General features: G+C 49.5%; 5 protein-coding genes across 8 annotated transcripts in view; 1 reads left to right on the top strand and 4 right to left on the bottom strand.

Annotated features, from left to right (window-relative positions):
• Frmd8 (FERM domain containing 8) overlaps positions 1-13,647 on the bottom strand; it is a 22,422-nt gene extending 8,775 nt beyond the window's left edge. For both annotated transcript variants that reach the window (XM_041662062.1, XM_041662063.1), the window contains exons 1-8: positions 13,494-13,647; positions 13,108-13,192; positions 11,293-11,460; positions 8,569-8,670; positions 6,586-6,644; positions 6,314-6,480; positions 1,904-2,128; positions 96-219 (exon numbers count right to left, since the gene is read on the bottom strand). In XM_041662062.1, the coding sequence (XP_041517996.1) occupies positions 96-219; positions 1,904-2,128; positions 6,314-6,480; positions 6,586-6,644; positions 8,569-8,670; positions 11,293-11,460; positions 13,108-13,192 (930 nt within the window). In that variant the 5' untranslated portion in view covers positions 13,494-13,647. The remainder of the gene's footprint in view (positions 1-95; positions 220-1,903; positions 2,129-6,313; positions 6,481-6,585; positions 6,645-8,568; positions 8,671-11,292; positions 11,461-13,107; positions 13,193-13,493) is intronic.
• Positions 13,648-17,828: 4,181 nt separating this feature from the next.
• Slc25a45 (solute carrier family 25 member 45) lies at positions 17,829-26,137 on the top strand. Its single transcript, XM_041661873.1, has 7 exons — positions 17,829-17,841; positions 18,396-18,455; positions 19,714-19,757; positions 19,939-20,010; positions 20,237-20,422; positions 24,543-24,801; positions 24,903-26,137. Exons 2-7 carry the CDS (start codon positions 18,419-18,421, stop codon positions 25,169-25,171), a joined length of 867 nt encoding a protein of 288 aa, XP_041517807.1. The 5' UTR covers positions 17,829-17,841; positions 18,396-18,418; the 3' UTR covers positions 25,172-26,137.
• A 5,171-nt stretch (positions 26,138-31,308) lies between these two features.
• Tigd3 (tigger transposable element derived 3) lies at positions 31,309-34,115 on the bottom strand. 2 transcript variants are annotated; one of them, XM_041661892.1, is made up of 2 exons: positions 33,924-34,115; positions 31,309-33,082 (listed from the first exon to the last, which is right to left on the bottom strand). In XM_041661892.1, exon 2 carries the CDS (start codon positions 33,061-33,063, stop codon positions 31,651-31,653), a length of 1,413 nt encoding a protein of 470 aa, XP_041517826.1. In that variant the 5' UTR covers positions 33,064-33,082; positions 33,924-34,115; the 3' UTR covers positions 31,309-31,650. The 2 variants fall into 2 exon arrangements, with proteins under 2 accessions (XP_041517826.1, XP_041517827.1); XM_041661893.1 differs by having other exon boundaries at positions 31,309-33,079.
• A 2,649-nt stretch (positions 34,116-36,764) lies between these two features.
• Positions 36,765-52,250, bottom strand: Dpf2 (double PHD fingers 2). 2 transcript variants are annotated; one of them, XM_041661932.1, is made up of 12 exons: positions 52,142-52,250; positions 46,549-46,709; positions 45,765-45,872; positions 44,436-44,599; positions 43,552-43,644; positions 43,350-43,428; positions 42,823-42,864; positions 41,715-41,852; positions 41,448-41,576; positions 41,192-41,304; positions 40,283-40,364; positions 36,765-37,980 (listed from the first exon to the last, which is right to left on the bottom strand). In XM_041661932.1, the coding sequence occupies exons 1-12, from the start codon at positions 52,171-52,173 to the stop codon at positions 37,904-37,906; spliced, it is 1,218 nt and encodes a 405-aa protein (XP_041517866.1). In that variant the 5' UTR covers positions 52,174-52,250; the 3' UTR covers positions 36,765-37,903. The 2 variants fall into 2 exon arrangements, with proteins under 2 accessions (XP_041517866.1, XP_041517867.1); XM_041661933.1 differs by lacking the exon at positions 42,823-42,864.
• Positions 52,251-61,605: 9,355 nt separating this feature from the next.
• The window catches only part of Cdc42ep2 (CDC42 effector protein 2), a 10,085-nt gene continuing 2,548 nt past the window's right edge, over positions 61,606-69,142 (bottom strand). The window contains exon 2 of the mRNA XM_041661660.1: positions 61,606-63,964. Within this exon, the coding sequence (XP_041517594.1) occupies positions 62,996-63,640 (645 nt within the window). The 5' untranslated portion in view covers positions 63,641-63,964 and the 3' untranslated portion in view covers positions 61,606-62,995. The remainder of the gene's footprint in view (positions 63,965-69,142) is intronic.

The following is a 69,142-nucleotide window of genomic DNA, read 5'->3' as shown; positions in this document are numbered from 1 at the left end:
CAGTACTGTTCCTCAGACGCCTGTGACCTAGGTGAGCTCCTTTTTCCCCACTAAGGACAGTTCAGTCCCACCCTAAGGGCTGACTGGGGTGGTACCTTCTCCTTGCTGTCGATGACATGCACACCCTCCAGACTGATGGCCACGGTAACTGGTTTGCGCCCACCACGATGCAAGAAGCCTTGGGCTGGCTTGTCGACCTCACCATGGAAGAAGGCACACCTGAAAGGCACTCGTGTCACACTCTGGGCACTCGGAAGCTTGAGCTGTTTGGGTGACTGAGGGGTAAACAAAAGCCTGCCCTGGGGGGATGGAGGGTAGAAACTCCGGATGGTAACACCTGACTGAACAGGGGAAGGAGGACCTGGGGGCTATAACACAGGGTGGGCCCTGTGGGCAGAAGGAAAGGACAAACCCAGGAAAGATAGAGCCAGGTGCGTAAGGGACCCCAAGGAGCCTTGGTGCCTCAGGTGAGGTGTAAGGTTGAGCCTGTTGCTCTGTCCATGGCAAAAGTCCTTTAGCAGGAGGGACCTGCTGGTGCATTCAGGAAGTCTGGGCTGCCTAGGATGGTGGCATCTGGGCTTAGGACTAAAGGGCAAAGTGAGGTGGTTTCAGGGTGGTAAGATGCCTTGCTGCTGTCTCCTCTATAATAGGCCAGGATTTCACCATTTTAAGGCTCACCCTTGCCTCTTGCACTGCCTAAGACAAAGCCCAAGGCAAAGAGCTCTCTCCATGCAGGAGGGGACTAAAGGTAAGTGCACCCCCTCTTCTAGCTTCCATTAACTTCACACACTACTGGACTGTCCATTAGTGAGCGTATGCACAGGGACACACACACACACAAAATGTCACTTCATCCATTATAGAAACTACATTGTTTGTCCCTGCTAGGGCTACATCTCCTACTCCATTGTCCAGTAAAACTCCATAAAAGCTAGGCACACTTGCTGCTTCTTTTTTGAGACAGAGTTTCTCTGTGTAGCCCGGGCTGTCCTGGAACTTGCTCTGTAGATTAGGCTGGCCTCGAACTCACAGATCAGCCTGCCTCTGCCTCCTGAGGGCTGGGATTAAAGGTGTGCGTCTCCACCTGGCGCATACTTGCTGTTCCTAACCCTCTTCTCATCCTGCCCGACTCTCCCACTTCCAGCAGGCAGAGGCCAGTTCACAGCAGATGCGCTCGACAGGGCACAAGAATGAAACCCTGAAGACGCAGGGCTGCAGCACGTGGCTCCTGGGATGGAGAGACACTCCTGCCTGGACAGTCTCCCCCCTACCCCCCTAACCCGCCCCCCCCCCGCACCATTCCCTCCGGCCATTTCTGAGGGCTCCAGATTTGAAACAGTCCAGCCAGGAACCCAAATGCCCATGTGTAATCATCTGTCAGGCATCCGGCAGGCATCTTCTCTAACTGGCAGCTTCCAGCTGGTACATCACAAACCAGGTTCCCACCTGAAGGAGCCTGCTCCACTGAAGCCTGGGTCCCAGCACATGACAACTGGCCAACACAACAGGCTCCTTTGGAAAACCATCTGCATCTAGACTACTGTTCCCACCTCCTCTGCTCTTCTGGCCGCTACAACAAGTGATTCCCTACCCCTGGTTTCCCACTCAAAGGGCAGCGTGTTAACTGTGTGGGGTGTGGCCAGCAAGAGAGATTATTTGTTACACTGTGGGAGCGAGAGCACTAGCTGAAAGGGCAACCAGCCAGGCCAAAGAGGGCTGCGACAGGGAGGACAGAGGAAGGAATGCCGGCTAGAGATGGGAGGAAGTGCAGCAAGCCAGCTTTTCCAAAGAAGGACGGTGCCACTGGAGCACAGCGGGCTCTCCTGCTGCCACCCTGTCAAGCCTGGGGGCGGTCTGGAGGACACTGAAGAGGGGACAGGAGCTCCCGAGATGCACCACTTACCCGTAGAAGGGCAGCTCATGGCACTTGAGGAGGTAGGCGCGATAGTGGGAGCCCAGGGCGGCCTCATGCTCACTCTCACTCCCTGTTGCTTCTTTTACCTGGCGGTAGGCATTCAACAGGCCTTGCTCACCTGGCCCAGTCTTGGCCCCGCGCCCCCGAAAGGCAGCAAAGAGGCCATGGCCTCGCTTGCAGAGGTGGGCAGGGAGGAAGGAGTCCAATTTCTCCCTGCAGGGGAAGGAAAATGGGGTAAGAACGGCCCTTCCTGGGTGGCTGAGGTCTTCAGGGTGTGAGTACCTCGCTCACAGGGTGGGCAAGGCTTGGTGGGCAGGGCTGAGGAACCTCCAAGGCATGATCGCATCAACGTCCTCTGCTGTGTAGCAGCATGGCCAAGTCTTTCTTTGTACACCAGCTCCCAGATAACCACACTAATAAGACTTCTTATTAATTGTGAAAGCTCGGCCTTAGCTTAGGCTTGTACCACTAGCTCTTGTAACTTAACCTGCTTCTATTAATCTGTTTTACCATGTGGCTTTTTACCTTTTTTTTTTTAACCTTTCTTTCATTCTGTATGTCCGACTCCCTCCATATCTCCTTGGCGTCTGACTCAAGCCTAGATCATGTGCAATCATCAGTCAGGCATCCAACAGGCATCTTCTCTAACTGGCATCCTACTTCATCCCCCCTCCTGCCCCTCAGAAGCCCCGCCTAATAACTTCTGCCTAGCTACTAGCCATTCTGATCTTTATTAAACCAATCACAGTGATGTATCTTCACACAGTGTACAAACACCCCACAACACAGCAGGGTGACAGAGGTCCTGAACTAGAGATACCCCACTGTCCCCACCCAGCAGTGGCCTGCTCAGCCTGGCTCAGGGCCAACCCCACCTGATATGCAAGGCCTACTATCGAGCTGGGGGTGGGATGCTCTTCCTAAGAGAAAAATGGGGTTCCAGAAGAAGGGAACTCATAACAACTTCTAAGCCATGGAGGGACATGCTCTAAGCAGGAGGGAGCCCAGAGCAGCAGGCAAGGTGTGGTCTGACTGGGGCCCCCACAGGACACTGAGACCAGCAAGAGCACCTGTCTATCAAAGGAGGGGGGAGAACAGAAGGCTCAGGAGGTGCTCAGGTCGGGATGGGAAACCAGAGAGGGCAGGGGAAGAGAAGAGTTTGGCTGGAGCAGGTGGCAGAGCGACGCCATGTTCTGAAGCTGGACAACAGTTTCCCGAGTGAATGGGACTTTTTCTACCCAAAAGATAGGAACGTGGGACACTCTGAGCTGCTAGCTTTGTGTCAATGTGACCCAGCTAGAATCACCTGAGAAGAGGGAACCCGATTGAGGAAATGCCTCCATAAGATTCAGCTGTGGCCAGTCTAGGACATTTTCTTAGTGACTGATTGGGGAGAGCCAAGCCCACTGTGAGTGGGGCCACCCGTGGGCTGGTGCTCCTGGGTTTCATAAGAAAGCAGACTGAAGGGGCTGGAGAGATGGCTCAGAGGTTAAGAGCACTGACTGCTCTTCCGGAGGTCCTGAGTTCAATTCCCAGCAACCACATGGTGGCTCACAACCATCTGTAATGATGTCTGGTGCCCTCTTCTTCCCTGCAGGCATACATGGAGGCTGAACACTGTGTACATAATAAATAAATAAATCTTTAAAAAGAAAGAAAGCAGACTGAAGCTAGGTGTGGAGCATCCCTTTAATCCCAGCACTCGGGAGGCAGAGGCAGATGGACCTCTGTGAGTTTGAGGCCAGCCTGGTCTACAGAATGAGTTCAAGGACAGTCAGGGCTGCACAGAGAAACCCTGTCTAGAAAAAACAAAGAAAGCAGACTGAGCAAGCCATGAAAAGAAACCAGCAGGCAGCAGCCTCCATGGCCTCGGCATCAGCCATACCCACCTGGTTTGAGTTCCTGTCTTGGTTTTTCTCAGTGGACGGTGATTCGGGTTAATATAAGCCAAGCAAATGCTTTCCTCCCCAAGCTGCTTTTGGCCATGGTGTTTCCTCACAGCGGCTGGAACCCTAACTACTACAGCCTCTCAGTGTCCTGTTCAGCGAAGAATGACTAAACACCAACCGTATCATCACAGACTCACGGAAAACAGGGCATCTTCCTCACACTGCTACAGCTTCCAGGCTCACTCTGGGGGCAGGGGAGGGTCATAGCTTGGTCCCAGGTCCACGCTATCGGCTTGCCTATAGTCCAGCCTTCTGGAAGCATTTTCTCTATTGAGGTTCCTTCCTCTCAGATGTCAGCTTGGGTCAAGTTGACATAAAACTAGCCAGCACCACGTACCAGACTATCCACGTCATTTTTTGGTGGAAAAAGTCCCACCCACTCGGAAAACAGGAACATGAGGCAGGAAGGCTCTTGGTGTAAGTATGGCCATTTTACACCTCACGTCACCTTGGCTCCTGCTGGCAGAGAACTGGCTACATCCAGAGTTGTGGGTCCAGGCCCTGCTACAACAGAACTATTGACCCCACGGGCACAGAGTGCCCAACATAGTCCTCATAACTTTGTAAACCTCCCCAGTGTCACCCTCTCCAGAGAGGAGACCTGGGCGTTTGGAATCTAAATGCCCAGGCCATGGGGAGGGGCGCTGCTCCAAAGGAAGAGAAGGCAAGGCCAGGAAGGAACCTGTTAGCTGAGTCCCAGGTGCAGAGGGGACTCCAGCTGTGCCCATTTCACCATCTGTGTCCCAGTCACCCCAAGTCCTTTTTTATTTTTTGAACAACAGCTCCATGTGTCATGGAAAAAGCCTATTCTCAGCTCTCAGGTGTGTGCAGGCTCACAGTGGGGTTCACGGAAGACACAGCTGCAGCCCAGCAGTGGCCTAGCCCTGTACTTCCTTCCTCCGGGTGGGCCTGGCATAAGCTATGTGTCATGAGAGCCAGGCTGGGGGCTCCAGCTGGGTAAGGAGAGTGGCACCTCTCCTCTGCAACACAGCTGCCACAGCCACCTGGCCACAAGGGAATAACACGCTGAGCCAAGAAGACAAGAGCTCACTGACAATGAGGAGCACAGGGTGCTGGACACAGCTGAGCTCAGCCCAGGACACCCTGGCCATCTGGACTTGCATGTCACATGAGTGAGCAAAGGAACTTCCTGTGCAAATGAGCGGAGCTGGGCTTCTTTGTGTGTGTGTGTGTGTGCGTGTGTGTGGTGTTTTTCAGGTATGAGTGCTCTGTCTGCATGTGTACCTGTATGCCAGAAGAGGGCATCAGATCTCATTATAGATTATAAATGAGATCTGGTTTGAGCCACCATATAGTTGCTAGGAATTGAACTCAGGACCTCTGGAAGAGCAGTCAGTGCTCTTAACCACTGAGCCATCTCTCCAGCCCTGGAGCTGGGCTTCTTCTCGGGCACAAGAAAAACAGACTTGCCCATCTTGAGGTCCAGGATGCCATGCATGGCCACCAGCCTTAGACAGCTCAGCTGTAGGCCTTCACGGGGCTTTGAACCCAGGATAGTCCTGCCAGGCTCCAAACAGTATCAGCACAGGGTCTCGCTTTGCTGACTTACCCATTGCAGGATTGGGATAACAAGGAACCCTGATTAGAAATTAGTCAGAATGGAAGTTTACTAGTCACCAGACTTTGTCATGGTTGTTGTTTGTCTTAACAGGGTTTCATGTAGCCCAGGCTGGCCTCGAACGCCTGATCATGCTGCTTCCACTTCCCGAGTGTCTATGGTAATTATGAGGATAAGGCACCATGCCTGACTCACAACTCTTATCCCAGGCCATCCTGTCTCAGCCTCCCAAGTGATCACAGGTCTGAAGCTAGCCCAGGCTGGCCCGGAACTCAGGTAATCCTGTCTCGGCCTCCCAAGTGATCACAGGTGTGAAGTACACCTTGTCCCTGGAATTATTTCTAACCTCTGTGGAGGCAGAGACCGACCTGGTCTGCTATCATGGCAGACTCAACTCTTGTCTTTCTAGAGACGAACCAGAAGTAGGAAGTGGCTTGGTGAGTGTCTGGAAAACAGGATTCTATTCTTGCTGTTTGGAGTTTAGCTGAACTGTTACCGGTTACTGGGCAGGTGTGTGTGTGTGTGTGTGTGTGTGTGTGTGTGTCACAGGTCACTTCCTGACTGTGACATCAATGAACAAAGGCACCACTCCCTCCAGACTTCGCTAGAGACAGGCTCCATCCGCACGTGCACATCCCTTGCCTGAGGATGCCTTAGACTCACTTCGTGTGTGTATCCACTGCCCACAGACGGAGGAAAAGGGAGCTCAGAGAAGTGGAGACCTCTCACCAAGGCCACCCAGTGAGCATGCGTGCATCAGATGCCTGGCTTCAGGACTGCTGCACCTTGCAGGACCTAGAACTACTTGCAGGTAGAATCCTGCAGAGCGTATTTCCCACTGGTGCCCATCTCAGGTCTCACTGTCCTTACCTCAGAGTGCAGGCAGCAGGCTGGCCAGGCTGATAGGGCCCAAGCTGCACACGGCACACAAGGGCACCCAGCACCTCACAGTCCTCCAGGTCACAAGGGTACCGAGCAGTCAGCACGTTGCCCTTGGCTTCCTCATAGAAGAGCCGCAAGACCTCCTCATCATGGATCTGCAGGCCGGTGTGGCATGAAGACAATGGCTCAGAGGAACTGGGCAAGACACGACTGTCTACGTATCTAGGGGTTGGGGGCACTGGGCTCTGGGCACACCTTACCTGGAGCTCTCGGCGCTTTGGGAAAAATACATTCCTTCGGAACTGAAGGGAAGGCTCATCTGGGGAGAGAAGCTCGAGTCAGTGCCTGGTCCCCTTGCATTATGCAGCCCACCTTGCCCTGCCCTAAATGGCCCCACCCCAGCTCCCAACCTTGTTTTTATCCCTGGAGAGAGCCCTCCTGAATGGGGGGTGCTGACCAGAGAGTAAACACACAGTGCAACTCTGTTCACAACGCCCCCAGTCGAGCCTTCTCAAGACCCCCCTCAGATGCCCCTTAAGTTCTCTGTCAGGTGTGGCTGGCAGACTGCTGGGAAGATGGAGCCCTGCCCCAGCGACACTGACCCATAGGGAAAGATGGGAGCCCTGCCCCAGCGACACTGACCCATAGGGAAAGATGGAGCCCTGCCCCAGCAACACTGACCCATAGGGAAAGATGGAGCCCTGCCCCAGCAACACTGACCCACAGGGAAAGATGGAGCCCTGCCCCAGCGACACTGACCCATAGGGAAAGATGGAGCCCTGCCCCAGCGACACTGACCCACAGGGAAAGATGGAGCCCTGCCCCAGCAACACTGACCCACAGGGAAAGATGGAGCCCTGCCCCAGCGACACTGACCCATAGGGAAAGATGGAGCCCTGCCCCAGCGACACTGACCCACAGGGAAAGATGGAGCCCTGCCCCAGCAACACTGACCCACAGGGAAAGATGGAGCCCCTGCCCCAGCGACACTGACCCATAGGGAAGATGGAGCCCTGCCCCAGCAACACTTACCCATAGGGAAAGATGGAGCCCTGCCCCAGCGACACTGACCCATAGGGAAAGATGGAGCCCTGCCCCAGCGACACTGACCCACAGGGAAAGATGGAGCCCTGCCCCAGCGACACTGACCCATAGGGAAAGATGGAGCCCTGCCCCAGCGACACTGACCCACAGGGAAAGATGGAGCCCTGCCCCAGCGACACTGACCCACAGGGAAAGATGGAGCCCTGCCCCAGCGACACTGACCCATAGGGAAAGATGGAGCCCCTGCCCCAGCGACACTGACCCACAGGGAAAGATGGAGCCCTGCCCCAGCGACACTGACCCATAGGGAAAGATGGAGCCCTGCCCCAGCGACACTGACCCACAGGGAAAGATGGAGCCCTGCCCCAGCGACACTGACCCATAGGGAAAGATGGAGCCCTGCCCCAGCGACACTGACCCATAGGGAAAGATGGAGCCCTGCCCCAGCGACACTGACCCATAGGGAAAGATGGAGCCCTGCCCCAGCAACACTGACCCACAGGGAAAGATGGAGCCCCTGCCCCAGCGACACTGACCCATAGGGAAAGATGGAGCCCTGCCCCAGCGACACTGACCCACAGGGAAAGATGGAGCCCTGCCCCAGCGACACTGACCCATAGGGAAAGATGGAGCCCTGCCCCAGCGACACTGACCCACAGGGAAAGATGGAGCCCTGCCCCAGCGACACTGACCCACAGGGAAAGATGGAGCCCTGCCCCAGAGACACTGACCCACAGGGAAAGATGGAGCCCTGCCCCAGCGACACTGACCCACAGGGAAAGATGGAGCCCTGCCCCAGCGACACTGACCCACAGGGAAAGATGGAGCCCTGCCCCAGCGACACTGACCCACAGGGAAAGATGGAGCCCTGCCCCAGCGACACTGACCCATAGGGAAAGATGGAGCCCTGCCCCAGCGACACTGACCCATAGGGAAAGATGGAGCCCTGCCCCAGCGACACTGACCCATAGGGAAAGATGGAGCCCTGCCCCAGCGACACTGACCCACAGGGAAAGATGGAGCCCTGCCCCAGCGACACTGACCCATAGGGAAAGATGGAGCCCTGCCCCAGCGACACTGACCCATAGGGAAAGATGGAGCCCTGCCCCAGCGACACTGACCCATAGGGAAAGATGGAGCCCTGCCCCAGCGACACTGACCCACAGGGAAAGATGGAGCCCTGCCCCAGCGACACTGACCCATGGCTACATCGTCATCTGTGGCATCCGTGAAGCGCAGCAGCAGCTCCGGCCACTGGCGGCCCAGCTTGTAGGGCTGGTGCTTGGGTTTCAGCTGAACTTCTGCAAGGCAAGAAAGGAGACAGCCATGAAGCTGCGGACCAGGCCGATGGGTCCTATCCACCCATCATGCTGTCCACCAACAATGAGGACAGACACATCCAACAATCACTGAGCAGGCCCAGAGTCACGTCAAATAATTTAAATGTATTCGCCCTGGGGCAACCCAGATCTCCATTCTACCAGAGAGAACCAGGCTGGGTTAGCAACCTGTCTCAAACCAGAGCAGATGAGATTCAACTTGTACACTGGGGCCCTGGGAACTCGGTGCTGGGGTCCTGAGATGTTAACTGAGAGGTGAGGTAGTGCTGGGCTTACTCAGGGGTGTGCGAAGATGTCCGGTGAGGATGCCACCACATGCTTGCCAGACACGGACGCTCTCCCTCTGGCTGTCTCTTTCCCCACTGACGGCTGAGCACTCTGTCCTGCCACCCAGACAGATGCTAAAGCTTCTTTGACCACTTGGACCTTCCTTCTGAGCCATGATCTTGACCAAGTAGCAGCCCCAGCTTCCAAGTGGCCTTCTTGCTTTGAGCCTTCCCCATCCAAACTCTGCATCTAGCTCCAAACCCTTCTTGTCCTATTTCTGACTCAGCTTTCCCAGAGAGGGTCCACAGTCTTCATCTCCTCCACCTCCCCCATCCTCCCACTGTCCACAGGCTCACAAGATGGGGCTATGGGGCAACAAGATCACTCATTTCACCTGCAACCCACAAGGGATGGCAACTGCCCAGGGCCACACACCATCCGCAGTGACATGGGACAGACTTAGTTCCCCAAACCTCCCTTCAGTGTACAGCTGACTCAAGGGTAAGGGTCTCCTCTCAGTCCTCCAATGCAGAACCCTCTGGGTCTGAGTCCCTGTCCGTCCTAGCACTGAGAAAATCCAGAGTGGGACAGTAGACCTGGGGACCAGGCTGTGTTCCTCCCACCTTCCCTCCCATGTCCCAGAGATCCCGCCATCAGAACAGGGCTATCTCAACACCACAGTCTGACTTCTGAAGTGGACTGTCTTTCCTAGCAGACATCATCCTGGCGCCAGTTCCATGTAGACATGGGGAGAAGGCCAAACACAGCAAAATGAGGAGCCTGACGGCCTCTGCCTCACAGGCACTCATAGCTGGGGAGGCAGGTCACTGCTCTGCTCTGAAGTAGCCTTTCAGCCGCCCACCCCAGCCTGGGAAGAACGGAGGTGGTAAGTGTGCAGCCGCAGGCACTCTCCTGGACAGTGGCGCCACACAGGCCTGCATTCAGCTCTAGTCACTGGTGGGCGGGGTGTGAGGGAGGGAGTGGGATGAACAAAATAGAGTTGGAGCCGGCTGCTCTTGCGGCAGAATAGGGCCGCCCACTAGGAACTGCTATCCCCAGCTTTCCACACAGCCAAGGGGCCCACAGGCCTGACCAGCAGCTCAGAGGGCAAAGGAGGGGCTGGGATGGCAGGAAGAGGGTGGGTGTGAGCCTGGGAAGACAACTGCAGGAAGCTGGGGGCAGGGAGGAGCAAGGATGGGGGATGGAGCTCCTCCCACAGGATAGAGGCAGAAACCCTAGGGACCCCAGGAGAGGAAGGTACCAATTCTGATACCTGGGGCCCAACCTAGGCTGTCCCATTCAAATTCTTGAGACCAAGTGCCCCCTTCCTCAACAACAAGGGAAAAGCCACTCTTTTTTTGTTTTTGTCAACACTGGGGACTGAACCAAGGGCCTTGCACGCGCTAGGCAAGTATCTACTACTAAAGGGAACTTTTTAAAAAAATACTTTGGTATATGCTCAACTTAAAAAATTGTTATTATCATTATCATTAATTATTATTGTATGCACATGTGTGGCCACGAATGTGGAAGTCAGAGAACGACCTGCAGGGACTTGTTCTCTCCTTCCATGACACAGGTTCCAAGGGTCATACTAGGGTACCAGGCTTAGCGGCAGTGCTGTTACCCACTGTGCCATCTTGCCAGCCCTCAAAGGAAAATTTAAGCTCAGAAAACATGCCTCATGCCAGCACTGATCTACTTCCCAAAATGATGACAATGACCTTCCTTGAGTCCCTTTCCTTCCACGTCAACAGGCTCAGGGACCACAATGAGGGACTTATTCATCTGCTAGCCTGAGCGTCTATAAAATCTTGTCTCCATTCCCATCCCACTTTGGGCCCCAGCCTACAAGGGCAGAAAATGTGGTCGTGGAGCCATGAGCCAGGTAGGGCAGGGCCTCTTGCAGAAGGCCATGTTCCTCTTCTTTCGCAGCCCCACACCTAAGCAAAGGTGTCCCTGTCCAGGACTACTTCCTGAGCCACGTCCACACTCTTCCCTACTGCCAGCGGTACAGAGGTTCGGCACTGTGGTCTGCCTCGGACCTGACACCCACCAGCCTAGTGCTCCAGATCTGAGGACCTCACACTGCAGCGCAGACCTGAGCCACGGGGAAACACTGAACTCACACTTCCAGGGTGTGGCTCAGAGTGCAGGCTCTATAAGCAGGGGCTCCAGCAGCGCTGCATCAGCACAAGAGAAAAGGCAGCGACAAAGGATCCAGAAACCCCTCTGGGCTCTGGGACACACCAGGTCCCATCTTTCCCTGGCAGGTTCTGATAGCTAAACCCTCTGTCTGCCCCAGTTCCCACTTACCCAGGAGAGGGGAAACGAGCCAGAGTGCAAAGGCCTCCAGGGCCACATCTGGAAGCTGCAGGACTTCACGGACTGCGCGGTGCAGCTCATGGGCACTGACGGAGGACAGGTTCTCCACGGCCAGGGGCACTACTGTGTCATCAGCCAGGTACACCAGCACATCAGCCGCTGGAACGTGAGTCAGACAGGGTCAGTTGAGGCCCACCCCCAGGCCAATGAGGCGTTCTCCACCACCCTCTCTCTGCCCCTCACCATGACCCAGGCTACGCTGACATATCCCCTCAAGATCCCTTGAACCGTGACACTCATGGCCAGGTATAGGGGCATGCACCTGTAGTCCCAGGACTCAGGAGGCTACAGCTGGGCGGGGGGTTCAAGTTTTAGGATAGCCTGGACTACATAGCGAGACCCAGTATTCTACAAATAAATAAATAAACCAGGCAGTGGTAGCACACACTTTTAATCCCAGAGGCAGAGGTAGGCGGATCTTTGAGTTTAAGGCCAGCCTGTTCTACAAAGCGAATTCCAGGGCAGCCAGAACTGTTACACAGAGAGACCCTGTCTTGAAAAACCAAATAAATAAATAAAAGTGCTGCCTTTAAGGGCTTTTTGAGACCTCAAATTACCCAGAACTGTGGCCCAGGTACCAGCCCCACCTCACCCCCTAAGGCTTGCCATGAAAACCACCTCCCTTCCTCGGCAGCATCAAATACTGCTGTATTGTCAATGTTTCTCAGGTGGGGAAGGAGGATGGGGTAGTTCATTCTGAGGTCACATTTCCCTATCAGGCTGGGAGCAAAGCCAACTAGTGACCTTCTGACTCTGTCTGGATCTAAGAGGGCAATGACAATTTCCAAGGCCACCCCAGGTTACAGGAGGGGCCAGGTCTCAGCTTCATTGGGACTCTTCAAAACTCTAAGGATCAATACTGTGGCTTTTGCAGATAGCTTTAAGTACACTAGGAAAAAACAAACAACTCAAATAGCCAAGTGTTCCCTTAGAACAAACTGGATTCCCATCTGGAGCCCAGAGCCAGTGGAAGACGCTTGCCAGGGTGGCCAGGTTCAAATCCCTATCCCCGAACCACAGGCCCAGTAAAGGAACACCGAGCTTGGGTGCTCAGATTCTCAGCTTGTAATCCTTGCCTGCTCTCTGCTTATTGGCTGACTACGGTGGGGCTCCCTGTCAGTTGTAAATCTGTAAAAAGTTAACACCCCTTCCTCAAAGGGCCGCCAACCAACCCGATGAAGCCTGTGACTGTGCTTGGGATGGCACATAGCTAACACAGCCCAGACACTCTTTAGATTCTATGTCTTCTGCTCCAACAGCTACTTTGAGAGATCAAACAAGTCTCCTCCAGGAGACTGCGGTCAGATCCATTTTATAGGCAGGAAAACGGGGCCCTGAAGGCTCAAGTTCATAATCCTTTTGGCCTGCTCCAGGAGTCTGGGACCTAACAAGCTCTCTGGGGCCAAACTGCCTTCCAATAAAAGAGGAAGCAAATCTTCGCTTTCAAAAGACTGCTTGTGAGAACGAAATGGAACAAGGAGTGTGGTGTCAATTTCCACTTGTCTTCATTTGAACACAGGCCTTTATACAGATGGGAGAAGACTCAACAAGAGGATGGCTTGGTCACTAAGCTGGTGACAGAGCCCAGCTAGGTCCTTTGACTTCTGTGAGTTTGCCACACCCTAACACATCGTATTTTCTACTGACTATAACATTAACTTGCTGAAAACGAAGACAAACGGGAGCCACGTCCCCAGAGCTAGGACCAAAAAGTACAGAAGATATGAAAAAAGGGTAGAGACCTACCTCGGGTTCCCACAGAGGAAACGCTGCTTCGGTGGGATCGCTCCGCTGGGCCCAGCTGCCCCGTGCTACCTTCTGCCCCATCCATCTGTAATAGGAACGACAGAGAGCATTTAACGGGGATCCTGGGCAGTCGGTCTCAAGCTTTCATCCAAGAAGCAAAGGGGTCCCGAGCTCGGTCTACAAGTCTCAATCTAGGTACAGTGATCAATTGTGTCGGCTGAAAGTGGGGAGTGACCCTCGGCCGAGTGCAGGTCGGGGTGGTGCTGGGTCAGGTCGGTGACCGTCAGGTGCAGGGGTCGGAGGTCGCTTGCAAGGGATGCCCAGGCAAGTCAAGGCGCGCCCCCGTCCAGGGCGGGGACCCGGGCAGGGAGTGACCGCGCTCTCACTTCTCAGGGTCGCAGAGCTCGCTTCCTCACGCCAGAACGCCACCCGATTCAGGCCTCCAGTGGCCCCACCACCACGCCCGCCGGTGGGGGTCCCAGGCTCCCGCTGAGGGTCGGTACGCAGGCTTTGAGCCGCGGAAGCTACCGTGGGAGGAAGTTCGGGCCGAGGCCTCGCCTCTCCGACCATGGGAACCAATAGGAGCCCGAAGCCTCGACGCACGCGCGCTCACTCGCTCCGACCGTCGGCCTCTCCCACCCGCCCGCCCCAGCCCGGTGTGTTGGGCACGTCTGAAAGCACTTGGCACTACCCCGAACTAGTTATGGCCGTTGTTTTGTTTCCGTTTTTTTTTCTAAGATTTCTAATTTTTCTAAGATTTATTTAATATGTATACAACGTTCTGTCTGCATGTATGTATGCCTGCATTCCAGATATCATTACAAATGAATGTGGTTGCTGAGAATTGAACTCAGGACCTCTGGAAAAGCAACTAGTGCTCTTAACCTCTAAGCCATCTCTCCAGCCCCATTGGTCCTTGTTGTGTCCCGCACAGCCAGATACTTTAATGACCCGTGCTGCTCCATTCACAAGACCCTTGATATGTGATAGGATGAAAACCAAGGATGAGAGAGCAAACTGTGCTGCTACCTCTCCCTGTGACTTGACCAAGCCCCGTTATGAAATGGAGATGCTTCCTTGGGACCACCGCTGGGTTGGGCAGTAGGTGGTGTCCTCCCGGGTCTGTCCTGAAGCGCCTTTTCAACCCCTAAGGACCACTGACTCTTGGCCTTGGGCAGGAGCCCTCAGGGCCCTCCAGATCTGTTTTTCACCTGTAGTGTGAGAAGGTTGGACTGAACGACTCTCGACAATCCCTTTCACCCTCAAATTATGTATGTGCGTTTAAAATATGGGACTTGCTGTGCTTCGGGTACGGTCACATAAGTCTGGCTGTCTTAGACCCATAACCTCCAAGAGCTAGAGGCATGGTGGTCCCGAAGAGATAAACGCAAAGTCACCTGGCCCCTAAGTCTGACAAACCAGCGTGTGTGTGTGTGTGTGTGTGTGTGCAAGCGTGTGTGCGCGAGTGCCTGTCTGTGGACTGGAATGTATGGAGAAAAACAAGTCCGTGTGCCCTACTCGAGTCACAGGAACCAGAGATTGTTCCGGAGGCAACAGTGGCGTGAGGATCAGGACCACGACTTGAGTTCTCGTTGTCACCTGGTTTCCTTGCTGAGAAGCAGGGTGAGCTCCTGGCTGGTCTCCAGTGTTGTTTTTGTTTTACTGAGCTTTTCATTTAGGGCCAAACTTGATGGCACATAAGCCTTTAATCCCAGCAGAGGGAAACAGAAGCAGACAGATGTCTGATTTCCAGTTAAGAGCTATACAGAGAAAAACCAAAAACCATCCAAACAAAGCTAAAGTAGGCAGGCTAACCATGGTGACAAAGGCCTGTATTCCTAACACTTGGGTGGTGGAGGCAGGAGGATCAGCAGGAGTTCAAGGCCATACTTGGCCACATAGCTACCCCAAAGTCTGCCTGGGCCATATGAGACTGCCCTCCCCCCCAAAAAAAAACCCACAAAATAACAGCAATAAATATTACAGAAGGTCACAGTACTGCTCCAGGAGACACAAATCACTGTAGGCAGAGAGGGGAAGGTCTTTAGTCTCTGCTTACCTACCGTATGTGGGACGTGGGCCAACCCCTTTCCTGTGTATCTCATGAATATGCCTTATAGATTCTGTGACTGGAACCAAGAGGATTAGTAGCTACCATTTATGTGCTGGGTACTTTAAAATAAACTTTGTGTGTGTGTGTGTGTGTGTGCGTGCGCGTGCCCACGCATGTATGCGTCTCTGCATGTGTGCGTGTATGTGTTGATGTGAGTTAAACCCCGGGCCTCCTGCCTGTGAAGCAAGCACTCTAATCCTGAGCTACATGTGAGAGAAAATGTGGAACATTTTGTCTTTCTCCCCTGCTCCGTTACTGCCTCTTGCTCTCACACTTTCTGGACTTCTTCCCCCATCGTCTCCTGTCCTGTGTGGATGGGCACGTGTGCATGTGTGTTATGTGTACACACATTTATTCTAGATTCTGGAGCTGGGGAGACGGCTTCCTGAGTGCTGATTGCACTCCCGACAACCCGAGCTGAGGTGATGTCAGGCATCTGTATCAACACCCTTCTATGGCCAGATGCCAGGTGGAGGGAAGAGACTCACCTGGAAGCTGGCGGACCATGCTGCAGCAACAGAAACAAGAGAGACCTGCTTAACGGAGCGGAAGGTGCGAACCTACTCCCGAAAGCTGTCCTTTGACCTCCATATGGGCGCTGTGGTACAAGTGTGCACGCTCTTGCTCTTTGTCTCAGAAACACAGAGTTAATTCGGTTTTTGTTTTAATGGGCCTCGAGGGATGACGCTGGTTAACAGCACTGGCTGTTCTTGAAGAAGACCCGGATTCTGTTTCAAGCCCACATGTGGGAGCTCACAGCCCCCTGTCACTGCATCTCTAACAGAAGACTTGACCTCTTCTGACCTCTGAGGGCTCATGCACACAGGTGGGACATGTGTGTACTCAGGCACACAAACATGCACACATAAAAGCAAATAAATGAGCCGGGCAGTGTGGTGCACGCCTTTAATCCCAGCACTCGGGAGGCAGAGGCAGGCGGATCTCTGTGAGTTCGAGGCCAGCCTGGTCTACAAGAGCTAGTTCCAGAACAGACTCCAAAGCTACAGAGAAACCCTGTCTCAAAAAAAAAAAAAAAAAAAAAAAACAAGAAAACAAAAAAACCAGATAAATAAATAAATGGATGAATGAATACTGAGGCTGGAGAAATGGTACAAGCAAAAGCATTTACCGCTTTTTTTTCTTCTGTGTGGTTGTGGCTGTCTTGGAACTCTCTTTGAACACCAGGTTGGCCTAGAACTCAGCATTTACTGCTCTTGCAGAGGTCCTGGGTTTGAGTCTCAGCACCCACATGTTAGCCCATAACCAACCTTAATACCAGCTCCAGGGAATCTTATGTCTTCTTGTAATCTCCACAGGTACTAGGCATGTACGTGGCACAAACACATACATGTAGGGAAAACACTCATACACATCAGATAAATCTTAAACATTGTAAGGTCTGTTTTGTTTTTTGAAACAGGGTTTCTCTGTGTTGCCCTGGTTGTCCTGGAACTCACAGAGATCTGCCTGCCTCTGCCCCCCAGAGCTGGGATTAAAGGCGTACACCACCACTGCCCGGCTTGTCTTGTTATTTTTAATTTAATTTACTTATTTATTTATTTATTTTGGTTTTTCAAGACAGGGTTTCTCTGTAGCTTTGTCGCCTGTCCTGGAACTAGCTCTTGTAGACCAGGTCACAGAGCTCTGCAGGCCTCTGCCTCCCGAGTGCTGGGATTAAAGGCGTGCACTAGCACTGCCTGGCCTATTTTTAATTTTAGATTCTGCACGTGGAGGAAAATGTGACGATGGTCTCTCTGCGGTCGGCTTGTTTTGTTTCTCATGACGATCTCTAGTTGTTGCAAATGATGTCATTTTATTGTTCTTTATGCCTTAACTCCATTGCGTACAGCATCACTCTGTCTCTGCCCACTCTTCCGCCGACGGCCTTGCACTTTTCCTCCTTCTGACCACCGTTCCTCCGTTCACCACCCATTAGCGTTTACCGTGTTATTCTGCCACACTCTCTAATCCATTAAGCATGTCAGTGGATAAAGCCGCCACAGGTCCTTGACTACACGGACAACCTGCAAGCTGCATGTAACAGGTCCATGACAAGCACCAGGAGAAAGGCGAAGAAGACGCTGGGAGGGAGGGGAGCAGACTTCGGGGCGATTTCAATTGTCCACGAGATGGCTGGGGGTGCTCCCTGAGGTAATGTTTCAGCCGCAGCTTAAAGAAGTCCAGAGAGAGGATGTCCAGGAAGACAAAGCCAAGTCGGCTTTAGGGCCTTGAGGCTGAGAGCCTGTTCAGCAACGCAGGAAGCAGGACATGAGGTCAGAGAAGGGCGGTACTGTGAGGGCTCCGACAGCACAGAAGCGATTTAGCCACTTTCTTTTTAATTTTTAAAGAAAGGAAATTTGTTTGTTGCAGTTTAGAGACAAGAAAGTTAAAAAAAAAAAAAAATCTAGCCTCTGGCATCTGGTGAGGGCCTCCCTGCTCCATCAGCTGACGGCAGGGGCCAGAGGGCAGGAGAGCAGAATTTTGGTTTTGACACAGTGTAGCTCTGGTCTTTGCCCAGTCAAAAGCCCATTGTTCTTCCCCCTGGGGTAGAGGAGGCTGCGGTTCTGACTCACGGCTGGAAACAACTCTGGAGAGAGCGGACAAACAGGCTTCAGGGCCTGGTGAGTCACTTCTGGGGGCAGGGGCCTCTCTTTTTCGGATTGTTCTCATCCTGCCCTAGGCTCAGGCGGTTGCCACAGGCCACTGTAGCCTGGGACTGCCACCTGGTGGCCACTGTCTGACTTCACATAGCCTCTCAGCTGGTTAGGGTAGGTGAGGCTTGTGCTCCGAGGGGATGAATGAGAATTTGCTCTGGATAGGCTGCTCAGGCAGGGCCTTGCTCCTTACTCAATAAGGCAGCCAGCCTTGCAGAGGCTCACCAAGCTAGGCCTCAGTGTCACACAGCAAGGTTGTCACTGTCCAGGGACAGGACTCAGGCTTGCTCTGTCAACCTGGCCCTAGAGATTCCATACTTGGCTGGCCTCTTCCAGGCTCAGGGTCACTGAAGTTGGCTCCCTCTTGCTAATGGTTGTCTGAGGTCTGGGCACTGGGCCACTTCTCACCCTCCAGCCAGGGTTAAACATTAGTGGGAGGTTATCGGGTTCGGAAAGGGGGTGGGGATTTCACTTGCAACAGTCTTCTCTGCTTCTCTGCTGCGCGGCCCGGCCCGGAGCAGCAGTTCCCACCTGAGCCTACACAATGCCTGTGGAGGAGTTTGTGGCTGGCTGGATCTCCGGTGAGACCTTCTTCTTCTTTCTATCTTCTCACCCTTAAGGGTGGGTTGTGGGGAGGAAGGGTTGTCAAGAGGAGTTGTTCCCTTGGAGCACCCAGTAGCTAGCTGTTTCCAGAGCCTTCTGGGAATAGCCAAGGAAGCAGAGGGGAAAGAAGACAAGCAGAGACTGCTTCTGCATCCCAAGGCCATGCTGCCAGAGACCACTAAGGACCTGATAACCAGGGAACCTCCCCCAAGCCCCTTCTCCCAGACCAGTGTAAGGGACCCAGAACACATTCACCTTTGATCTCACCGGCTGTCCTGACTTCCCCTTTGGAAATCTGCCCCACCTGGCAATGGGTGGCACTCCTCCGCCTTGAGAAAGGACACCATGGATGTGCTCCTGGTGCTGCACCCCAGGCCCCAGAAACAGCATTTTTTTGTGGAGAATAAGACTAGATTGTGGGTGGCTTTCTCCCCTGGGGCCAGCAGGACTCTAAGCCCCCCACCCCCACCCCGCTTTGCACTGGTAAGACAGGTAGAAGGCCAGAGGAAGGGGCCAGCAGGGCCTGTTCTCATCCAAGGCCACAGAACTCTGAGAGGAAGGCAGAGTACAGCTCACACAGCTGGGAATGGCAGCCACTCCTCTAGGGCAGCGGCTCTTGACCTCCCTCATGCTCCGACCCCCAACCTTAAAATTACTATTGTTGCTACTTCATAACTGTAATTCTGTTACTGTTATGAATGTAATGTAAATGTCTGATATGTTACCCCAAAGGGGTCGCGACCTAGAGGACAGTATTACAGGTGGTTCTTCCCTATTGTGTGTGTGTGGGCCTCAGGTGAGGTCAAGGGTCTGCCACCTATTCCCCAGCTCTTTGGTGGCCCAATATCAGGTGTGGTGGGGTGGGGTAGGGCAGGGCAGTTGGAATCTCAGTGGAGCCCCAAGAATGTGGTTGATGGTGTCTAAGCATACCCGGCCTTCCTGCTCCTACCTGATCCCTCTTTCCTCCAGTAGAGACTTGCTTCTTAGATTTGGCACAGAGTTCTTACTCATAGAGCACCTTCTTTTCATTTTACATCCCAGCCAGTTTTCCCTCCGGTCCCTCCTCCTGCTTCCTCCCTCCCCCACAGCCCACCCTCCATCCACTCCTCCCAACAGATTAGGGCTCCTACGGGGAATCAACAAATCTGGCACATTAAGTTGGGCAGGTCCGAGCCCCCCCCCCCCCCCCCCCCCGCATTAAGGCTGAGTATTCACAGCACCTTCTTGTCACCGCAGGAGCCGTGGGGCTGGTCCTGGGGCACCCATTTGACACTATAAAGGTAAGTGTAGCGGGGGTACCAAGGGAACCGATGGTCTGGCAGGAACCTGGGTAAGAGCCCAGCTAATTGGGTTGGCTCACTTGTGTGTCTGCCAGCATCTACTGCGTGGGCGACCTGGCTGTGGCTGTGGGAGCAGCCCTGGCTTGCCCATTTCCTCACATACCCAGTACTTTCCATCCAGGTGCGCTTACAGACCCAGAACACATACCGGGGCATCGTGGACTGCATACTCAAGACTTACCGCCATGAGTCGGTAGGTAGCCTACTTCTTCCAGGTGGGAGTGACTGTTTCCTGCCTGGCAGTCACTTAGCATCCCCAATGCCGAGTGAGGTCCTCGCAGCCTCCTTCACCTGCTCTGTCTGCCTGGGACAGGACTTGAGCAGAAGTGATGTACAGATAGCAGAGGCCTGGCCAGAACAGGAAGTGGGACAAGGGAGGCCCACCATGCCTCTTACGATGCCATCATATTGCTCTGCAGGTCCTGGGCTTCTTCAAAGGAATGAGCTTCCCCATTGCCAGTGTAGCCCTGGTCAACTCCGTCCTGTTTGGTGTGTACAGCAACACCCTGCTGGCCCTCACAGCCACCTCTCACCAGGAGCGGCGGGCCCAGCCACCCAGCTACACAAACATCTTCATAGCAGGTTGTACTGGGGGTGTCCTGCAGGTGAGAGGGTCATGTATGAGTACACACATTCAGGCAACACAGTGATGGATCTGAGCCTTACACACACACACACACACACACACACACACACACACACGGGACTCCCAGCAGTGCCTGATAAGGTCTTCCTAAGGGGTACTTGTAGCCACTGCTAATTGACCTAGCCATGTTGTGCCTTGCCAGCCTGCAGGCTTGGAAGTGGAAGGTCACAGAGACCAGGGGGACAAGAAGCAGAGGGTGGGGGAGGGCAAAGACGATGCTGGGCAGAAGCGACCAACGCCTTCTTTCAGGCTTGTCTACCTTCAGAAGGGTCTCCTAGCCCTAGAGTTGTGGGGAGACTATGCAGCATGGTGACCTTTGACCCCGGGGAACTGTCATTCCCCAGCAGAGCTGAGTTTTACCCTTTAAGTAACCCTAAAGTGGTCCTAGTCCATTCCACCTGCTCAGCCAGGCTTTGGCCTGAAGTACAAGGATAGCCATAATCTCTGAGCCCGACCTGAGGCCACAAGTCACAGACCTCAGCCAATCACTGTGTGTCACCCCCATCGTCTGTTTTGGTCTTTGCTCTTAGCACACTGGCACGGCTTCTCTTGGGGGGGGGGGTGGAGACTAAAAGAGCTTCCAGGCCCTAGAGGGGACCTGAGCTAAAGGGAGTGTCTGAGCAGAAAGGGACAAAGGGACAGGTGCCAGTTCAAGCCTACACCCAGATGGGCTCCTAGGTAACCTTCTAATGGGTACCTGCCCTGATGCCACTGATACTTCACGGGGCAGAGAGCAAGATGAGAGGACGAAGCCGGGGTGTGCACGACAGGGGTTAATGATTAAAGAGGCCCAGAGATGCCTGGCTCCTTTCTCCCTCCTCCCCCACCGCCTTTCTTTGTTTGTTTGTTTGTGAGTTTTGTTTTGTTTTGAGACAGGGTTTCTCTATGTAACAAACAGCCCTGGCTGTCCTGGTACTCGCTCTGTACAGAGACCAGGCTGGCCTCAAAATCAGAGATCCACCTGCCTCTGCCTCCTGAGTGCTGGGATTAAAGGCAAGCACTATCCCCACCCCTGGCTTCATCTATTTATTATTTATTTGTTTAGTCGGTTTGGTTTTTCAGAACAGGGTTTCTCTGTGTAATAGTCATAGCTGTCCAGGAACTCACTTTGTAGACCTGGCTGGCCTCGAACTCACTGAGATCCTACCTGCCTCTGCCTCCCAGGTGCTGGAATTAATGGTGTGCGCCACCACCGCCTGGCCACCCTTTTATTTTTTTAAATGATTTATTTATTTTTTTATGTGTATGAGTGCTTTGCTTACATATATGTATGAGCACCATGTGTGTGCAGTGCCTGCAGAGGCCCACAAAAGGTATTGAATCTCCTTGAACAAAAGTAACTACAGATGGTTGTGAGCTACCATGTGGGTCCTGGGAACTCAGCCCCAGGCCTTTGCAAGAGCAGTGAGTTTTCTTAACCATGGAACCATCTCTCAAGCCCCTCTAGTTTAGTGTTCTTGAAATAGGGTCTTGCTATGTAGCCCTGGTGGGCCTGTAATTCACTCTGTAGATTAGACTATCCTCCAATTTATAACAGTCCCCTAGCCTCTTCCCCAGACTCTGGAATTAGTGTTACATGCCACCAAACAAGGCTTTATGTTCCTTATTATACAGATATGTGCCCATATATTTCTAAAGCCTGGAGGCCTGTACCCCTCAAAAACAGTACGAAACCAAAGTCCCTTGATAAAGTGGCCTGACTTAGGCCCAGCCAGGTGCCACTTCTCAATCACTTTTTCCTCATCTCTCTGAAAAGCAGAACCAGGGACTGTTAGGACCATAAGTGGTGACTTGGTCTAGGAACCTGCTAGAAGCCAGCGTTTCCTGCGACATCTTTCAACAGGGTTTCGAAGCCAGTTATGTACCAGTGAGGAAGTGGGAGGAAGGGGCAGGTGCTGACAGCTTCTGGTGGCACAAACATTGCTTGTGACCTTGCTGAAGCCTCTCTGGCTAATAATCGTTTAGGTTCCATGGGTCACACCCCACAAGAGTCCCTGCGTCATCTCTGGAGCTCCAGGTCAGGAGCCCACCCCGCTGAGGGCTCGGCTCAGCCCTGATGACAGGCCCCGGGAGGAGCCTCAGTCCCAGCTTACAAAGGGCCTCCACCTTCCACGGAGGTAGAAGCGTGCAGTGTGCCCCGTCCCTGCTAAAGCCCACCACTAGTCTCTCTAATACCAACCAGGTCTAGAGCTGAACACGGAGCTCATGTGCTTCTAGTCAGACAGCAAACTCACAGCCGGGGCAAGTCAGTTCCCGCTAGGACCCTGCCTGCACCTCCGTGACACTGCAAATGGTGTTCTTTGATTTTTATAAAAAAAGACTTTAGTCCTAAAATCAAACTTAAATTCTGCCAGTGGAAGCTCGAAGAAGGTATATGATTCCCTGGAGCTGGAGTTACAGGCAGTTAGGGCCTGCCGTATATGGACTCAGGATGCAGACTCAGGTCCTCTGGGCAGACACTATACACTCTTACCCACCGAGTCTCCTCTCCAGCACTGGTTAGTTTTTTTTTTTTTTTTTTTTGGTTTTTCGAGACAGGGTTTCTCTGTGGTTTTGGAGCCTGTCCTGGATCTAGCTCTTGTAGACCAGGCTGGTCTCGAACTCACAGAGATCCGCCTGCCTCTGCCTCCCGAGTGCTGGGATTAAAGGCGTGCGCCACCACCGCCCGGCCTGGTTAGTTTTTTTTTTAATGAATGTTTTTAAATCTCTTATGTGTACGGATGCTCTTGCCTGCGTGCATGCTTGTGTGCCATGTACAGCCCTGGTACCTACCGAGCAGTGTTGGATCCCCTGTAACTGGAGTTACAGATGGTTACACAGAGCCGCATGTGGGTTCTGGGAACTGACTCTACATCCTCTGGAGGAGTAGCCAGTGCTTTTAACCGCCCAGTCCCATCTCTCCAGCCCTGTGACTCGTTTATTGACTGAGTTTCATTCTGCGGTAGCCCACACCAACCTGGAACTCACTATGCAGACCAGGCTAGTCTTGAACTCTTGTAGTCCTCACTGAAGCCTCTGGGGTCACAGGTATGAGCCCAGCACAGCCAGCTAGAACCTCCCCTGAGCTTCAGTAGCTTCTCTTGTTTGTCTGGAGACAGGATCTCACTGTGTAGCTCTTGCTGGCCTGGAATTTACTGTGTAGACCAGACTGGGCTTTAGCTTACAGAAATCTGCCTGCCTCTGCCTCTGCTTCCTGAAATGCTGAGGTTGAAGGCATGTGTCTCCCTGGCCAGCTAGCTACTTAACAGCTACACTCCTGACACCTCTCCACATCTTCCCAGCCCAGTCCAGTCTACTCCAGGTCTGCGTCCTGGCTAAGGGCTCTAGGGCCTTTTTGGTCAGAGGCAGGGAGGGCTGCTTTGTGGCCTTAGAGAGGTGTGCTACGGAAGAGGGGGAGTCTCTGATGTTGGGTCTGTTTTAGAAAAATGCCATCGAGGTGACCCCCACCTACAGCATCAGCTCCTCACTGTTTTGTGTGTGTGTGTGTGTGTGTGTGTTTTGGTTTTGATTTTCTTTTTTTTTCCCGTTTATTTATTTATTAAAGATTTCTGTCTCTTCCCCGCCACCGCCTCCCATTTCCCTCCCTCTCCCCCAGTCAAGTTCCCCTCCCTTGTCAGCCCATAGAGCTATCAGGGTTCCCTGCCCCATGGGAAGTCCAAGGACCACCCACCTCCATCCAGGTCTAGCAAAGTAAGCATCCAAACTGCCTAGGCTCCCACAAAGCCAGTACGTGCAGTCAGCTCCTCACTGTTTTGCTTACAGAATGAACCCTCATGGAGCCCCAACCACTGCAAACATGGGCTCCTCCCTGGAATCAGGGAGCCCAGGAACCAGCCCACTCCCACTTGTCCTTGGGCACCTGTGCCTACTATCTTAGGAGGAGGGGCCAGTGCGGAGCCTCTCAGGCCTGATAATAAGAGAGGCAGTCTGTTCTCAACGGCAGCCAGATACTTGGCCAAACCCAGCTGTGTACGTGGGAGGCTAGGAGCTGGCAGCAGGAGCCTCTGCCCTATTGTGATTATAAGCAGATTTTCCCAAGCTTAAACTCCACCCAGTCCCCTCCATGTCTTTCTTCACAGGCCTACTGCCTGGCTCCTTTCGACCTCATCAAAGTCCGTCTACAAAACCAGACAGAGCCGAGGATGAAGATAGGGAGCTCTGAACCCCGATACCGGGGGCCTGTGCACTGTGCAGCCTCCATCTTGAGAGAAGAGGGACCCCAGGGACTGTTCAGAGGATCCTGGGCCCTAGTGCTGAGGGACACCCCTACATTGGGAATGTACTTTGTCACCTATGAAGGGCTATGTCGCCAGTACACACCAGAAGGCCAGAATCCCAGTAAGTGGGGTGGGGTGGGGGTCCAGCAGGCTAGGGAGGGAACTAAGGCTGGGGAGATGCTCTGTTCCAGTCTGACTCCACCCTGGCTTCCTCTGCTCCAGGCTCAACCACAGTACTGGTGGCTGGCGGCTTTGCTGGCATAGCCTCCTGGATCACAGCCACGCCTTTTGATGTGATCAAGTCCCGGATGCAGATGGACGGGCTGAAGGGGAGAAAATACCGGGGGATGCTGCACTGTATGGCAAGCAGCTTCCGGCAGGAAGGAATACGGGTCTTTTTCAAAGGCATGACCCTCAATAGTGCCCGTGCCTTTCCTGTCAACGCCGTTACCTTCCTTAGCTATGAATATCTGCTGAGCTTGTGGAGATGAGCCTGGCCAGGCCGTGCCAGCAAGTCTACAACAGGAGCACGGCGGATAGATAGTAACTTGGAAAATCAAGCTAAAGAACCCAGCTAGCAGGTTCAAAAGCAAGAGGTGACATGCATCACCCAGAGTTAAGGAGTCAACTGGCAAGAAACCAATGAAGCTGGCAGTGTACGGACTCCAAGACACACCCATCTCCAGCCCACCTCTTTCCAGAAAGCAGGGGCACAAGCCACATACAAGTCAGCCAGGCCACCATGTCACAACTGCCCCTCTGAAGAGAGCTCTCAGGGATCAGTCACTGTCTTGGCGCCACCCAGGCAGGGGTTCAAACCATTCCCCTGGACGGGAGAATGACCTTTGCCTCCTCGTGTCCAGAAGCCTTCAGGGAAACCCAGGTCTCTAGCTCCTGGCTCTCCTGGCCCACTAGGTGGTCCTCTCTCTTGGTCACTTCCTGCTGTGGTCCCTCATGTCCCAGGAGTGCTCAGGGGGGTGAAGTTATTGTCCCTCCAGTGGCCTACTCTCCTCTGAGACACAGGCAGAGCTGTCTCTAGGGTCCTTCCAGCCCTGTGGGGTACCCAAGAACCTCAGCCCTCCTCCTACCTCAACCACAGCTCTTGTGTGCAGGGCTTCATGGTTAGTTGTCTCGCTCCTGAGTCATTGTCTCTGAGAGTCTTGTAGTAAGGTTGTATTCCTGTCTCTTGAACAGATAGATACATGCAATAAAGTTTTGTTTGCTGACATGCTGATGATCCCCTCCCATCTCTGCTCCCACCACATACACGTCTGTCCATGCCCTGGCTCCTCTCCAGGCTGTCTCTGCCTGGCCCACATCTCCTTACATTTGTCTTCTTCTTTTTTTTTCTTTCTTTCTTTTTTCTTTTTTACATTTGTCTTCTTATTTACCTCAATTGTTAAATTAGATATTAAAACTGTCTGAGGGGCTGGAAAGATGGCTCAGTGATTAAGATCACTGGCTGCTCTTCCAGAGGACCCAGATTCAAATCCCAGCACCCACAGGGCAGCTCACAACCATCTGTTAAATCCTCTTCTGGCTTCTGTGGGCATTGCATGTACATGGTACATATCTATACTTGGGGACAAAACACCCATACACATAAAATAATAACGAAAATATTAAAAAAAAACTGGATGAGCCGGGTGGTGGTGGTGGCACATGCCTTTAATTCCAGCAGTCAGGAGGCAGAGGCAGGTGGATCTCTGAGTTTGAGGCCAGCCTGGTCTACAGAGTGAATTCCAGGACTGGCTCCATAGCTACTGAGAAATCCAGTCTCAAACAAACAAACAAACCCAAATCACAAAAAACAAAACAAAAAAAAAAACTGGACGAGAGCTTGTCAATGGCCTTTAATTTTAGCACTCAGGGGGCAGAGGCAGGCAGATCTCCCAGTTCAAGGTCAGACTGGTCAACAAAGCAGTTCCAGAACAGCAGGACTATCGTGTCTCAAAAACCATAAATAAATAGAATAGTCAGTTTACTCTTTCATGACTTCTCATAACTCAGAGAGTCCCCATTAGGGAAGGCCCTATTTACTCTTTTTTTTTCCCCCAAGACAGAGTTTCTCTGTGTAACAGTAACAGTCCTGGCTGTTCTGGAAGTCACTCAGACTCAGAGATCTACCTACCTCTGCCTCCCAAGTGCTGGGATTAAAGGCATGTGCCACCACTGCCCGGTTGACATTTGTTCTTGGTGAACATCTTAACCTACTTCTGCTAAACACATGTGGCCCTCTCCCACCACAAGACATTGGCACACGTTCTTCTCTCTGAGGTGTACCTCCCCTTCTTTCAGCTCTAGGCTCTTTGAGATGTCTTTTAGTTTCCTTGGGCTGTGGGATGGTTCAGAAGTGCCTGGAGGGTTTGTTCAAGTACAGGTTGTGGAGTCTAACTTCAGTTTCTGACTCGGAAGGTTTTGGAGGGTAAGTTCTCAGAGGAAGCTGTGGGTGTGGGCGAGGACCACTGGACATGTTTCTCATGTCACTGATTTTCTTCGGTCTGTAATTACATGTTCACCTCTGAGTGTCTTCTGTGATTATGATTGTATTCTGTCTCTCTAGCCCATGAACTCCATGGAGCAGAGACTCCACCCCTAATTGCTTGTCATTAAAACTAGAGCTGCAAAGAGGGTTGTCCAGGAGATGGTTTTTTTTTTGTTTTTTTTTTTTTAAATATTTATTTATTATGTATACAATATTCTGTCTGTGTGTATGTCTGCAGGCCAGAAGAGGGCACCAGACCTCATTACAGATGGTTGTGAGCCACCATGTGGTTGCCGGGAATTGAACTCAGGACTTTTGGAAGAGCAGGCAATGCTCTTAACCACTGAGCCATCTCTCCAGCCCCAGGAGATGGTTTTGAGAGTCTAGGGATGCAGCTCAGGTGGTAGAGTGCTTGTGTGCACATTAAAGCCCTGGATTGATTGCCAGTATCACATACCTGGGGCATGGTGACTTTATACTGTAATCCTAGCACTAGGTAGGTAGAGGCAAGATCAGAAGTTCAAGGTTGTTCTCGGCTAGGTAAGCGACCCTGTCTCAGAAAAAAAAAAGTTTTAACAAAATGAGTGAATGAATTAATGAACAAAAACTGGTTTTCCTAATTCCCTCTCTGGAAGACCAGTACTCTAATGGCACTATTTTCTATAAGCAACAAGATTTCAGATAATTATTACAAACAGTCGAAAGCCTTGCTAACTGATAAAGAATGAAGAAACTTCCCACGATCCCAGAAATGGAGGCTGTGAGGCCAGGATGTGGGGCTGAGGCTGCCTCCTAAGGTGAGTGCTGAATCCACCACCGGGGACACACAGAACCTTGTGGAGAGAACCTGGGAACGACGCACTACACCTTGAGTTCCCAGACCGCATCCAAGACTCAGAAAGTGAGCAAGATCCCCAAAGGGCTCCACCAGTAAAAAAGCGGACTGGAAAAACCTCCAGTCACCAAGAAAAGGAAAGAAAAATTGCTTCTCCCTCACAGACAGTAAAGTCTGGCTGCCCAGAGGACTGGGACCCATATTCTTGTGCCCTGGAGCCTGTCTCTGAGAAGCTAAGTCTGAGAAGCTAAGAAGAAGTCTTCTTCCTGCCCCCTCGTGCCCAGAAGAAGCAACTACACGATAGTGTTCCTCAGGTTTAATCCCAAGGGTGATTTCCCCAACACAGACATAACAAACATGATGGAAATAAGCAGAGAGCCTAAATATATATAGCTGTCTCTCTCCTTCCTTTCTTTGAGACAGGGTGTCACACCTGGCTCTGAGAGACATTTCTCCCAAAAGACAGAGCCAGCAAGAGCTGGACAAGGAGCTGCTGGGCCTGGGTTGCACACCTTTAATCACAACATCTGGGAGGCAGAGGCAGGAGAATCTCTGTGAGTTCGAGGCCAGCATGGTTTACATAGTGAGTGCCAGCCCACCCAGAGCTACACGGTGAGACCCTATCTCGAAGAACAAAAACTACAATTGATCAACACACCAAACAAAAGAGCTGGGCAAAGTGGTGCGCACCCGTACTCCACCATTCTGACTCTAGCAGGACGGAGAGCTCACGGCTAGTCCAGCTCAAATGAAAGGGAGCAGGGGTTTTAAATGTTTTCAACACTACTAATTCTGAGAGAAATTAAATGATGGCTGTGGTGAGCTGTGGAGGGGGTCTAGTAGTCTGTGTCGAGGGCAAACATGAGGGTGTAACAGCTGTTTCTCTCTCACTCTGTACCTAGAGCTGGAAGAAGTCATAGTTCAGAACAGTAATTGATTTTTATTTATTTATTTTAGTTTTTCAAGATAGAGTTTCTCGCCGGCGGTGGTGGCACACGCCTTTAATCCCAGCACTCGGGAGGCAGAGGCAGGCGGATCTCTGTGAGTTCGAGGCCAGCCTGGTCTACAAGAGCTAGTTCCAGGACAGGAACCAAAAGCTACGGAGAAACCCTGTCTCGAAAAAAAAAAAAAAAAAAGATAGAGTTTCTCTGTGTAGCCTTGGCTATCCTGGAACTCACTCTGTAGACTAGGCTGGTCTCGAACTCACAAAGATCCATCTGCTTCTGCCTTTAATCCCAGTGTTGGGATTAAAGACGTGTACCACAGGGGGCTGGAGAGATGGCTCAGCGGTTAAGAGCACTGACTGCTCTTCCAGAGGACCCGGGTTCGATTCCCAGCACCCACATGGCAGCTCACAACTGTCTGAAAATGTAGTTCCACGAGATCTGACACCTTCACACCAACGAACATAATAAAGTTAAATAAATAAATAAATAATAAAATGTTTAAAAAAAAAGACGTGTACCACCACTGCCCAGCTTTTTTTGTATGTGTGTGATCGCTTTTTATGATTTATAGAATTATTTTTCTGAGGAAGTTTTCCATCCGTTGCATGGCACACTTGGAGGTCTTGGATTATTCGGTACTGTTTACCCAATGTAAAAATAATAAACCTAAAAAACTTAACAAAACTCCCAGTTTTTTGTTTTTCTTAAGATTTATCTATTTACTTATTTATTTATTATGCACACAATGTTCTGTCTGCATGTATGCTTGCTCACCAGAAGGCACCAGATCTCATTACAATTGGTTGCTGGGAATTGAACTCAGGACCTCTGGAAGAGCAGTCAGTGCTCTTAACATTTGAGCCACCTCTTCACCCCTGTTTTAGTTTTTCAAGACAGGACTGATCTGTGCAACAGTCCTGGCTGTCCTGGAACTCGTTTTGTAGACCAGATTGGCCTCGAACTCACAAAGGCCCACCTGCCTCTGCTTCCCAAGTGCTAAGACTAAAGGTACCAACTATGCTGGGCAAACTCTCTAATCATTAAAAAAAAAAAAAAAAAGTCAAAAGCACAAGGGCTTATGGTCGTGGTTTCATTTCTAGGACTGAATGAATGAACTGATATGCACCCTGTTCTCTTACATGACACCCCAGCATATGTCCTCCCCACAGTCCTCCCCACTCACAGGGAGCATACAGCCCCGCTCCTAGTGCCAGTGACTGATAAACTAGACACGAAGCAGATAAGAGCCACAGGGTGTCTGCCAATATAAACAAGTTTTCAGTATAAAGAGTGACCTGGTCAGAGTACTAGACCTCAAATGGCCCTCAGTTAAGTGACCCACTAGAATGTCACACTGTGAACATCCATGGCCAGCCACTGTTGAGACAGGGTCACTGGGGGCTCTCAGAGCATCTTACCTCCATGAATTCCATACTCAGGGGTGTTCCCTCACTCCATTTTAGGCCTGCCATACTTCCCACTTTTCTCTCTTCAGCAGTCTACATATTGAAACTCACCCCTGGGCATATGAGATGGGTCAGGAGGGAAAAGCACTTGTCACAAAAGCCCAGAGACCTGAGTCTGAGTCCCAGAACCCACAGAAAGGTGAAAGGAGAGAAGCAACTCCACAGAGCTGGCCTTTGCTCTCCAGACATGCATGGTAGCATGTGCATGCATGTTTGTGCACTCCCCGCCCCCCACACAAGTACATTTAAAAAAGAAACAAGGTTGGGCATGGGGGCACACATCTTTAATCCAAACACTCCTGTTTAAGGCCAGCCTGGGTTGAGCTTCATCCCCAATCACATAAATCAGGGTATGGTGGCTGAAGAAAACATGTTTTTGACTCCACCCTGCCTGTTGACTAGAACGTTAGGTGTTTTCCAACAGCCTGCAGGTGCTTCCCTGTCTTTCGCCTGTCTTGCCTTTGACATAACCAGTCATAGTAAATGCCCTTAAAATGAGCAAATCCCTGCGTTTGACAAACAACCCACTGTACCCACCTCCCTGAACATGTGGTTTTTTGCTTTTAAAAGTAGCCTGTAATAGCTAGTCGGGGCTTCTCTCCCTTGCCTGGCTGAGGAGCCCGTTTGCACAAATGAGAATAAACTTCCTTTTGTATCAACCGGACTGGTGAGTGGTTTCTTGGGGCGACCCTCCTGAGGAGTTAGCATCCTAGAGTTGGGGTCTAACAGTGACAAATCCCTTTAATCTTGGCACTTGGGAGTGGGGGGCAAGCAGATTAAGACATTCAAAATATCTTCAGTTACACAGCAAGTTCAAGGTCAGCCCAGACTACATGAGTCCCCATTTCAAAAAGAAAGAAAAAAGAAAATCCACACCCTGACCTTTCTGGTTAAAAGCTTTATTTCCAGAAGCAGACTTGGTTTTGACACAAAATTTAATGGTTGGGACCACCTGTCAAGAAGTCCACCTTTCTCACTTCCAGCCTTTCTAGACTAACCCTCTGCAGGGCTCGCCTAGAATCTCCACAGCTCAGATCCCCCCTCTTGAGACCCCATCTGTAGAGACTCCAGGGTCTGGGCTTGAATAACTTTTACGCTGACCTTCGACTCTGTGTCCCCGCTCCCTTCCCTTCTACACCCTCCACATGTTATTTCCACAGGAAAGAGCCCGTCTGCCTCTGGAGAGGCGTTTCCATGGGAAACAGGAGAGGGCAATTCTGCAGGCCACCATGCTTCCTCACAGACAGCAGAGTTGCTCCACCTCCACCTCACAGTCGTAAAATTTTTCAAAGAGCTCTGGAGAGGTGCTATTACATTCGAGCCACCTCCTCAAGGTGCACAGTGCCCTGAGGGCATCAGCTTTGGTGGGCAGGGACTCAAAGCCCTCATCCACCCTCCCACTGTTTTCAGTACCAGTATCCTCTTTGCACACCCCAGGGCCTGGGTCCTCATCCTCAAGGTCCACAAAGTGGGCAAACTCCTCCTGACTCAGTCCACTAGGGAGCAGAGCCATCTCTGTGTCTTTGTCCAGAGACGGTGGTGTTTTGCCTGGAGTGAGCCCTTCCTGAATGAAGCTGCTCAGAATAAGCTGAGGTGGCACCTTGGCCCAAGCTGCTGCCACCATATGCAGAGCATCTAACACTGTGAGGCTGGCCCTCGCTTCAGCCAGTGAGATGCCCTCTCTCCCGCTCCGCATGGCAGCCAGTTTGCTCATCAGACGGTGACGGTAATGGGCCTTAAAGGCCAAAACCACAGAGCCAGGCAGGGAAGGGGTGGTGCTGGAGGCTGAGAGAGGCAGGAGTCGCACGTGGTGGAGTCCAGGAAGGTTGGCCCATTCCTCCAATACTCCGGCAGCCAGCAGCAAGGCTACCTGTCGGCCCTGCTGTCCCATGTCCTGGTCAAACTGTGCCAGCCACTCTGACCAGGGGATGGCTAGATCAGGGTGATAAGAGGCAGGTAGTGCCTCACTGTTGACTCCAAAGAAGCATCTTGGGACAGCCTGAAGCCCACCCACAAATACCCTTCGCTTTTCTGTGCCTCTGCTGTTGGCACACAGCAGTACCTGCAAGCGATCACATGCAAACACTCTGCCAGGCACTGCCCGGTACAACAAGGGCACTTCGGCACAGCCAAAAACATCTTCTGGTGAGAAGTCTTTAAGGGAAAGTGGTGGCTGGGCCTGGGACGGAAGCCCTGGGGGAGGTGGTTCAGGAGGGAACAGAGGAACAAGGACCTGGCGAGCCCCAAAGCCCACATTGTTGCGGCGTTTCCAGCGGACCAGCCAACCAATGCTGGGCACAAAATCCTGGCCCATGATATCGGCTAGCTCCTTGGCCTTGTGGAGCAGCATGGGCCCTGTGACATCCCAGGCCTTGGCTCGGGCGATGTGGTACCAGCAGAGGAGAGCCTCATCAATCCCACTGTATTTGGATTCGCGCTTCCGCTTGCGCTCATGGTTGGCTGTGCCACTACACCAGTCTGCCAGGAGCTTCTCCTTATTCTTGCAGATACGTGAGATCTGGGGCTGGGAGACCTGGAAGCGCCGGGCCACCTCTGACTGGGACATCTTGGACTCATCCAGGAGTTCCAGCACCTGGATTTTCTCAGCCAAGGACAAGGCATGAAGTTTCTTTTTGGTGTTCAGCTCCATGACTCTGCCAGGGCACCTGCTGGGGAAGAAAAGTAGGAGAAGGTCCCATAGGCCGAGGGCAGGAGGGACAGAAGAGCACAGGACAGATGAGGCCACAGTAATCAGTGGGAACAGAGCAGACCAGCTGGATAGAAAGGGGATGGTCAGGCGGATGGAGTAGGCTAGGCCTCATCCTAAAGACTGGCAGAACAGAGCTGGCAGGGTGTCTCTGGTCAGGGGCAGAGGGAATTCTGGGATAGGGTTTGGCACTGATGAGGTAAAAGGGTGACTAGAGGTCAGGGGACAGCTTTAAGGACAACCAGGGGACAGCTGGAGAGACAACAAAGGAGCAATGACAGCAAGGCCTGAGGCTAAGGCTGAGTGAGGCAGATGTAGAGGACATTCAGGGTGGCCAGGAAGGAAACCCCTGAGAGGAGATGGGGAGGAGGGCCTGGCTTAAATTGTGATGACGACGTTGAGTGGAGGCGGATGGCAGGCTGAGTGGACAGAGTTGATGTGGACAGGTGAGATGGTACAGACGACAAAGCCAGATGGATGGGGTCTGAAGGCGCTCGTCTAATCTGGTGCTGGCCAATAGAGCAGCCTGAAGGGAAGGGGCGAGAGTGAAGGTGCCAAGGCGACAAAGGGCGACAGGGTGAGGAGGCTACCGGCAGCAAAGGGGGAGGAGTGTCTCCTCCCGGGTGGTAGGCAGTCTGGAGGGATATCAGGGAGCAGGGAGCAGCGGTCGGGAGCAGGCAGCCCCAGAGCTGGCCTCTGCGCCCCGGCGCGCCCCGCCTTGACCCGGGGTGAGTCGGATAGCCCGACCCAGGCGTCGACCCAGCCCGTCCGCCCGCCAGCCCGGCCTCCCGATCCGCACCCACCTCCAGGCGCTGTCCCGCGGCTCCCGTCCCTGCCCCAGCTCCCGGGCCTCGGTGTGCTAGGCTACAGCAAAACCAGAGAGGGACGGGTGCCGCGACCCCAAGGGCAGAGCGCTCCAGGGGAGCAGCACGGGCGGCGAGCGCGCGCACAACACGGACCTGCGCGCGCTGCCCGCGCCGGGCTCTCTCAAGGCTGGGAAAACCGCGGCTCGGCCCCTCGGCAGCTCCGCCTTGGCAAGTTTGATTGGCCATTAGTTTCACTTGTCCCGCCTCCGGCTGTATTTCATTGGACGCCGAGGAGTGGCGGTTCGTCGGCCTTCTGTGGGAGGAGCTTCCCGCGGTAAAGAGCGGGAGCCCGAGCGAGGGTCTGGCGGGAGGACTCGGCCTTAGTACCTGATTCTAGGCGACCGGCGTCCCAAGGCGGTGACCCGGGTGGCTTCGACGCCATTCCCACTGGGTACCAAGCAGGTATACCGGCCTTCCTGGAGTTGTTTTAGAAACACGATGAAATAAGAAAACGAACGGATGTAAGCTTTACATCCACAAAACCTAGTTACCATGGACAGCGCTGGCTGACCTGCGGGCTCACCAACCAGCTACAAAACGCAGGCCACCAGACCTGAGGGGGCGAAAAAGGACACGTTTTTACCAGTTTTGGTGCCTCATGGCAAGATCTAAGTTCCTATACCAGTCATTTCCCTCCATTGTAATATTTTTCCTGAATTAAGTGTAGACATCTTAGCCTCCCTGTCCCTTAAACAGCCAGGACCCCACTTTTCTGTATTTTCAGTCTCTTCAAGTGTCTCTGATGAAGTCTATTTCAGTGGTCTCACTTGAAGATTTTTTTTTTTTTCTTTTTTGGCCCTCAGTTGCCTGACTCCCTCTACTCCTGCCCTACTTTGCAGGACAGGCAGTGCCTATCTCCTCAGAGTCCACAGCACTCTGCCAAATGCAGAAGCAGCACAGGGCTCAGCTTTTCTATCGGCAACAATGACCTCAGGATGTACCAAAAAAATCTGAGGACACTTCTGGTGACACATTAAGTATTTAACTGAATCTTTAAGAAAAAAGAAGGGGTAGGTACTGGAGGGATGGCTCAGAGGTTAAGAACACAGGCTGCTCTTCCAGAGGTCCTGAGTTCAGTTCTCAGGAACCACATGGTGGCTCACAACCATCTGTAATGAGATCTGGTGCCCTCTTCTGGTGTGCAGGCATATATGCAGACAGAACACTGCATACTTAATAAATAAAAAAAAAAATCTTAAAAAAAAAGCCAGGCATGAGATTCATGTTTGTAATACCAGAACTCAAGGAGGATGAGGCAGGATCACAAGTTTGAAGAGATCCTAGGCTACATGGCAAAAACTCAAAAACAAAAAACAGTATCAAATATGTGTGTGCATGCTTTTTCCCACACATGCCATGGTACTGGTGTGGAAATTAGGGGACAACCTTTCAGATAGATTTTTTTTTTTTTTGAAATAGGGTTTCTCTGTAGCTTTGGAGCCTGTCCTGTAGCTCTTGTAGACCAGGCTGGCATCAAACTCACGAGATCCGCCTGCCTCTGCCTCCTGAGTGCTGAATTTAAAGGCACGAGCAACCACCGCTCGGCGGGAGTTTTCCTTCCTTGTTGAGGTAGGGTTTTGCAGTGTGGCATACTCCAACCCAGTTGGATATTAAGCTTTCCGCAGATTCTATCTCCACTTCCCATGTCCCTCTAGTACTGAGATAACAGACACACAACACAGCATCCAGCGTCTTATCTGGGATGCCAGGACAGAATTCACATGGTCAGGATTACATGGCAAGTACTTTTATTGGCTGAGCCAGCTCCCAGTTACAGAATCTAAAACCCAGGTTGGTGACATAGCTCAGCAGTTAAGAGCATTGACTGCTCTTCCAAAGGATTTGGATTTGATTCCCAGAACCTATATGGTGACTTAAAGCCATGTTTAACTCCAATCGAGGCTATCTCGTGTACTTGGTACACAGACATACATGTAGGCAAAACACTCAAAACAAAATCAACCAACCAAAACAATCCCACAAAGATCACAGTTCAGTTCCCAGCACCCACTTCAGTGGCTCAAAATTGCTTGTAATTCCATTCCAGGGGATCTGATTCCATCGTCATGATCTCTGCACTGAGGTGCACATACCTGTACATTTTTCTTAAAATAGGGTCACCCTATGTAGCCTGGCTGTCCTGAAAGTTACGTGGTGGTTTTAAGCTGTAAGGAACTGAACTTGGTCCTCTGCAAAGGCAGTGAGCACTCCTCTTCCCTGCTGAGCTACCACCTCTCTCTGCTTTAATCCTATGACTTTTGTTTGTTTGAAGAGAAAGGGTTTCTCTACGTAATAGCCCTGGCTATCCTGGAACCTGCTTTGTAGATCAGGCTGGCCTCAAACTCACAGAGATCCACCTGCCTCTGCCTCTTGAGTTCTAGGATTAAAAGTGTGCACCACCACCCAGATAATTCCTTTGAATTTATACCACGAACATGCTTCTGGGCCCACTTTAAACATCTACATCACAATGCCATAGGTTCACCACACCTTCAACTACATATCTTCTAACCAGCCAAAGCATAGAAATAAGGGTGCTAAAGTTGATTTTAACTCAATTTTTGTATTAACAGCTTTTTAAAATAACAATAAATTGTTGTAAACTTAAATTTATATCAAAACAAAATTTTATGGCGGAGCTCAGTAAAAATTTTGATTTTGAGAGAAAAAGTTGTTTCAATTTTTCAAAAACCCACTGTAATTAAAGAAAGTAAATTTGAAGTGAAATGAAATGGCTTTTCAACAACCAGTCAGGAGACAAACCATCCGTCAGAGTGCTCTGTGTAAAAATGTTTATTTTTACTAATGATTTGAATACAGAAACTAAAGATGGGAGGAGGGGGCCTCAACTTTGCAGAAAACAACAGTTAGGGCCTGCCCACAAGCCTAGGAGGAAGGCCATTCCAGAGTGTTCTGGCATGGACTGTCCCCTCCTACTTAATGTCAGTGCCACTAAGCAGGAAACAGAAAAATCAGGGTGTGAAGACTTTACCAGCTGCTAGCTAGCGTGCAAGGAATGGGGAGCTCCCTGTGACCCAAGAGCCAGGATACACAGGCAGGAAGCAGAGGCTCCTAATTCAGTTAAGGGCAGGACGCTGAATGTCCAGGTCCAAGAAGAATGAAAAGGGGATTTTGGAGGTAGGCTTTTTTATCGAGTTAAAAAACAGGCACATTATCCAACTTCTCCTTGTGGCCCCCAAGCTGCTGGCACAGCCACTGACATTGTCCCTCTCCCCACAAAACCAAAGGGAATAAGGAAGGAGGCAGAAGACACGAAGTTCTGAGGATGGGAAATGTGGATGAGTCAGCCAAGCGCAGGAAGAACAGGTGCAGCTGCTTGTCTCTGGGACTGTGAAGGACAGGACAGAGCGAGACGGTGTCTGAGAGCATCCCATTTCGAGCACAGGACCCATGAAGCAAAACAGAGGACATAGGACTGCTTTGGCAGAGGCAAAGTGAAGCAGGACAGGGGTATGAAAAGGTCCTAACAAGTGCCACTTCAGCCTGATCACTCCAGCTGCTCCCAGCAAAGGCCAGGCCTAGCTTACCCCTGGGGCTTTTGGAAACCCGAGGTGGGGGGCTAGGCTAGGCCTGAGACAAGTGAGCTGCTCTCATATTCCTCCTCAGAGGACCCCATTTGAACCCTGTGATTACCAGGGACTTGGGCCCAAGGCAAGCAGAGTGAATGCACTTCTTGGAGAGCAGAGAGAAGTTGGGCCCACAGGTCAGCCCTGGGGCAGTGTGCTGCTCCTTACTCCCTGAGGGCGTGGGGCCAGAGGCAGTCAAGAGTTGCCACCTCCCTGCAATGTTGCCAAAGGCAGGTTGGCAGGACTACCAGAATGAAAGAAGAGGAGGGGCATGAAAACCAAGGTGGAGGAGAGCAACAGCCTTAGATGTGTGAGGAGCTGGGTGGCACATCAGGAGGAGTTCTGATTCTGGTAGATGGATGCTTTCTCCTTCAGCAGATCCAGACACAGGTGGCAGCTCCAGCTTCCTACAGAGAAGTAGAGGGGTCAGGGTGGATCCTACTACCAGATCCCCATCTGCTGTCTTCCCACTCTTCCCACCTCTCCCCAGGCAGGACAGGGTAAGTTCTGCAGCTGTAGCTTCATAGTTATCAAGAATTTCTTGGTCTTCAAAACTATGAAAACTGGAACTGGAGAAACTGCTCAGAAGTTAGAGGATCTGGCTTCAGCTCCCAGCACCCACATGGAGGCTCACAAACATCTGTAATTCCAGTTACAGGGGATCTGACGCTCACTCCTGACCTCCAAGGGCACCAGGCACTCATGTAGTGCGGTGACACATATGCAGACAAAATACTGATACATAGACTAATAAATGCATCTTAAAATCAAAAAATAAACATCTATGGAGATAAAGGTAATACTAAGTGGGAGGACAGTGCCCAAATAGATGCTCAGAATATCCTGTCTCCTCAGTGGCCCTGGGACTCAAAGGACAGTCTGGGCAGACACGAGTGTTTTGTGTATTTGTATCTCACTACATTTATTTACTGATGGGGTAGGATGCACCATACCATGCACGTGAAAATCAGTTCTATCCTTACACCATGTTTTTGGGGTTGAACTTAGGTTGTCCAGGCTTGGTTACAAATGCCTTTACCTGTTGAGCCATCTTGCCAGCCAAGACACAAGTTTTGTTTTGTTCTGGTTTTTTCAAAACAGGGTTTCTCTGTGTAACAGTCTTAGCTATCCTGGAACTAACTCGCTTTGTAGACCAGGCTGGTCTTGAACTCACCGAGATCCACCTGTTTCTGCCTCCCAGTGATGAGATTAAAGGCGTGCGCCACCACTGCCCAGGACAAAACTAGTTCTTAATGTTTAAAATTCATAAGTATAAATTATGTATGTTGTTAGGACAGTACTCCAGAGGAAATATCTTTTATTAGTTCCCCAAAGACACACGGTTCCACTAAAACTAACCCAGCTGCTCTAGAGGCTGAAACAGGAGGACTGCGAGTTCAAGGGCTACCCGGGCTACAGAGCTAGCTCAAGACTAGCTCAGGCAACTTAGTGAGACTCTATCTCAAAAAAATACAAGTGTGGGAACAGTGAGAGGTTTAGAGCCTGAGGACTGGAGTTTGATCCCCAGAACTCAGGGTGAAAGCAGACCTGACTTCCAAATGTTAATGTTGTCCTCTGACCTCTACACAAGCACCATGGCTCAACTGCAATAGCATTCTCAATTTTCTTTTTAAGAGTTGGAGAGAGAGGGGCTGGAGAGATGGCTCAGAGGTTAAGAACGCTGACTGCTTTTCCAGAGGTCCTGAGTTCAATTCCCAGCAACCACATGGTGGCTCACAGCCATCTGTAATGAGATCTGGTGCCCTCTTCTGCTCTTCTGGCATGCAAGCATACATGGAAGGAATGCTGCATACATAATAAATAAATAAATCTTAGAAAAAAAAAGAGTTGAAGAGAAGGATATAGCTCAGTGGGAAGGCATTTGGCCAATATGTACAAGGCCATGGGTTCTATCTCTACTACAAAAAAACAAAAAACAAAAACTTTAAAACAAAACAAAAAAAAAACCCCAAAAACAAAACAAAACAAAAAAAAAAACAAACCCAAAGGAATGAAAACAAGCAAAACAAATGGGGAAGAGAGGAAAGAAGCAATCCATCAGAGAGGGAGAGCAACACCAAAGGTGTCAGGTCAGATAAACTGTCAACTGATTCTGGACGACCCGAAGGAAGAAGACAATTTTCTCGTGGTAACTGTTCTCTGCTCAGCATAGTTCTTTTTCATGTTGGGAATTTTCTGTATCTCTAAGTATCACTAATGACAAAATGCAAACATTAAATTCTTCAAACTAAAATGCTGTGCTGGGCAGCGGTGATGCACATCTTTAATCCCAGCACTTGGGAGGCAGAGGCAGGCGGATCTCTGTGAGTTCGAGACCAGCCTGGACTATAAAGAAAGTTGCAGGACAGCCAGGGCTACATAGAGAAACCCTGTCTCAAAAACAAAAACAACAAACAAAATAAACAAAAACAACAAAATGTACTGAACTAAACCTTGCTTTCAGTGTTGTCAGAGACTCTCAGTATTTACAATTCAGGTGATTGTCTGAGTTACTAATTTTTTTAATCCACAACATATCACTTTATTATGAAATCTATTCTGTATATGAACCTATGGGTATATGAACGCTGAAACCCACACAATTACAGATCTATATATAACAAGTCACAAATTTCACTGTCAATGTTTTCTTTGGGTGTTACGGATCCTTCTGGGATAAAATATTTTGAGTAGATCTGGGCCACTTACCTTCAGGAGGCTCAGACATGGATGGGGTGAGACAGTACATGTGGTAGCCACGGTCACAGTCATCACAGAAAAGCAGCTGGTCCTACAGAAGGCAAGGAAAAAGAACAGGGATCCAACGGTTTATGTACCTAACTTATGACACTGCTGCCACTTCCTAGAGGGACGGTAGCTGCTAAGAACATCCAGATATAGGATCTGCCCATCTCAACTGATCACAAAGACTACTATTTCCCTACAATCTCTTCTTTACAAAGCTGTCTGAAAATATATGACAGAACATATCACTCCCCTAATAAAAGGCGGCCTCTGACAACATCTCCAAGGTCCAATCATGGGGGGGAGGGGAGCTCAGTGGCAAAGTACATAAAAGGACCCAAGACCCCATAGATCAAACAATACCCACCTCTCTGATCCACCTCCCCCTACACAGAAGATCTAGTGCGTAGCAATGGTCTCATTACTGTCAGCCTGCCCACCTTGAGGTTTCTGCACTAGCTATTGGAAATACACTCACTCCATACCTTCTTGGACTGCTCTTTGCATTATCAAAACTCCAACACCAACCTCATTTCCTTCAAAAGCAAATCTAACTAGAAACCTCTACCAGTATCCAGTTAACTCTTTGGCTCATCACTAGTTTCATTTTCTCCAAGGCATATCATATCCTATACAACTCTGTTACCCCCAAGTACACAGATTCTACGAAAGCATGGTCTTCTCTGTCTTATTTAGTGACCTGCGAGCCAAGAACACTGACTGTTAGTGCTCAGGAAACAGATTTTTTTTAAACAAGTGTAAAGTTCCCAGGGGTAGTTAGGGGAGAACATCTGGGAGGCCCTTGCTTGCTCTGACAGAAAGCTTGCTTTGGAGAAGGCTGAGGAGAGCCGGGCGGCTGGGGGCGGCACGCACGTCATTCTCCGAAGTGCCGCAGAGGTTGCAACACTTGCACTCGATGCACTGCCAGCGGTAGGTCTTCACAGCTGCCATCATCACAGGGGTGAACTGCAGGCAGGACGGGTGCCCTGTGGGGGAGGGGAGTCAAACAGGAGGCTGGAAAATGGGGTGGGGAAGGGCTAAGGGAGGCTGCCTGCCTGACAGCACTGAAGTAAGCAGGCCAAGAGCTTCTTGGGCACTGAGTGTAGCCTGCTCTTTGAGAATGGAGTACCTGAGCGGCCACAGTCAGAACAGGACACTAGCTCCTCAGGCTGTCCTGTCTTCTTGTTGATTTTTGAGTCCCCCAGGCAGAAGTCACAGTAGTTGTTGGGCAGGGCTAAACCATCAGGTCCTTTTTTGGCTACGGGGTGGGGGGGAAAGAAAGGAATTTTGATGATGCTTAAGGGAACCTTGGGTTACCCACCCCACATTCCCTACAAGGGGGTCTCTATAACTAGGCTGGCACCTCTCCTGTTTGCCCACCCTGACCTCAGCTTACATTTTTGCTCCTCAGACCTCTGGGAAACAGGAGTGGGTGGCTGAGAGTCTTCTTTGTCCTCTCCTTCCTCCTCAGCCAGGTGGGAATGGGCATAGTGGTAACTGAGGCCAGGTCGGTTCTTGTAGCGTTTTCCACAAACTGGGTGAAGAAGATTGCAGAGCAATGTTAGGACGTGAAAGTGCTACTGACTCTGACAAGCTGTACGCAACACCTGAGGCCTATGGAAAACACCTGTCCCCAGCATCTCTAATCCGGGAAAAACCTTAAGATGGCTGCTTCCCCTTAGCCAAGAGCAGCAGGCACTGGACCTCTCCAGTTTCTAGGATTCTCCTCCCTCCCTACATCACAACCCCACAGCTACAAATATTTTTCATGTTGGCTTTTGGAAAGACTCAGCCCATGTTGCAACACTTGTTCTGGGAAGAGCAACTGTCTGGGAACTCCAGGTCGGGAAAGTTCTATGGTCTTCCTTATAGGAAAGGGGGAAAGTAACAAGACGTCAGACTTCTGCTGTGCACATGTGGCGCACTCATGCCATCCCATGTATATCATGCAGCAAAAAGAATAGGCAAAGGCTGAGGGTGGGTCTCTGGGGAACACCTACCAACTGAGCAGTCAGGATAACTGTCCCCAAAGAATCTGAAATACACTCCCATACTAGTGTTCTGCCCAGCCCCTGCCAACCAGCAAGGAAATATTCATGGTATCTTATCTTGAATGATGACACCAAGAGGGGCAAGGGGGCCAGCAGGAAGGAATGAGGATGGGAGGAGGTGAGGGTATGATGGTGGGAACATTAGTTGACCACCTGGTGTCTGTTTTGGGGAGCATCAGATGAATCTATCATAATGGGTTTCTGTTAGGACTTTGGAGCTACCCCACATACTAGGCCAAATGGCTATAGAAGTAAGCCTAAGGAAGACAGGCAATTATAAAGACAGCTGCTAGGACTCGGAGAGTGGAGCACAATTGGGGTTCCACAGCACTTCCGTCATACCGTTGCAGAGATTCCAAAGCTAGCATCACAGGAAATGAGAAAGGCAGGAGGAACAAGGGAAGAGGGGAAAGGGACAGGAAAACCACAAGTCTGAAAAGTTGAGAGAGCTACCTCTCTGGGGCGCTTTCGAGGTATGCTTTTGTTTGAAACTATCTGAAAGACAGAAAGAAAAGTCATGAGAAGAGGCCTTGGTACATTTGAGACAGGGCAGCAGCAGCGGCAGCAGGAAAACAGAGCGAGTGAGAGAGAACCCCAGCAGCAGCGCTACAGGCTGGAGGCCACGGAAGTAGGGTGAGCCAAAGCAAAGGGAAAGAGGACAGACACTGACCCTCAGGGCTGGCCCCCTGTGCCCTGCCTTGATGGGTCAGCAAATCTGGATGCTGCCCACTGTGAGGCCAACCCTGTCTGCTGTTGAGTTCCCTCATCCTCCCACCCCAGGAGCCACAGAAATCTCTCCCAGAGCATGCAGGTCCCACCCACTGTGAAGCAAAGGCCAGGGCTTCTCAGAGGTTGGCAGGCAGGACAAGAACCCAGGCTTATTTTTATCATCCAATGCAAGAACATGGCCCCCTTACTCTCACATCCAGAGCAGGGGTTGGGTCCAAGGAAGAACTACCCACCCCTTAGGAGGCACTCACTGTCACAGGCATAGGGCTTATCCCGGTCCTCTAGGATGGAAGCATCCAGTTTCTTCCGGGCACTGCTCACACCCTTACTCTGACAACAGCAAAAAGACAATGCCATTACTAAGGTGTCTAGGCCAGAATAGCAAGGCAACCACAAGAAATAAAGCCTGGACCTCCAGGGCTACAACTTTCAGGCAGCACACTGGCTCCTCACCTTGGATTTCCCCTTCCCCCGACGCTTTGGAGTATCTTCTTCATAGTCTTCATCATCAAGGTCATCTAGGAAGTCATCAGGTTCAAGGATCCGCTGAGTGTACCAGAAGATTTGAATGAGTAGAAATCAAACACATCCAAAAGCTCCCTCATGACGTAGAATTAGCCACCTGAATTACTCTGAAGCTTCTCTGGGGCTTAACCTTACCCATAATCATTCTTCGCCTTGCAATCCTACTCCTGCTGCCTTTAGTGCTTTCTTTCCTCTGAGCTTCAAGTTGCTTTCCCCCATCTGTTTCCAGAGCTCTCCCTGGTACCCCAGGCAGCCATGCCCTGTCCTGTCTGCTCTGCTTTAATACCCATGTCCTAGTTTAAGTGAGCTTTGCTGCTTACTTGTGTGACCCTGAGGGAAGTTTTAACTGCTTTGCGTCTGCGTGAACTAGGAACCACAGGACCTACCTCACACAGCTGTACAGAAGGAAGCATATGGAAAACACTTAGCACAGTACCTGGCTTCTCTGTAGCTCTTCTCATCTTTAAATTTAGCATTAACTTCCCAGCTGATAGTTGGGAACCAGGTGTGCTTCACCTATGTAACACCAGACACCTAAAGTCTCTTGCAAAATCTTCGTGTAGAAGAGAATGAGTGAGTGAGCCTCTACTGAGAGGGGAAAGGAGTGTCAAAGAGCAGGCAGCAGGGCCGGGGGCCAGCACAGCCATAGGGCAGCCTCAGCTTCTGTTTCTATCTTTTGTGCTATGGTTTACACAGCACCAAGCAGGTGTTCTACCATGGCTCTGCCAATTCTGCTAACTGGGTGCACCCTCTCCACCCATAAAGAGGAGGCAGGTCCTTATTAAAGTCCTCTAGCCATAGAGATAATAGACCTTCCGCGCTCGACTGTTGGTGACAGGAAACTCTCCCAGGCTGTCATCATCAACACGGGGATCTGGAGCGCCTCGCTTCTCCAGGGGGTCAGTACGCAACAGAGCCTCTAAACTGCTGCCATCCTGAGAGATAAGCCCCTCTTTCTTCAGGCTCTGGTCCGTGTCTGAAACAAATCAGGATGAAGCAAGCTCAGAAAGGCTAACGCAGAGCCTACACGATATGGGGCCAAGTCAAAGTCAGCCACTAACTGCTGTTTTACAGGAACTAATATATCTTGGTTCAGCCAGGACTGGATTACAACTACGTACCCGTTTCTCCTAAGACAGCGAGTTCTTTGAAGGATGAAATCATACCTCATTTACTTTAGTATGGGCAAGAGCTAACACAGAGCCTGGGACTAGCAAGGTGATCAGCAAACCACTTCCCATGCAATAGACCATGGTCCTGCTTAGGAAGTGGGCCCCTTACTTGGTTTATTTACTCACTCTTGATTATTTTATTTACTTAGCTTTGTGCGCATGGGTACACATGTTGGAAAAGGACGTTGGGTGTCCTGCTCAATCATACTCTGCCTTAGTCCTTGGAGTTTCTCACCGAACCTTGAGTTAGGCTGGCTGCTAGTAAGCCCAAGCTCTGTACTCTATAGTTTTGGGATTACAGAAACAGATTGGCCACACCAGGTTTTTTTTTTAATTAATATTTATTTGTTTATTATGTATACAATATTCTGTCTGTGTGTATGCCTACAGGCCAGAAGAGGGCACCAGACCCTATTACAGATGGTTGTGAGCCACCATGTGGTTGCTGGGAATTGAACTCAGGACCTTTGGAAGAGCAGGCAATGCTCTTAACCTCTGAGCCATCTCTCCAGCTCGAAAGCACATTTTTCATATGAACGACAGATTAGAATTTAGGGCTTTGTGTTTATACAAGAAGCACTGGGCCATCTTTCCAGCTTATATTATTTTGAGATAATTTCATGTTTGTTTTGCTTTGTTTTTCCATGACAGAGTTTCTCTGTGTAGCCTTGGCTGTCCTGGAATTTACTCTGTAGACCAGGCTGGCCTCAAACTACAAAGATCCACCTGTCTCTGCCTCCCCAGTGCTAATTTCATGTTTCTAATTTTGAAGCTCTCAGGTAGCCCAGGCTGGCCTCAAACTCCCACGTAGCAGAAAATGACCCTGAATTTCTGATCCTCCTGCCTCAACATCATCAAAGCTGTGATTATGTAGGAATACACAGCCATGTTCAGTTTATGCTGGAGATCAAACTTGTGCATGCTGAGCGAGCACTCCAGCAGCTGAGCTTTAACATCTCCAGCCCTTACCTGGTTTAATAGACGGAAAGGAAAGCCTGGGATCCTCAGGGGGGTGGGCTCGACGCTTTTTCCGCCAGCGCCGGGCAGGGTAGGAATACAACTGTCCAGAGGCCAGTCCTGTGGAAGGAAAAAAGAGCAACAAACCCCAATCCAGCTCCAGAAAATGATAGCAAATGTTCTGTGGATGAGAACTCTGTTGTGCTCTAGAGCAAAGGAGTAATACTGAACACGTGAGTCTGGGGTGGGTGGGCTATTTAACAGAAAAGACAAACAGATGTGAACTTAAGTGCCAGGAAGACCATACTTGCTTCGGTGTTGTCCTATATTCCTTTACACTGTGAAGATTGTCACTGTGATTGGTTTAATAAAAAGCTAAACAGACAATAGCTAGGTAGGAGGTAAGCAGGACTTCTGGACAGAGAGAGGATTCTGAGAAGAATGCAGGATGGGCAGTACAGAGTAAAGGTTATTGGGCTATGTAAAAGAATGCAGATTAAAAGATAGGGGCTAATTTAAATTTTAAGAACTAGTTAGAAACAAGTGTAAGCTAAGGCCGAATTTTTATAATTAATAAGTCTCCATGTTAGTTTTGTGAGCTGGTGTCCCAAAGAAAAATCTACCTACACTTGCGAGACCAGAAAACAAAGGTGCTGCTTCCTCCTCTCCACTTATCCTGAGACCATATTGATCTACTGGTGTGAGCAGCAGAGGACTTCACACTACCCTATCTCCTAGGTGAAAAAAGACACTTCCTCATGCTCCTGAGTTACTTTCCTGATGCCTGCAACCTTACCTGGTCCACGGTGTCGCTTTTCCATCCAGATATAACAATTGCTCTGGGCTACTCCGGTCTGGGAGTCCAAGAAAGGCAGGCGCACACTGCGCTCCGCACAGAGGCGGGCATTGTAATTGTGGCACTGTTCCATGGCATCTTTGTAGTACTGCTCCCCAAGGCTGCAGGAAGGTAAGACACAGACAGAGGTGTGGGTCTCAGGTCATCCTCCTTCCTGTCAACTGCTTCTCTAGAAGGCTCAGGAGTCTGGGAGACTCTCTTTTCTGTTATTCATCTCCTTTTCTGCCTCAAGAGACACAAAGAACCCTTCACTAAGCCACCACACAAGGAAAGATAAGTTACCATGAGCTGGGTCACAGACCCCACATAATAAATAATAAAGAATCACTGTGAGCAACACATGATTTTATCACATATAGAATCAGATTTAAGCCTTTGAAAATATTTGTTTTGCTTTGAGACAAGGTCTCTCATTCTACAGTCCAGGTATTAAACTCCTGAAAATCCCTCTGCCTCAGGCCCCCAAGTCAAACTTAAATCTTAAACCACACAGAGTGAAAAAGGATAGAGGAAAAAACTCTCTGGTAAAGTGCTTGTCAGCCCTCACAAGGCTCTGGATTCAATCCCCAGTATTGGGGGAGGGAGGAATACGGAAGAAGTGAATTTTTCATTCTGTGGTTTTCATGTGTAACTCATGCTAGTTAACATGTTACTTCTCTTAACTAACATCAGTATCCTGAGCTGCAGACTCTAACAAATGGAGAAGATCCAAAAGACTTACACAGATTTCTAGTAAACTAGATCCATCCCACAAAATGTTATTTATTCGGTTCTAAAGAATGAAGCTCTTACTACATGGCAGTACAGACCTCTAATAGACTTAGGCAAAAATATTATCTGACTTCAAGGCCAGTTGAGCTGATTAGCAAAACTTTGCCTCAAAACCCAACTAGCCATGTATGGTGGCACACACCTGTAATTGCAGCACATGGAGGTGTAAGTAGAAGTCATCCTCAGCTAGATAGCAAGGACAGCCTGAACTACGGGAAACATAAAGCAAAACAAAACAAAAATACAATCCCAGTGTTCAGGAAGTAGAAGCAGGAGGATCTCTGAGTTTGAGGCCAGTCTACAGAGCAAGTTCTAGGCCAGCCAGAGTCATATGGTGCAACAATTTCTTTAAAAAAAAAAAAAAAAAAAAGGAAGAAAGGAAAGAAAAAAGAGATGGCTCAGAAGTTAAGAACACTGTTCTTGCAGAGGACCTGAATTTGCTTCCCAGCATTCATACAGTGGTTCACAACCATCCATTAACTCCAGTTACGATTCCAGTTATAGGGGATCTAATTTCTTTTCCTGAGCTCTGAGGGTACTAGACACACATGCCGTACACATGCAGACAGGCAAAACACTCATACAATAGAATAAATTTTAAAAAATGTAAATGTTTGGGGGCTGGAGAGATGGCTCAGAGGTTAAGGACACTGACTGTTCTTCCAGAGGTCCTGAGTTCAATTCCCAGCAACCACATGGTGGCTCACAACTATCTACAATGAGATCTGGTGCCCTGTATTGTATACATAATAAAATCTTTGTTTGTACATAAAAACAATTCAAAGGTAACTAGGGGTTAAGAAGAGCACAGTGCCGAAAGGAGTCACAGGATATGACCATCCGTGGGTCCATAGGAGAGCAAGAATCTGCAGCACTCCAGGAAGAGAAACCCCAAGGCTTTTACAAAGCTCCAGCACTAACAGAAAGTCTGTTTACACTAAAAGGCCCACCTCAGGCCCTTCCTAACTGCCATGCAGCTGACACCCAGAATTTTCTGACCCTGGAAGATCAAATCTGAAAGCCGAAGGGGATTCCCTAAGTACTTTAAGAAAATAGCAAACTGCAAGCATGTTCAATGACCAACACTGCTTTGGTAAGGGAGTCAATTAACTCTAAGGATTTGTATTTATCACCTGACCTTTCCATTGATATTTTGGGGTTCAAACTTAGGATTTCCCAAATGCTAGACGTATTCTACCACTGAGTTATATCCCAGCCAAATGTTTAATTTTTTTTAAAGTAGACATTTGTATAGTTTATACTGGACTCAAACCTAGTGTGCAGTCCATGATGACCTTGAATTTCTGATCTTCCTGCCTCGATCTGCCCAGTGCTAAGGTTACAGATATACACTACCACATCCAGTTTTATTTGGAGCTAGGGACTAAAACCAGGATCACTTGTATACTAAGCAAGTACTCTACCAACTCACTCAACTGAGTTATATCCCTAGCCTTCAATCAACCTTAAAGAAGGACATACTGGGGCTGGGCGGTGGTGGTCCATGCCTTTAATCCCAGCACTCAGGCTCTTGCAGGTTAGATGCAACTCCAGGAGGCAGAGACAGGCGGATCTCTGTGAGTGTGAGGCCAGCCTGGTCTACAAGAGCTACTAGTTCCAGGATAGCTAGGGCTGTGACACAGAGAAACCCTGTCTTGAAAAACAGAAACAAACAAACAAAAACACAAAAAATCAAACAAACAAACAAAAAGATAAAGACATACTGAGGGCAGAAGAGACATCTTTCCCATAGCATCCCCATTACCCATGAAGATGTCTAGTTCACATCAGAATGGATTTGAGAGTAAAAAGATTGGCTTGGCTACAGTTACCAATGGACACAGACATGCAATTAACCTGTTTGGGACTCCATTCTTCTCCTACAGACTGGGGCAGTTAAACGAGCTGAGCTCTGACCTACCAGGATTCTGATAGAGATGGTAAGGAGACATGAAATGCAGGGGGGAGTAGGTCTTTGTGGCTGATCCCTACAACCAAAGCTATGTCAGCAAGCCCTGATGTAGATCTGATGGGGACTCTCACTGAACAGCCACAAGAGACCCATGCATAGCTCAGCTTGTTCCCAGCATGTGAAAAGGACACACACCACAAACAGCAGCACAACAAGTACAGCCCGGCTCGAGTCAATGAGCAGTAATGACTGTAATTAAGGTACGAATGTGTTGGAGAGCACAGCGCAGAGAGCAGGCTCCCATTTGCTCGCCTTTAGGAGGCAGCCACATCCTTCCACACAGAAAAATTGGATAAACAAGGCCGAGTGCAGCAGCGCCTTTGTTTCTGCTGATGGGAATTGATACTGACACTGGAAGTCAAACGGAGAAAGGACCAGCTCCGTGGGCTGGAGGCTGTAAAGCCAGAGCAGGGAGGCTGAAGAAGGCTCGGAAGAACGACTGAGCTGTCCCAGTCAGGGCTCTTGCAGGTTAGATGCAACTCCAGAAGGTGAAACAAATGGTCTATAAGTAAGATGGCGGAAATAAAACGTGTGTGTGTGTGTGTGTGTGTGTGTGTGAAGAGAGCAAAAGAGGAAAATACACTTTACACATTCAAGGCTCTTGTGTCAAAAAAAATTTCAAGCTTCTGTTATTCTATGGACCTAAGGACTTAATTCTATTTACCTAACTCATTAAGTTTTAAAACTACTTAGCAGCCATGGTTATTTTTGGCTAGTATTTATCCTAATAAGACCATTATAAAGACTATTTCAATGACATCATATCTGAGAAAAACAGATCATTAAAATTGCAAAGTCTTCTCACAGGACAAAATGAAAGAAAAGATGAGCTAGTGGTCTTGCCCTCAATGTGTGATGTAAGCTGCCAGAAGACTTAAGCACACTATAATCAAAAAAGGTACCAAAAAAAGGGCCGGGTGGTGGTGGCACATGCCTTTAATCCCAGCACTCAGGAGGCAGAGGCAGGTGGATCTCTGTGAGTTCGAGGCCAGCCTAGTCTACAGAGTGAGCTCTAGGTCAGCCAGAGCTGCTACAGAGAAACCCTGCCTCAAAAAATATTAAAAAAGAAAGAAAGGGGGGGAGCACACACCAGAAAAGCATCTTTTCAGGGTCAGAACAAAATCCCCCCCCCCTGTGAGGGGAAGTTCTGAGGAGGAGGAGGCACATAATAGTGGTGGTCCAACCTTCTATACTTTAACTGGGAGAAGTTCCTCATTGACACTCAGGAACCAGTGGCTGGCTGAAGAGGAATGGGCAGCCAGCACTTAAAACACCACATCAATGGGCTGGCAGCACTATTATCTGGAAGACCATCTTTGAATGCGAAGAGCTCCATCAACATGTAATTCTCAAAACCTAGGCAAGCACATTCCTCTACAACAGCCAGAGTCCCAGGAAAAAGCTGGGATTCCTTTTTCACAGAGAACGTGTGTTAAGCCCCACCCTCCCACTGGAATAGGGGGCGTCAACAAAGAAAAAGGCAGGGTCACACAGAACTAACATCTGAGTCCAGAAGGAGAACTATCAAAATGTTACAGAGACAGTCTCATTTCTAACTCGAGGGGAATGTCAGCCTGAAGAGAGCTGAGGAAACTCTAGTGGGCAGAGCAGAAAAAAAAAAGTGCTGGGAGGAGGGGCGGTTGAAAGAGGCATCAGGATAAAGCCAAAAGCAAGTTAAAAAAAAAAAAAAGCCACAAGAGAAGGCACTTAGCTTAATGGAAGTGGGAAAGCATTTTCGAAGAAAGGAGCTTCCAAGCAGCGGGGGAGAAGCAGCTTAACCTTAAGGGGAGGCTCTTGGGATGACGGGAACTCAGCCCACCACAAAGACAGATGAGAAGCTGTGAAAGTCCCCCAGAACAGTTCCCAAACCTTTACTTTGTCATCCAGAACCCAAAAGCCTTGACTGGACAGCCGAACACTTCAGTTTTTTTACCCTTATATCACGCCCAACATGGCCATTAAAGGAAGAGAAGGTCATTCTTAAGTCTAACAGGCATTAACCATCCCATTCCAAAGCGCGCTCGGATTCTTCTTCAAGGAGGAAGGAGGATGAGGCGCACCAAAACCCCAAACATCTTTAACTCACAGGAAGCGGCTAACAGGCCAGTCCCCATTCCCAGTGTTGCCCAACAACCGTTAACTTCAGCTCTGCTCGAAAGGTACCCGCACAATGGCATCTAGGGTACAGAGAACGCCCACCTCGGGGCTCCTGCGGACTCAGAGGCCATCGGGTTCCGGTCTAAGTCCCCACTCCCCGAAGTTCTTTCCTTCTGTACCTACTCTTGAACCAGTTCTTTCCGAGAACACTTTTAGCTTCGGGTAACCAGGATTTCCTGGTTAATGTCACCGGACTGCTAGTCTTCGGGTCCCAGCAGGAGCCGGGAGCCCCAGGGAGGGCGGTGGGCGGGGAAGGGACCGCGACCTCCCCAGGGGCCGCCCGGCCTCCGCTGGCTCTGCGAAACTGACGGCGGCTGCGGAGAGGGGCCGGGAACAGGGAGCCTCTCGCTCGCAGCCCGTAGCTCTGCTCGGGGCTCGGGCCGCGAGGAGGACGCCCGCCGGGGGCTCCCATGTGCCCCCCTCCCGGCCTCCACAAGTTTCCCAAAGAAGCCCAGCGTCTTCTCTGGAGTCTTCTGTTGCCCTCCCGACCCGGAGTCGCACAGCAAGGACTTCCCGGGCATGTGTTCCTCTCTGTCTTGTATCTTCCCGCACCTCCCTCTCTACTCTAGGGCCCCTTTACAAGACCTCTGGTCCGGGAGAGAGGAAAAGAAAAAAAAAAAAAAGACCACTCACAGCTTCACTACATTCTCCACCACAGCCGCCATCTTCCCTGCTCCTCTCTCAGGCCGGAGGCCCCGAAACCCGCAACGCGCAGGCGCTAAGCCTACTTCGGGGCACTCAGTCCTCGACCCTCTGCGCAGGCGCAATCCGAGGGTGTGCGCGCGCACGCAGTGGCCCAGGAAAGCGCGAGCTGGGGAACGAGCCTAGGGCGGCGCCTAGGGCGCATGCGCAACGGGAGAAGTTCGCGCGCTCTGCCGCTGTCTGGAGGAGCCGCTGCTTTTTGAGAGGAGCCTCAGAAAGGGGGTCTGGTCAGAAAGGTAGGTGAAGAGGCTACGGAGATGGCTAGACAGAGCACCAGTGTCCTACCTAGCTGACTCGCAAGGAGGGAGAGTTGGGTAGGAAAGGTCAGAGAGGTACCCAGAAATTATTTACAGAAAATAATTTCAATTTGAGATGTTTCATAAAGCTGTATCAAAACAAAATTAACTAGTTGTGTTACAAGTAGTGTAAATAGCAAATAGTAGAAAAGGCCTGAGAGTCTGAGGTACCTGATAGAAGGATACTGAGATGTTTATCTGTCTTTACATCATCTACTGAGTTTAAACGTTCTAAGTTTAAGATTCTCAGAAAATAATTCTTTGTAGCACAACTAACAAAACAGCTGTATCTGAAGCAAAAACAACCCGGGTCACTCAGGTAAGACCAAGTTGAGGCCATTTCTTTTTCTACTATAATCTGTGAAGTCTTGAGTTTTAAAGTTTCACATTGTTTGAGCTTCATTCAGTCAAAGCTGATGTAGACTACAAGAGAAGCAATCCCAACAGAGCTGTAACTGTGGGCTCTGGGAGCAGAGCTGACAGCAAAGGACTAGCCACCAGCCAGGTCCGGTCAACACTGGGCCATTTATCACGGAGACTGAATATTTACCACGTAGCTCACACACCTCCAGTATCCACCAGTGGCTTGGCTAGTCAGTGCCTGTGTGCCCGCCGGACTGTCATGAGGAAGTGCATCAGTAGAGAAGGCTCAGAGCTGTCAGCGACACGTAACCTATTTGTGATATGTTCTTAAGGAAGGGCAGAAATGGTTGTCTGAGGCCCATGAAGAGACTGCTAAAGATCCCAAACCCCAAGCTGGCCAAACAAGTTAGAGAATTTCTGAGGGTGGTGGGATGTGAGTAAACCCTTTCTCCTGTTTGCAGATGAGAGCAAGGGGATAGCAAAGGGAGTGCTCGCCCAAACTATGGGGTCTTGGAGGCGACCAGTAGCCTATTTGTCAAAACCAAAAACAAAACCAAAACAAACAAACACAAAAAAACCTGGACCCAGTAGCAGCTGCGTGGCCCTTATGCCTCCGTATCATAGCTGCAGTGGCCCTGTTGGTGAAAGTTGCAGACAAACTAATGCTGGGTCAAAATGTGGCTATTGTGACCTACCATGCATTGGAAGAAGTGCTGAAGCAACCCCCAGATGGGTGGCTGAGCGATGCCTGAATGACCCACTACTAGGCACTACTGCTTAACCCTACCCGAATAACCTTCCATGTTCCAACTCTCCTAAACCTGGCCACCCAACTGCCAGATCCGGACTTAGAGGCACCACTACTACTACCACTACTACTGGGATACTGGCTCAGGCCCACAGCATCAGACCCGCCCTGAAGGATGTTCCCATCCCAGATGCGGAGGTCACCTGGTTCACAGGTGGCAGCGGTTATGTGCAGAAAGGACGAAGGTATGCGGGGGCCACAGTGACAACAACTACAGAGGCAATATGGGCTGAACCCCTACCATAGAGGACCTTGGCACGAAAGGCAGTTAATAGCCCATACAAAGGCTGTTACAGATGGGGAAAGGCAAAAAGCTAAACCTCTACACAGACAGCAGGTATGCCTTTGCCACAGCCCACATCCACAGGGCTATCTACCAGGAGAGGGGGTCCTGACAGCAGAAGGAAAAACTTAAAAATAAACAGGAGATCCTGGATCGCCTACAAGCATTATGGGGGACACAAAGTTGTCAATAATACACTGCCCCGGATGTTAAAAAGGCTCCAGAACTATACAGTTGGGAAACAGCCTGGCCAGTAAAACAGCAAAAGAGGTGGCTTCAGCCCCAAAGACTATGGTGACTCTAACTGACCCAGGAGCCAGGGGCCTGCCACAAATCCCCAAGTCCACACCTGAAGATCGAGCTGGATACACACTCTCCCCACAGTCCAGTGAACAGAGGAAAAACAGCCGGTAGGCGAGTAATCCTCCCCCAAAGACTGGGATACGAGATACTTAAAAAAATACACTGTTCCTCACCGTTCCTCTGGGAACACAGAGAATGCAGGACTTGTCACGAAGGGCCCAGGTCAAAATTGAAGATGGTAGCCAGACTGTCGAGCAGATAGTGACACAATGCGAGGCATGGCAGCTGACAAATGTGGTGAGCACCCCCTCCAACCCAGGGGCCGTCAGCGAGGGACTTAACCAGGTACATACTAGGAAGTAGACTTTACTGAAATCAAGTCTGGAAAATTTGGATACAAATATCTCTTAGTGTTTATAGATACTTTCTTGGGATGGACTGAAGCGTTCCCTACCAAGCCTAGCTCATGGTGGATGGTGCCTTCCCTGGGCTGGGTTCTATAAGGGGGCAGGCTGTGCAAGCCATGTGAAGCAAGGCAGTAAGCAGTTCCCCTCCGTGGCTTCTGTATCAGCTCCTGCTTCCAGGATCCTGCCCTGTATGAGTTCCTGTCCTAACTTCTGTCAGTAATGAACACTTCCCAACTTGCTTTTTGGTCATGGTGTTTTGTCACAGCAATAGAAACCCTAGCTAAGACAAAGGAAGAGAGAATTGCAGCTGTAGTAGGGAGGTAACAGTGATCCATACAGGTTGGCAGGCACATGTGGACAGATAGCAGGTCTCTAAAACTACTGAAGCAAAAGCCATTGTGACTTTGGTAAGAGCTGTTTCAAAAGGTCTGGTAGGAACAAAAACGCTCAGTAAGAAAAGAGCCTTAGAAACAAGACAGTACAGAACACAAAGTCACTGAGTCTGCAACTGCTCTCTCCTAATTGTGCCTTTTGTGTTCTAATTTTCTGTAAACCTATTCTGTAACCTAGGTAATTGACAGAATCTCCTCTCTGTATTTTTTCAGGAGCAATTTGTAATCCCCATTTTGGCAAAATGTTTTTACTTCTTCAAACATTCTTTCTGTTTGAATCAGATAGCAAAATGCCATCCATGTAATGGTAAGTTATAGACTTAGGAAATTGCTTAAGTATTATTTCCAATGGCTGATTTACAAAGTATTGGCACAGAGTGGGGCTATTGAACATTCCCTGTGGGAAGACGGTCCATTGATATCTCCTAGCAGGCTGAGGGTTATTATAAGTAGGCACTGTGAAGGCAAATTTTTCTCTATCCTTTTCTTGTAAAGGTATAGTGAAGAAACAGTCTGTCAAATCAATAACTATAGGAGGTCATCCTTTTGATAATAGAGAAGGCTGAGGAATTCCAGATTGTAGGGGGCCCATAGGTTGAATTGCCTTGTTGACAGCTCTTAGATATGTCACAATTCTCTGCTTATCAGATTTCTTTATAACAACAAATACAGGAGAATTCCAAAGGCTGGTTAATTCTTCAATATGGTGAGCTTTTAGTTGCTCCTGTACCAATTGTCTAAAGCCTGAAGCTTTTCTTCAATTAGAGGCTATTGCTTAACTCATATTGGTTTCTCAGTTAACCATTTTAAAGTTAGAGCTCTTGGTACCTCTAAAAGTTTGCTAGTTGCTTTATGTTCTTGTACAGCCTGAATGTCTGGTGACCTTTGTGTATAGTACCGCATAATATCCTTCCCAGAATTATGAGTTCCTGGGACTGCAGGAATGTTAGCCTAGGTATTTCATTGCTGCAGCAGGTCACAACCCTGTAAATTTATTGCAATATTAGCCATATATAGCCTCAGCTTCCCTTTATGACCTTCTGGCTCTATGCAGTTAACCCATCTTATGCTTTGTTTAACTTGAGATAGGGTTCCAATTCCTAGTAATTGAACATCTGTCTCTTGAAGAGGCCAATTTGTATGCCAAGATTCTGGAGTAATGATACTCACATATACGCCTGTGTCTATCAAACCAACATTTACAATGCCGTTTATATACATTCTTAACTTTGGTCTTTGATCATTTATAGAAGTCTGCCAGAATATACATTTCCTATTGGAATTTTTGATTTATCCTCCATGTTTATGCCATCACCCAGAACATTATGGTCTTTTACAGAAGGCTCTGGATTTTTTAATTTTCCTGGTGAGACATGCCCTCCACAGTGACTGGGAATGACTGAGCCACTTTTGGCTTGGGAGCCTGTGGGAGGCGCCTCAAGGAGTTCCCTGATGGTATCAGGTTGCCTTGTCTGTCTTTTGTTGATCTGCATTCATTGGTTCAATGTCAGCCTTTGCCACACCTTCTACATATACCTGAAGGCTGAGTACTCCTATTCTTGCCATTCCCAGAGGAGATATTATTCCTAGGAATTTCTTGTCTACAATTCCTTATCAGTTGTCCTATCTACCACAATTAAAACATCTGGCATTTTGATGTCTCCTCATTCCTTTGGAAATTGCTTCTCCTACCCAAGATTCAGTATTATAGTCAAATGTCTCAATGTTCATTGTATGTAGGATCCATTCATCCATAGGTACTGATCTAACCTTTAAAGGCCCAAGTATCTTTTTGTATTCTAATTTGGCATTTTCAAAAGCTAGAGATTCAGTAAGTATTCATCTAACATCTGGTTCTGTTACTCCTATTTGTAAAGCCTTAGTTAATCTTTGTAAAAAGTCACTAAAGGGTTCTCTCTGGCCCTGTTTAACCCTGGCATATGATTCAATTCATTTTTCTAGTTCTTGAATCCTGTCCCAAGCATTTAAGGCTGCTTTGTGGCATAGGGACAAGATTTGTTCATCGTAAAGAGCTTGATCCTGTGGGTCAGCATAAGTGCCCTCTCCAAGAATTTGATCTTGGGAAGTCTCAAGTCCTTTTGCTTTTCACTGTTGTTCTAAAATTTTAGCCTCTTTGCTTAAATAACATTTAAACATCAGTTAAGGCCTGTCATCCAGGACTTCTGAAACTAACTGAAGCCAGTCATGTGGTGTTGCCTTAATGCTAGAATCCCCTGTCTTTATCATCTCCCTAACAAATGCAGAATGCAAGCCATAAGTTATACAGCAGCTTGCTTAATTTCTTTTAGATTATTCATATAGGTATCCATCTACCTTCTTTGAATCCTTTGGGGCCTGATAGAGGAAGGTCATTGGCTAATAAAGAAACTGCCTTGGCCCATCTGATAGGGCAAAATTTAGATAGGCAGAGTGAACAGAACAGAATGCTGGGAGGAAGAGGAAGTGAGCTCAGAAATCATGCAGCTCCTCTCAGAGCCAGACAGATGAAGCAAGCTGCCAGGTCAAACATGCTGAATCTTTCCCGGTAAGCGCACCTAGTGGTGCTACACAGATTATTAGAAATGGGCTAAATTAATACGTGAGAATTAGCCTAGAAGAGGCTAGATATAATGGGCCAGGCAGTGTTTAAATGAATACAGTTTGTGTGTTGTTATTTTGGGGCATAAGCTAGCCAGCAGCTGAGAGCAGGGTAGCAGGAATGCAACCCGCAGCTTCCTCAACAGGGGCCTTTAGAACTTGATGCTTTTTTAGAGTTGATTACAGGGTAGGAAGCTAAAACCCTAGGTAAATCATCTCTGACAGGTATTGGCAATGTTAAATCCTGTCCTTGTGCCTTCTTTCCCTGTTCATCAGCTCCAATAATTTCCTCAATCATTTCAAATCCTTTTACTACTGTCTTTTGTAAAGCCTTCATCTCCTGGCCTGTATATATTTCTAGTGATTTCACTGAGGCACCTAGCCTCTGGTCCTCATTCTGCACATGTGATTCAAGGTCTGAAGTTTTTCCTTTAAAGAGAACATCTCATCCTTGGACATTATTTGGATAATGTGCAGATTGCCTTCCTGCAGGCATACTCTATCTGCTAACCTATTATAACTTTTTAACAAATTTTGATTGTCAAATTCAACAGTATGAATTCTTTCAGATTTCTTAATACCCTTAGACATGGGTTCAATTCTGTCTGTCAAATTAATGTTACCCTCTTCAATAGTATTAATTTTTTCAGGTAAATTTTGATTTTCAATGGTATTAATCCTGTCAACTAGCTGTTCATTATTAGTCTGTAAAGACTGTATCATTTCTAAAGGTGCCACATTCTTTCTTAAGGATATAATATGAAGAAAAAACATGAGTCTCAATATGTATTAAATGATGTATCACCATAACCATATAAGCCTTGAAGAATACAATCCATAGTATTAGCAAAAAAAAAGTTACTAAATGTTTCAATGTTAATGTAGTCTGCCATATTGATTTATTAATTACCTGTTATGAGATCCGGTAAATTGTTTTAGGTGTAATAATCTTTATTGTCCAGCAGGTGTCATGATTGCAGAGTCACAACTAGCAGCGATGCAACCAGTGGCAACAGGAATGGTCCTGAGCCGCTTTAATTTAATTGGTACTGGTTAAATACTGAGAAATATGCTTTGCTTGACAAATTAAAAGTAATTAAATCAATTCCATACATGGAGCAATGAGCCCAGCACTTTCGGTCAGGGAGCACACACTGGAAGCTGCACAAGAGATGCTACAAGGCAAGAAACACAGCAGTGTGTGTGTGGCGGGGGGATGTTCGCGAGCTTGGGAAATTTGCAAGTTGCTGGACACGTTAGCTCTGCTGTGGCAGGGGTTTTACCAAAAAAAAAAAAATTTGCTTAGGTAAAATCAAGCCAAGCAAGCAGGGTTGGGAAGACTTTCGGGGCTGTGGACTGGTTAGGCCCTCAGGCTGTCCACCCTGTAGGTGGGGAGTCTGAATCCATGTGGGGCGCCAGATGAAGAAGGATGCGTAAAAGAAATCCCACACTAGCTCAGAACTGAGAATAATAGAGGGACATTTATTTAGGGGTAGACTCACAAGTCACAGTCCTCTGCTGAATGGAGAACAGCAACCGGAAAAGAGGCCAAAGGTGCACTTTACATTGGCATAACTAGTATAAGAGGCCTCGCCCAAGTAGGTAGGTGATTTAAAGGCTACCGGCTGCAGGAATTCCTACAGCAGACCTACTATAGGCACCCTGACTCAATGGGACCCCGAAGCTTCCATGTGGCTACTAGATCCATGAAGTGTCAGCTGCAGGCCCTGGCAGAGCCTATGATGGTACAGAGTGCAGGGAGCTAAGGGCTGTTGCGCTTGAGAAAGCACTGCAGCTTCTCTTCTGTTGAGGGAAAGGCAGCAAAAAAAGGCACCTTCCTTACATCCTTAGTCATCCAGCCTCACTCTAGACCTCAGCTGAGGCTAGAGGAGCCACTGGAAGAGGACACTATTGTCTTGGGTTCCCAAGTCTGTATCATACACCAGCCACATGTAGGGCTGCCATATCAGAGTGGTTGTCCAAGGCTTTGACTCATCAAGTTAAGGCGTCTCCTTACATCGAGGTAGCTAGAGGTAGAAGGAAGGACCTTTTCCCTTTTTTCCATTTTTTGTTTTATTTTGTTTTTGTTTTTCAAAGCAGGGTTTCTCTGTGTAACAGTCCAGGCTGTCCTGCAACTCGCTTTGTAGACCAGGCTGGCCTCACACTCACTGAGATCCACCTGCCTCTGCCTCCCAAGTGCTGGGATTAAAGGCGTGCGCTACCACTGCCTGGTCTAGGACCTTCCCTCTTTAGTTTGTCTAGGTACCGTGTCCCTCAAATACTATAATCAAAATGAAGTTCCAAAGTGCAAAGAGGAATTATTGGACAGCCAACAATGTCAAGTGACACTATGGTCTTTGTAAATTTTGGTTTTGGTTTTGGTTTGGGAGACAGAGTCTCAAGATGGGTGGTGGTGGTGTATGCCTTTAATTCTAGCACTCAAGTGGCAGAGGCAGGAGGATCTCTGAGTTCAAGTCCAGCTTGGTCTATAGAGCAAGTTTCAGGGCAGGTTTCAAAACTATACAGAGAAACCCTGTCTTAAAAAAAAGCAAAGAAAAAAATTGTGTGTGTATATAAGTGTATTCTATATGTGTCCTCTAGAAGAGCAGCAATAGCCTTAACCCCTGAGAGAGATCTCACCAGCCCTCAGTGCCTTAACCCTGAGATCTCACCAGCCCTCAGGTGCCTTGACCCTGAGATCTCACCAGCCCTCAGGTGCTTTGACCCCCCGAGATCTCACCAGCCCTCAGGTGCCTTAACCCTGAGATCTCACCAGCCTTAGGTGCTTTGACCCTCAAGATCTCACCAGCCCTCAGGTGCTTTGACCCCCCCCCCCAGATCTCACCAGCCCTCAGGTGCCTTAACCCTGAGATCTCACCAGCCCTCAGGTGCCTTGACCCTGAGATCTCACCAGCCCTCAGGTGCAATTTTTTTTTTAATTTTTAAAATTCGTTTTGTTTGCAGGTATGCACCACATGTGTGCTTGGTGCCGGGGGAGGCCAGAAGAAGAGCATCAGATCTAGAACTGAAGTCACAATGATTGTGAACTGCCCTGTGGGCTCTGGGAATTGACCTGGCCCTCTGGAAGAGCAGCCAATTCTCTTAACATCTGAGCCATATTTCTAGTCCCCTCTAATTTTTTTTGTTTGTTTTTTAGAGACAGGGTTTCTCTGTAGCTTTGGAGCCTGTCCTGGAACTAGCTCTTGTAGACCAGGCTGGCCTCGAACTCACAGAGATCCGCCCGCCTCTGCCTCCTGAGTGCTTGGATTAAAGGCATGTGCCACCATAGCCCGGCCTGTAATTTTTAAAACTATATTGTACCCATGGTTGCCAAATTCATGATTATAGAACCCATGATGCACAGGGTTGATTGTATATTGCATCTCTCTTTTTGTTAGAAAACGTGAAGTCTGATTATCACACCCACTCCCAAATACAGAATTTCTGTCTATTCCTGTGTCCATTCTCTTACTGGTTCATCTCAATCTTTTGCAATGTAAGAACCATGTTATAGCATTAACTGAAGGGCAAAGATGTAGCTCAGCTGGTAGAGTGCCAAGCTAGCATGCAAGAAGTCCTCGGTTTAATCCACATAAACTGAACCCAGGTCCTCTATAAGAACAGCCAGTACTTTAATCCCAGCCTTTAATCCCAGCACTTGGGAGACAGAGGCAGGTGGATCTCTGTGAGTTTGAGATCAGCCTGGTCTACAAGAGCTAGTTCCAGGACATACAGGCTCCAAAGCTACAGAGAAACCCTTTCTCGAAAAACCAAAAAAAAAAAAAACAAAAAAAAAAACCCCAAAAACCAACATTTTCTTTCTTTTTTTCTTTCCTTCCCTCCCTCCCTTCCTTCCTTCCTTCCTTCCCTCCCTCCCTCCTTCCTTCCTTTCTTTGTTTCTGTTTCTCTAGCTTTGGACCCTTCCTGAAACTTGCCCTGTAGGCCAGGCTGGCCTCCAACTCACAAAGATCCATCCACCTACCTCTGCCTCCCAAGTTCTGGGATTAAAGGCGCTGTGCACCACCACTGTGTGGCACAAGCAACATTCTTATCTACTGAGCTATCTCTCCAGCCCCTTCCAGCCCATCCCTGCCAAACACCTAAATCAATGTCCAGTATCCACCATTGATACTTGGTTTGTGTGGTAGTTAATCTTGGTCAACTTAATAAGGTCAGACTCATCATGGAAACAGGGAGCTGTCTGTGAAGGAGATTTTAGATCTAGTTAATGACAGTGAAAAAAAAACGGACCCCTAAATGTGGGCAGCACCACCCAGTGGACTGGGGTCCCCTAAATGTGGGCGGCACCACCCAATGGGCTGGGGTCCCAGACTGAATAAAAGAGAAAGTGATCAAAGCACCCTCATTCACTGTGTTTCACTTCCTGACTATGGACACAGGTGGCCAGCTGTCTCAAGCTCCTGCTCTCATGATTTCCTCTTCCTGATGGACAGTACTGTACCTGGGACCTGTGAGCCCAGATAACCCTTCCCCGATGCTGTTTTCATCAGACATTTTTTTTTTTTTTGGTTTTTCTAGATAGGGTTTCTCTATAGCTTTAAAGCCTGTCCTGGAACTCCCTTTGTAGACCAGGCTGGCCTCAAACTCACAGAGATCCGCCTGCCTCTGCCTCCCGAGTGCTGGGATTAAAGGCGTGCACCACCACCGCCAGGCTTCATCAGGCATTTTGTCATAGCAACAAAGTAACAATACTGACTATTCTTGCTTCATTTTCACTGTGGGTGCAGACTTAAGCACAACCCCTGAAGGGAGGCCCAGGCTCTATGAAATCTTCTGGGGTGGGACTTTTCTCAAGTGAGCTTGTTTATGGAAACTGGCCCACCTTTGGAAGGAAGCCTGGGATAAGGGGACAGGATGCTCAGCCACCACCAGCAGCATGTTTTGTTGCAACCAGAATCCCCTGGTCATGTGGAGAAGGGATGGGACAGGACACAAGGCATACCATGTCTGGTTACGGACAACGTGCTCCCAGGCCAGGGTACAAAGATGGGTGGGTATCTGATGATGCTGGGGTGGAGGGCAGTGGAAAAGGGGTAGAGTCCATTTCAGCGAGGGAAGTGGGGCTCCAGATGACCTAAGAGGCTCAGGAATGTCTGGGGCAAATCTGACATGGTCCCCTGCGGATGTTGTTAGAGGGAAGCAAAGATGTCCTCTGTCCATTGGGAGGAGGGAAGGAAAGAAAAGGCTCAAAACACAGTCACTGACCAGCACCCACGGGTGGGATCTGGGACGCTGACTCCTAGGTCAGGGCCATGTCCATAGATGTCTCTAGGCGTCACCACAGCCTCGGTGACCTGTCTGGTCAGCAAGGGTCCTATGTGGGGATCTGCACGTGGCCCAGGTCCTGATCCATGATCTGGAGGACATCATCCAGGATAGATGGCCCCAGGTCCACATGCAGAGACAGCAGGGAGCTGGCATGGGACAGGAAAGGCTCTTCAGCCTCTGGCTCTGGGCTCATGCCATTGTGGGGGGAGCTGGCCTCCGGGATCCTCCAGATGTCCACATTTCCTGCCTCCTGCGGGGAGGACTTTGGAGAAGATTGTGGTGACTCCAGGTGCAGGCGAGGAGGCTTAGGTGGAGCCTGGGCTGTGGGCAGGGTGAGAGCCTGGGGACCACCGATGACAGGGAGGGAGATGGCATTTTTGAGCAGAGGTGACAGTCCATCAGGGAGTGGCCGCCCACACACAGTGGCAGTGCGAGTGAACTGGAAGGGAAGGTCGAAGCTGCCATCCTCCTCGGCCTCCTCCACTGCCGTTCCTGGAAGGAGGTGGAACTTGCCCTGCAGGAAGGAGATGTCCCCAAACATGTCATCACCTCCACCACTGCCAATGTGAATAGTGTGACGGAAGTCCCCAAGTGGTGGGCTAATCATGTCTGAGGACAGCAGGTCCCGAAGCTTTTCCTTCTTGCCTTTGCGGCTGCCACGTTTCAGATAAATGGGGACCTTGGTGGACATGGTGACTTCAGCACACAGCCCTGGCTGCTCAGTCCTCAGTACCCTACCAACACCCTCAGCCCAAAACACTGGCTCCAGAGGGCGGTGTTCAGATGTCCACACTTGCCAACACTAAAGATTAGATGGTAAATGTGATCAAAGTTGGCTCAGGGAATTAGAAGTTAGGTTAAAGGCCAATGAAGACAGGGAGTGTGACTATCCCACTTTCTTCTCAAAGGGATGGAAGTCCTTCTGCAGAGCTGCAGGCAGAAAGGTGAGGTCTCAGCAGCAGCGATATGGTTTGTTCTTGTTCTAAGATTCTTTCCTTAGTCGGAGGTTGAGAAGCTGAAATGAAAGAGCACATGAATCAGGGGCGGGAGGACAACACACAAAGCAACTGTCCAGGTGAGGGGCATGCCAATAATTCCAAACACTTAGGAGACACAGATGGAAGGTCAGGAGTTCAAGGACAGCCTAGGCTATGTGAGAACCTGCCTCAAAACACAACAAAAAAGAGCTGGGGATGTAGCTCAGTTATAGTGACTGCCTAGCATGTAGGAAGCCCTGGTTCAGTCCCCAGAACCCCATAAATACATGCATGGATAAATACATGTATGGCGGTACAGCCAGTGTCCTAGCCCTTGAGACAAGAAGTTCAAGGTTATCCCTGGCTACATACCAATTTCTGGCTGTGAAATCAGCCTCAGATTCATAAGGCCCCCATCTCAAAAAATGGAGAAAAACAGCTGGGTGGTGGCGGCGCACGCTTTTAATCCCAACACTCAGGAGGCAGAGGTAAGCAGGTCTCTGTGTTTGAGGCCAGCCTGGTCTACAGAGTGAGTTCCAGGGCAACCAGGACTACACAGAGAAACCCTGTCTTTAAAAACAGAAACACACACACACACACACACACACACACAAAACAAAAAAATGGAGAAAAAAATAAAAGAGGCAGAGGTAGACGAGATGGCAGAGTGGGTGAAAGCGCTCGCTGTACAAACCATCGACCTGTGTTTGGTCTGCAGAACCCACAGCTGGAGAGAACGGAGTCCTGAGAATTGTTCTCTGACCTCCTCAAGCAGCTGTGGCGTGTGTCCATACTCATAAACACAACAATAATAAAACAAACTTTAAAAAGTCAACACATGGGGCTTGGTGGATCACACCTTAATCCTAACTCAAGGAAGGCAGATCTCTGTGACTTTGACGTCAGCCTGGGATATGTAATGAGGGTCTTTTTTTTTTTTTTTTTTGGTTTTTCGAGACAGGATCCTCTGTGTAGTCTTGACTGTCCTGGAACCCTCTCTGCAGACCAGGATGGCCTCAAACTCAGAGATTCAACTATTTCTGCCTCCTGAGAGCGGGGATTAAAGACGTGGGCTAGCCGGGCGGTGGTGGCGCACGCCTTTAATCCCAGCACTCGGGAGGCAGAGGCAGGCGGATCTCTGTGAGTTCGAGGCCAGCCTGGTCTACAAAGGGAGTTCCAGGACAAGCTCTAAAGCTACAGAGAAACCCTGTCTCGAAAAACCAAAAAATAAAAATAAAAAAATAAATAAAGACGTGGGCTACACCACTGCCCCCTCTTTTTTGTTTTTGTGCAGCGTTCCCTGTGTAGCCCTGGTTGATCTAGCACTCACTATGTAAACTAAGTTGATCTGGAACTCAGAGAGATCCACCCACCTTTGCCTTCCGAGTGCTGGGATTAAAAGTGTGCACTACAGCAGCCCTCCCACATCTGAGGAGGAATGGAGACCCTGAATCTTGATGCTAGGTCCTTAGACACCTACAAACTCCAGCGGCGATCTCTCGCTCTACTTACTGCTCCTGCCTGGTATTCACGCTTATCCCTGACCTCCATCAGCTATGCTCTGCCACACAAGAAGTGCCCCATTGGGTGTGAGTCTCACCACTGGTCTCAACTCCCTACTCAACTGAGGATGGAGAGCTTTGAAACGGCCTCTCCCACCCAGGCCTGGTTCAGTGCTGGGAACACAGGCATCCAGCCAGCAGCTGAATGACCAATGCCTCATAATCAGCCACTTCCCACTTGGAGGTTTCCCTTTCCTCCTCCCTCAGGTCAGAAGCAGAGGTTGAGTCTGGAGTTCCTGTCAGACCTTCCTCCCAGTCCCTCCTCCCAGCCCCAGCACAGAGAGATGAGGCAGGGTATATAATACTTTTTGGAGTGGTATTCTTCTGAGAGCTTTGCAAACATGTTATCAAAACCCTCCTATGATCCCCATTTGAACATTAAAACTCGGGGCTGCCACTGCCACGTAGCTCCTGGCAGAGTGCATGCATAGCAGGAGAAACATACTGAAACAAATGAGAAAGATCAGACACAGCTGGATGCTTGCAGAAAGCAAGATACTACAGAAAGAGACAAACAAAATGTGGAAACGTTCAAAAGGACGCCGCTAAGTTTTTCAGATTTATTTACGTATGTGAGAGTTGACTGTGAGTATGTGAGTGCGCCGTGGGCAAGGCTGGTGTCTGCAGCGGTAAAAGGGAACATCAGATGCCTACAACTGGAGTTAGAGTTGGTTGTGAGCTGCCGTGTGGGTGCTGGGAACCCAACCTCTGCAAAAGCAACAAGTGTTTAATCACTGAGCCATCTCTCGAGCCTGAGAGGGTACCATTTATTAAAAGCATGGACTACCAATGCCCCTGCCATCCACACTCCATATATGCCAGCCTGTTTAGGATTCTCTCTTAACATGAGAAATGAGAAAGAATCAGGTCGTCATACTGGTCAGAAGAGTGGTGGTATGTGGTGCCTGCTTTGGAGGGAAAAGTGTCCCCAGCAGATGACCTATAGCTTTGCCCATTGGCATACTAAAGTACACATGGACAATCTACATGTGTGTGAAGGGGTGTTGGCCTAAATGCCAGGGATGTTATAATTTCAGGCTGACTTTTCCTCTCTTGTTCAGACATTTTTTGGGGGGGACTGAGTCTCACCTTGTCTGGCCTGGAACTCAGAGAGATTTGTCTGTATTTGTCTTCTGAGTGTTGGGACTGAAGGTAAGTGGCAGATTCTTAAAAAAAAAATCATGCATTAATGAATACACAAACACATATAGGTAAAATACTTATATACATAAAAACTCTTAAGAAAAAGCTGAGTGGTGGTAGTACACACCTTTAAATCTCAGCACTCGGGAGGCAGAGGCAGACAGCTCTCTGAGGCCAGCCTGGTCTACAAGAGAATTTCGGGATGACCTGGGCTGCACAGAAGAACCCTGTCTCTAAAAGCACAAACCGTCATCCTCGCACAGAGGCAGCACAGCCACCTCTGTGTTGTTCTGATTTAGCATGTGCTGTTACAGTGAGCACTTTTCCAGTTTTATAAAAATGCAGTTTTTCTTTTTTTGAGGTGCTGTCTAAAAACACAACACAAATAATAAAACCCCAAGAAACAGAGCTGTACTCAGCCATCAGTTTCTCACTAAGCCTGGGTTATTTCTCCGGCCAGGGAAACAGAACAATCTTTAAGATAGGAAAAAGGCACCCTGTGCAGGCGCAACACTGGTTTAACAAGGCAGGAAGCAGAAGCAGAGCAGGTGCACCCGTTCACTGTATACCCTCCAGTCCCTTGGTGGGGTTGCTGGGTGGAGGGCCTGACTCATTTGACTCCAAATGCAGAATCCAGTGCAAAAGGCAAGAAATTTGTCTGAAGAGTCCAAGAATAAGAAAATAAAAATGAAGATTCCAAAAATAAGAATGTAGAAATAAATATAAAGTTATAAGTCTAGGAGAATGAGAACAGACTGTCAACAGCTTTCTCAGCAGATCGAGGATCAGTCATTCACAGTGAGCTATTTTCTCAGACGTTTAAGAAGCCTCCATCAGCCTAGGTCATTCCATTTTACAACTGGCTGTTCTATATACAAGGCCGGAGCTTCTGAGAGCAGTGTCTTGGTCATTCTGGATGAACGACAGATATGAACTGAGTTAACCTTTAGGAGACAGAGATACGTAACCTCTGGGTTAGGCACTGTCTCCGTTATGGGAAACTGGCACCATCAAAGGGGAGGCATGGGGCTCCAGTATACACTGCCTGAGGTACCAGAGAGACAGAACCGGACAAACACCTCTAAGAATGAGCTCTGACACTGGAGGATGTGAAGTATGGCAGTCTGAATCTGAGCTTTATCTTGAAATAGTGTGAAAAGGTTTCTGCTATCTTTTAAGTTCCTTGTCTAAGAACCAATTAATTATTAATTAATTTATCATGTAACAAATACATAATAATTAATTATTAATTAATTAATAATTAATTATAATAATTAATTATTAATTAATTTATTATGTATACGATATTCTGTCTACATGTGTGTCTGCAGGCCAGAAGAGGGCACCAGACCTCATTACAGATGGTTGTGAGCCACCATGTGGTTGCGGGAATTGAACTCAGGACCTCTGGAAGAACAATCGGTGCTCTTAACCTCTGAGCCATCTCTCCAGTCCCCTAAGAACCAATTAATTCTAATCTATTAACCTTCTGGTATTACTAGAAGTCGCTTTTCTAATTGCTAAAGACACTGTTTTCTTGTAATTATTGACTCTAGCTGTAATCTACTCTGAAACATATTTCATGATAGCTGCCCATTGACATTAGAACTCACTCCCCTCCTTAGGGTCTACATTGACTGACCCACGGGTAGGGGCAAGACTGTAAAAATCCTTTGTTCAGACCTAATGCTTGGTGCCCTAACTATAAAAGGCTGGTTCAGAAACCAGCCTTTGGCCACAGCCTAACAAACAAGCACCATCTCTGACTGTGGTCTCAGCTACTGATAAGCTTCTGTGCCCAGCAATGTTTTTATTTTTTATTGTTTTATTTTTAAGTTTGCTTCTGGTTTTCCTGGAATCTTGTTTCTGGAATAAAGTTTGCTTCTGGTTTATTAGACTTTGGTGGTCTGTCCCCATCTTTGCGTGATCCCCTTGGAGTCAACATGTCCAAGATCACATTGCAGTCAGCAGCAGGGCCAGGATTAAAGGCAGAGAAGCCTGTCTTCTTCCACTAAGCCTCCTCTAGGCCAGCCCACACCTGAGTAAAGGTGGCACCCCCTGTTTCCTCTGCTTCAGTCTCCATCCTGGGTAGGCTGTGGGTGATCAGGAAGGGCAGGAAGAAGGCAGCCGGATGCAGGCAGGGCAGAGTCCTAACTGCCCCCATCTCAGCACAGGCCCTTGCTCAGGAAACCCCACCCCGTGGCCGGACACCCTAGGCTGAACCATGGAGGCTGGACATCTCTGGCCTCTGAGCACCTGCAGCCAACAGGAGACAAGGGAATGAACTTCATGGTAGATTCCAGCTAATTCTAGAGGAGCTGTCGGAAGAAGACGCACCCCAGGTCTTCGAATTCTGTCACTGGTTTACCCTGTGAGCACACCTGATCTGTCCAGGTTGCTGCTGTGTAGCAATGGGATAACTACTGCTTCCTTTCCACTGAGGGCGACCTGGGCCAACTGGTGAAATCTGCCTAGAGCTTGGGCCAGGTCCTTCCCCCACGCTCACTCCAT

Source organism: Microtus oregoni, unplaced genomic scaffold, assembly GCF_018167655.1.
Source record: "Microtus oregoni isolate MIOR12 unplaced genomic scaffold, Mior012 000012F_ref0000307, whole genome shotgun sequence".
Lineage (NCBI taxonomy): Eukaryota > Metazoa > Chordata > Mammalia > Rodentia > Cricetidae > Microtus > Microtus oregoni.
This window is presented reverse-complemented; position numbering and strand designations above follow the sequence as displayed.

Coding starts and splice junctions, on each gene's coding strand:
- Tigd3 (XM_041661892.1), bottom strand. CDS start 33,063: ATGGAGCTGAACACCAAAAAGAAACTTCATGCCTTGTCCTTGGCTGAG.
- Dpf2 (XM_041661932.1), bottom strand. CDS start 52,173: ATGGCGGCTGTGGTGGAGAATGTAGTGAAGCT. Junction 43,645..44,435: donor CCAACAGTCGAGCGCGGAAG/GTCTATTATCTC, acceptor TGGTACACTCAG/CGGATCCTTGAACCTGATGA. Junction 43,429..43,551: donor GGGGGAAGGGGAAATCCAAG/GTGAGGAGCCAG, acceptor TGCTGTTGTCAG/AGTAAGGGTGTGAGCAGTGC.
- Slc25a45 (XM_041661873.1), top strand. CDS start 18,419: ATGCCTGTGGAGGAGTTTGTGGCTGGCTGGATCTCCG. Junction 20,011..20,236: donor AGACTTACCGCCATGAGTCG/GTAGGTAGCCTA, acceptor ATTGCTCTGCAG/GTCCTGGGCTTCTTCAAAGG. Junction 20,423..24,542: donor GTACTGGGGGTGTCCTGCAG/GTGAGAGGGTCA, acceptor CTTTCTTCACAG/GCCTACTGCCTGGCTCCTTT.